Genomic DNA, 72,089 nt, shown 5'->3' with positions numbered 1-72,089 from the left:
ATTTTCAAAAGAGAATAATACTCCATCTTTGATATATATTAAAATAATGGATTAATATTGAAGCGACACAAAATCAATTAATTGACTTTTGGTGTATCACCACAATCAAGTGTAGAGTAGTAGTCTGTAGTAGTAGTACTTCACACGATATTTGGACTAAAGTCAATTTTATTCATTATGAAAAGAGAAATATTAACTATGATCAGTTTTGTCATATCCCGACTATATATACCGGTTGGTGTGACTTTTAAATTTAAGTGATTAACATATATAGAAACCCACCTAAATTTATATATATATATATATATATATATATATCCAGATAAATATTAAATTACTTCTACTTGATGAAACTAGGTTAATAAGGGCTCCTAAACCTAGCCAGATCGAACCGGATTGGAGAAATATATATTCTAAATATATAAAAAGATTAATAAAATTGGACATGCAACATATAATATATAACTATATATCGACTAAGATAATAAAATAGTATTATTGCCCTAGACTTATGGGTAGATATGGAGTGCTTGACCAGTACAAACTAGTTTGTCGTTTGCATCAATCACGCATATCAATGTTGGAACTTGGAAGGGTACCCATATATGTTGGCACCATATACATACATACATACATACATATGCAGTCTTTAACTAAGATGTGATTTTTAAGAGATGTGATTTTGGCACTAGTGTAAAGAGTCTTACTAAAACAATAGATCAATAGCTTGATAATAATATGAAATAGAACTAGAAAATTACTTCATTTGGTACTGATAAAAAGGGGTTGTTCGAGGCAACCCTAACCTCCAATACAGACTCAGCAATTTAGAACATTCAGGATGATTCCCTTCTACTCTTTTTCATCCTCATATACCAGACCTCTAGTAACAAACTCTAGATAATTTAGCTAACCTAACCCACAACAAGACAATACAAAAATAACAGTAATGAAAACGCCCCATTTGGTTTGATACCCAAAACGGTGCGTCTGACATCAATATAAAGACACAAACTTTTATTATTAAAAACGGTGTGCATCACACCCTATTAAAACAACAGCACTCCTTAATCCCAAAACACAGCGTTTCGTCTGGCCTCCAAAACAATATGCTCTAAGGACTTATCAGAACGTCTTCGTCTCGAGTTCCCTCTCTTCCCACTTAATCACTTCGCAACTCCTTCTGCATATAAACACAACACTTTAGTTCGTGTTCCTTCCCCAAATCAGCTAGGGTTCATAACAATTTTCCCTCCCTTATAGCACTTTGCCCACAAGGTGCTGATATCGTTGCTGCAGCTTCCATAGATTTTTCCGTGTGTTGTCTTCATTTGTAGTACCCAACCATTTAATCAACACCTCAGTTACAACCCTATCTCCTTGTCGTGTCATCCTGCGATCTACTATGGACTCCGGTTCAGGTTGCACCTCACCATGACCATCGACTAGAGGAAGAAATGCTAGTGGTTGGATTTGAGCCCTAATCTTCCTCTTGAGGCAAGAAACATGGAAGGTTGGGTGGATTCGGGAAGAACTCGACAGCTTAAGACGATAGGCCACATCTCCAATCTTCTATTCCACTTGAAAGGGCTCATAAAAACAAGGTGTCAGCTTGAGGTTCTACTGAGTGGCTAAGGACTTCTGACGATAGGGTTGCAGCCTTAAGTATACCCAATCTCCAAGTTCAGATTTCCTTTCTGTTCTTCTTTTATCTGCTTGTACCTTCATTCAGTTCCTTGCCATGTCTAAGTTCTCTTTTAATATCTGGATAATTTTATCCCTAGTACGCAATGTCAGATCAACTGAAGCATTTGCTGATGTCTCTACTACATAGGATAGCAACTGAGGTGGGGGGGGGGGGGGAGGGAGTACCCGTATAAAGCTTCGAATGGAGCTGATTTTATTACTGTGTGATATGTGGTGTTGTACCACCATTCAGCAAATGATAACCATTATGCCCACTTCTATGGATTTAACCCTGCATAGCTCCTAAGATTGGTTTCCAAGCGCTTGTTCAAAGCCTCTGTTTGACCATCTGATTAGGGATGGTAAGCAGAACTTTAATTGAGAGTCGACTCCTGTAAGGAGAAAAAAGCCTTCCAAAAAGAACTTACAAAAATAGGGTCTCGGTCTGTCACAATGGTTTGAGGTAAACCATGTAGCTTAAAAATATGATTCAGAAACAAATTGGTTACCACTGATGCAGTATAATGGTGGGAGAGTGGTATAAAATGCCCAAACTTAATGAACCTGTCAACTACAACCAGGATTACATTTTGGCCTTGTGACATGGGCAATCCCTCTATGAAATCCATAGAGATATTTGTCAAAGCTTGCTGAGGTACTAGCAAGGGTTGTAATAGTCATGCTGGTGAAGTTGTCTCATACTTCACAGCTTGGCACGTGTCACACTCACCTACCGATTTCTTTACATCTTTTTTCATCCATTTCCAATAGAAGTCCCTTTTAGCTTGTTGATAGGTCTTTAAGTAGCCCAAATGTCCCCCAAATGGGTGGTTATGAATATAGTGCAACACTTTGTTCTTAAATGTCGATTCAGACACCACTACCATCCTACCCTTCTTCAATATTAACCCTTGTTGCAATTGAAATCTTTTTTGTGGAATTATGTTTTCCTGCAAGTTTTTAAGGAATTCCTTCATCTCAGCTGACTCCTCATAGCTAGCCTTAAATCTTCTATCCAATCAGGTGTAGGAAAGGAAATCATAGCTAAGAACCTTTCAAAACATTCAGTTTCCTCCCCTTTTCTAGACAGCGCATCTGTAACAAGATTTTCCTTTCCCTATTTATAGGAAATTACAAAAGTCATACCCCCATCAATTTACTCACCCATTTCTGTTAGGTCACAATCCCCACCCTTTGTTCTAGCATAAATTCCAGTGCTTGCCGATCAGTCTTACCCATAAAAGATTGGCCTAAAATATAAGGCCTTCATTTCCTCATGGCAGTCACCAAAGCTAGGAGCTCATTCTCATAAGTGGAGAGAAGAAATGTCTTACCCTTGAGTGCTTCACTCATAAATGCCAAGGGCTGTCCTGATTGCATTAAGACCTCGTTTGAATTCAAAACTCATTTCAACTCATCTGAACTCATCCCATTTCATCATTATAACTTTCTCAAATTTTCACACAAAATATAATAAATAATTCAACTTTTTCAAATCCCAAAATAATTTTCTCAAATTCTCACACAAAATATAATAAACAATTTAACTTTTATTCTACTATTCACAAATCATCTCAACTTATCTCAATTCATTTCTGAATCCAAACCACTTATACTGCCTCAATTCCGCTCCCACTTGTGTTGCACTCAATAGTAAATGATTGGAAAAAATCAGATAACCTGAGAACCAAGGGTCTTGTCACTACTGACTTTAACTCCGTAAAAGCCTTTGTTGCTTTGTCATTCCACACAAACGAATTTTTTCTTAAGTAAATTTGTCAGTGGGGCTCCAATAGTGCCGTAGTTCTTAATAAATTTATGGTAGCACCTCGTGAGACCCAAAAAACCCCTTAGAGATTTCACATTTGCGGGCATAGGCCAATCTAACATTGCAACAACTTTACTGGGATCTGCCATCACTCCCTCTTCATTGATTACGTGCCCCAAATAATCAATCTCTGAAACCTCAAACTTGCACTTGGATAACTTTGCATACAACTGATTTTTCTTTAAGACTTTTAGCACCCTTTCCAAGTCCTCTAGATGCTCATCTCACCCCTTGCTGTACACTAGTATGTCATCAAAGAATATTAGTACAAATTTCCTCAAGTATGGCTGAAACACATGGTTCTTCAATCCTTGGAAGGTTGACGGTGCATCAGTCAACCCAAACGGCATCACTAGGAACTCATAGTGTCCCTCGTGAGTTCTAAATGCCGTTTTTGCCACATCTTCTGGTACTACTCTAATTTGGTGGTATTCGGACCTCAAGTTTAGTTTTGAGAAAACCACCGACCCATTCAACTCTTCTAATAATTCATCAATAACCAAAATAGAAAATTTGTTCTTAATGGTTTCCTATTTAAAGGGTTTATAATCCACGCACATCCTCCAACTCCTATCCGTCTTACGAATTAACAACACGGGTGAAGAAAATAGACTAGTGCTGGGCCTTACTGCCCCTATTTCCAACAACTCCATTACAATCTTCTCAATCTTAGTCTTTTGGTAGTGTGGGTATTGATAAGGCCTCGCTGTTATATGCTGAGTGACTTCCTTTAATGTGATTTTATGGTCATGTTCACGGGAAAGTGGTAACCCTCTTGGAACATCAAAGACCCTATGAAACTTAGTGAGGATTTGTTGCACATCCCCTCCCCGTGAAACTTAGTCCAATTTTATCACTGTCTTTTCCCACCAGCAGGTGTAGAAACAACCCCTTCCCTCTATTCACAGAAGTCATGAGTGACTTATGACTACCTTCCATCGTTAGGCCCTTCAATCCCAATCCCACCAACTCAACATGGCTGAAATAAGTACCTTGGATGTTTGTCTTGACTGAACTACAATATCCCTCATTGTTGAGAATCTGCCCATTTGTTATTTTTACTGCCACCTTTTGAGACTTATCGACTAGGAACCTTGTTTTCTTGGCAATAGAGGGATCCAAGAAATTGTGCGTGCTTCTAGAGTCAACCAAAATCACCACCTACTCCTTGCCAACTCTCCCAATCACTCTCATAGTTTTAGCACTAGGTGTGCATGTAATAGCATTAAGTGAAATTTCAGGCTCCCCAGTCACTACCTGATTTTGTACTTTCCCCTCATTGCACAAATCTGGAACTTACTCTCCTTCTTCCTCTTTCTCTTCTAACTCATCACAGCCTTGTAGTAAATATATCTTAGGGGTCTTATACACTTGGGCTAGGTTCCATTTCTCTTCGCAATGCTAACATAAACTCTTCCTTTAGTTCTCATCTATGGAAATCACTGAAATTTTTTTAGAATGACTAAATTTCTCCACCCTTGTTCTCCCTTCACCAATCTGGGTATGAGTGTTAGAATAAGGCCCTGTTGGTACTGGTACTGCCCCTTTTTCAATGCACAACTTAGCAAATCACCTTGTACTAGTCAAATGCTCCTCTTGAATACAAGCTAAGCCAAAAACATCATTTCAGTGAGACATACATAGTGTTAACCTAATCTCATCCTTCAAACCACTGAGAAAACAACTCAGTTTGTTGTGGTCTGAGAGTCCTTGTAGTATGTTGGAAAGAGTTTCAAACTGAGTTTTGCAAGCGGCTACTGAGGATGTTTGCTTAAGATGAGTAAGTGTCTCCATGGGGTCGTCGTAAGCTATCGGTCCAAAATACACTAGCATGGCATGAACCAAAGTCTTCCAACTATTAAATTGACCCGTGTCGATCGCATCTTGGTACCAAACGAGAGCGTCCCATCCATGTGATAGGAAGTGATTAACATGATGTGATAACCCGGACCTAGTTAGATTTCATCGATATTATTTTTCATTGCCTTAATACTATCTTAGGGCTATGAAAATTAGGTCTAGATTGATAAAGTCATTGGACCTGTAGTTTATCATCCAAAAACCCAAGAGAAATGGCAACTCAAGCCCTTGCATTTTCGGCCAACTAAGTGGGCTTGAGCCCTAAAAATCCTAGAAAAGCCATAGGGACACGCCCAAGCCATGAAGCTTGTGCCATTTGTCACGCATGTAAGGCCCATGAATCTAGACGTGATAGTGCATGCCTACCCTAGTTACAAGTCATTGAGCTTGTCACATGTCACTCATGCATAGAGGTTTGTAGAAGGGAAATCATGAGATTCACCTAGGGGAGGCCAAGGGCCACTGAGCCAACACGCCTCACACTCACCAAGAACCCCATTTTATGCCACTTGTCAATTGTAGAGAGTTCCAAGAGATCTTATATGGGGAATGATGCTGTGGGAAGACCAAGAGTAGATTTTCCTAAGGATTTGCATGAGAATTAACACCAAGAGACTCTAAGCCACACGCCCACTCAAGGGTATTTTCAAATATTGTGTCATTTGTCATTCATGCATTGATGAAGGAAAGATTTTGGAAGAAACATCACATGAAAATTACTATTGTAACCCTAGGGTTTCGGCCACTATATCCAATCACTTGCCACATGTTATGTTTAGAGTTTCTAAGAGGCATATGGAAGATGGAGAGTCACCTAGGGAATATGCATAGAAAGAAGAAGGTTCTTACTTGGGAAGAGTAAGGGTCACGCATGGGGAAAGGGAAGAGACACCATGGGGAAGAGGAAAGATTCTCATGGGGAAAAGAGAGAGGGGACGACACTTTGAGGGACTACACACGCCAATGCCACTTGGCACGCATGCAACTACTTTCTTGGGAAGGTGAAGAGGCTTTGAAGTAAATTATACAATTGCACATAGGATTCATTGAACCTAGACGTTGGAGAGGGGCTTAGAGGGCATTAGGGTTTCGGTCAAGGGAAGAAAATGAGGAGTCATGCCACATGTCCAACATGCATTGGCTCTTGATTGACCAATTGGCTTCAAGGAGGTAAAGACCACATGCCAAACAACCACCCGTTTTCTTCTTGTTCATTTTCGGATTTCTAAGACATTCTCTCTAGTCCATCTCTCTCACGCCACTTAGAGGATTCTCCAAGTCCAAACACCATTTTTCCACACTTTCCTTCGAACCAAACAACGACCATACACTTTCTACACTGGAGGGAAGGCCACAGCTTTAGAAGAAAGTCCACGGTAAGAACATTACACTTCGATTCATTTCTTCTCATAATCACACATGTCTATTCCAAGGTGTAGGAGATCTCAAAGTGAGTTTGAGATTTCAAAGAACACACTCACATACACGGTTTCAATGGGCTATTTCATCTTTGAAACGACATAAGGTTTCCAAGGAAGGGAGACCGAAAGTTTGAGGATCTAAATCCTCAAACAATCGGCCATACCACTTGCACATCTATTATGAGTTCGTGACCTAGCAAGGGTCGAGTAAATTCTAATCTTTCATCTTCCAGAAACCTATGGACCAAATATCTGAAAGGATCACTTTGGGTGAAATGACCAATCCTAGTTGTCCCTTGACACAAGCACACACGGATTAGGATGTATCGTCCATTACAACTTGCTAGCATTTTCTTCGAAGGACATTTGTAAGTAAACTCTCAACCTAGTTTCAGTTAACATATGTATATATTTGTGTGAATCATTTTTTTGATCAATAATGCATTGTTTGTTATTCTATGATTATTTGGTTGAATATTTTGTTGTGAATTGTATAAGAACATGCAAATACTATGTGTTTCGGCTTGCACGCTTGTATTGCCATGATTTCATACTTCGATTATCTTTGCAAGATCTCTAGGTTATTATGCTTCGAATTTGGTTCATGTTAAGATAAATTTTACATATTAATATACCCTATGAGTTTCGACCAAGCCTTGTTTGTCTATGCTCGGATGGTTTGTTTTGGTATTTCATGTATCTTATGTTATCATGCCGTGATTCGAATGTGTTACGTTTGATTATTACATGTATGAAATTTCATACATAACATGTCTAGTGTACGAAATAGTACGTCTTAAGTCTTATGTCACATACATTTGGGTAAATGATTTTTTTAAAGTGTCTGTAAATGTTTTATCATGATCTCAAATGTTAGGATAGGGGAATGTCCTGGTTGGACTCCCTTGTCCACTTTGGAGTGTTTAAGAATGAAGTGGTAATCTATTGGTTGACAAGGAACTGTCGACGTGACTCGAATGGATATTTTTTGAAGGATTCTAGAGTGAGGTAGCGTCTAACGCTAGATGGTGCACATGACTAAGGCAAATAACTCGATGAAATACTGTCATCGTTAATATGATATGAATAAGACGTATTCGCCATGGTGTACGGATTGTTAGTAGTGTGGTAACTAAAAGGAACACGCTATGCTTAGGGGAGCCATGTTGTATCCACCATGTGTTATAAGAATAAGACAATGAGTTCACATGATATGAATCACGTGATATGAATGATATGATATGTTTAAAGATCAACACAAAGATGATGACAAAGATGTTTTCTAAAAAAGTCTACGGATTCTGTTACGTCTTTTAAAAAAAAGTCAAGTGCATAAGTCAACTTTTTGGTCAAGTACATGTCCTTGCACGCATTCCATGATTTGTCATTTGTATACTTATGTTAACTATTGTATGTTGTATGTTTACTTGCTGAGATTTCTTGAATTCTCATTGCGATAGTTCCTACTATCATTCCCCACACAGAATGGTAGAAGTTGTAACAGGTATAGAAGATGACCCCAAGGAGGTACCAAAGAGCAATGAGAGTTCAACGGAGCCCTTTTTGTTGGCTAGGATAGAGAACACCGACTGGCTCATTATCGAGACATTTCAGCTCATTGACATGCTGAAGGTTAAAGAATTGGGACAATGATCCATTTTTGGAGAAGAGAAAGAAGCCTGGCTAGTTTTGAAGACATTTCAAAGGGGAGGGAGAAAAGAAGGACCAATTTCCTGTGGTATGTTTATATTATTAGCTAATACATATATATATGTATATATACATAGGTGTATGTATATATTTATCAATATATGAATGAGTTTTAATCGAGTTGAGCTAACGAGCCGACTCGAGCATAAACAAGTGGGTCTTAACGAGCCTTAGCCGAGTCGAATCAAGTTTTGTCAGGTATGTGTCATTTACAAATTGAGCGGGACGACCTTTTTTTTTTCACGAATCGAGTTCGATTCGAATTTAACCAAGCGAGTATCGAGCGGGCTATCGAACATACTAGTTCATTTACAGCCCTACATACAAGCACAACACTTCAATTCGTGTTCCTTCCCCAAATCAGCTAAGGTTCATAACAACTAGCGACTCAAAGATGCATACACATTCATGATCTTAGTGATCAGTCCTAGCCTGCAAATCAGTTATATATAGTGCTAGTACTAGGACTGAATCACCAAATGGTGGGTCTTGCTTTTTTTTTTAGGAGGCGTGCTTACTCCAAATATACAGTACTTCAAGACTTGCACAAATCATTTTCTTTTTGGGTCTCCATAGCCATGCAACATTTTGGATTCTAGTCATCTAAGGACTGGTTAATTATACGAAGTATGGACGTACGAGTCCATCAAAATAGCTATATATGCAGCTTGCTAGATAGATCGGCTGGTTTTGTTTTACATTCATGAAACTTTTTTCATTTCCCACTTAATTATTATATATTGCTGTTGTTATATATTATGTCATATATATGCATGCAATATATATTCCCTAGCTAGCCTACTGAAACCACGATCTTAATTAGTTACGTACGTACTAGTGCTAAACATGACATCATAATGTTTTTTCTTGATCTACTCATGTGCAAGAAACTATATATGATCTTAATCGGTTTTACAAACTACTTAATTTATATATATGCCCCACCATAACGCATGTCATGTGTATTCTGCCTACATCGACAGATGTTTCTTTCACCATCCCATTCAATTATATATAATCTATATATATAATATTAATGTTAGATCATATATATATATATATATATATATATATATATATATATATTTCCATCGCTGTAGTGTTACATATATGTTTCGTCATGATCAATGAAATGAAACTCTCTAAAAGTTTTAGAAATGTTTTTAAAACGTTTTAGAAATCTCCCGGCCTTAGTGCTTTTCTTTAGGAACTGATGGACTTAAACAAAATTAGTAGAGAAAATACCCGGCCACCAAAATATTCCTTGTCGATCCCACACAATATTTGCTATACTTTTTCTTTTCGTAGTTTTTGGTTTTTCTGTTTGTTTTTTCCCTTTCGAAGCATCTATGAATTATGAGTGTACGAAGAGAGTATGGAAAGGCCATGAGAAACTTTCAGCCAAATGGTTAAGACTTCGACCGACATGAAGTGTTAGAAAATAAACAATATCGTGAGAAGTTCTAAATTAATAAGACTGATCATATAATATATTAAGATTCTAGTAGTATTACTCCAACCTAATTAAAAACATATTTATATATTTGGACCCTTATCACTATATTTTTAATTTAATACAAATAATATTTATATACATACATATATATGTATATATGAATTCTATACTTTAACTACTATTCACTCTCACACCCTACATCTATAGTTTTTTCATAGGATGTGAGGGTGTTTTTTATAGAATCATGTGAGGGTGTTTTTTATAGGGTGTGAGGGTATTTTTCATAGAGTGTGGAGTGTGAGGTGGTGAATAGTAGCTTATGAGAAGAATTTTTCTTTTATATATGTATATATATTTTCTTCCTTAATTATAAAAAGGAAAAAAATATTATATACACGGGTATAGTACTCCACCATAAAACGGCACTAGAGTCCAAGGACCAAAAGCAATCAATGATCAACACCATGGCAAAAAGGCAAAATGAAGAGGCAAAACTCAAAATTAATCATTCGACACTATGATATTTATAGCCAATTATTAGGAACAAAGGGAAGTAATATCTCATCATCGTCATCAAACATTGAAGTTCGTTGCATTCATGCCTTTATTCTTTCCTCTTCCATTTCCATACACCAAATTATAAACATTGATTGCATGCAATATTCTTATAAGGTTATCTTTACTCACAATTCACAATCTCACCAACAAAAGCAAAAGAACAAACTGTTTGAAAAGCCTGGATAATTTGAAAGCTCTACCTTCCTAAAGAGAGGGACATAGAGAGAAAAGAGAAAATGGTAGGGGGCCGGGGGACAGCGTTCACAATCATTTTACTATCTCATAGAGACGAAGGAAAAGCAGGCATCGTATTGGCTGCTCCCACATTCGATGAAGCTTGTGCGATTCCTTCCCCACCGAGTGATCCTTCACAAGAATCCCAGAAAAGAAAGTTCGAACATTGTTGCTGGGATTCAACCCATTCGTTCAACTCTTGCCTCTGCAAGCAGTCCAACCCTAACTCTCCTTCCTCATCCATGCTACAGGATTGTACTTCAAGCTGGCTGGGCACAATGTTTTCCATGGCCTCTATCAAAGGTGGCAAGTAATTTGTATCCATGCCGGTCGTAAAAGTCGTCGGAGCCGGGAGAGCTTGAGCTTGAACTTGAACTTGATGTTGGTTCGCATGATTCCATGTTTCAGGGTTGAAACCCACCGCATCTTGAAAATAGTCCGATCGTACGATATTTTCTGGAGTTCCATCAAGTGAACTAGTGTCGAACATGAATAAGGGACATGAAGAAGAAAAAAGGGTTTCATGAACCGGCGGCCTTGGCGGCAAGTCTTGATTCACCAAATCTAGGAGGCTCGAATTGTAACCCATTTGAGAGTGCTCGATAGTATTAGCAGTACTGGTGGTGGTGGTGGGAGAGGCAGAAGGTTTTCGTATCTTTTTCTTTATCCATGAATTCCAGTAGTTCTTTATCTCATTATCTGTTCTTCCGGGCAAGTGGCTTGCTATATGAGCCCATCTACAATTCCATTATGAATATCAGAATACAATCGAAAAGACTAGAGCTATAACAAAATCTTAAAAATATTTACACAAAAAAATTAATAATATTTAAATATTGAGTAAAAAGATGAGTGAAAACGATTAGGGGAATTAGCACAAGTGCAAGAGTGTTTTGGGATGCAAAATCAATGTTTGAAGGTCCAAATATTAACACGTACGCTTTTAAAAAAAGATAAAAATGAAACCATTTAAAAAATAAGGTGGGGTTGTAAGAATACAGTGCATTAACATGTAATGTTGACTGAAAACTTCAATTTCAACCGATGAAATTGCCGTCTTAACGACTCGCAAAATGTAGGTGCGGCAGCTGCTATTGCTATATATATACGAACTACTCTATAAACAGTAAAATTGCTTCAGGTTGTTAATTTAAGACATTTAGTTCAAAGACTTCGTATGCAAGTCTGTTTTTATATGACACAAAGTTTGAGGTAAAGCCATTTTAAGTCAAGTGTATCCATGACACCTCCCTTCACACCATTTTTAAGTAAAAGAGGAAGCCGGCCGCTTGGAGGAACATATAAGTTTTACGCATTCACGAGCGAATGAGAACCAGGTTGATGAGTGCAAAACCATAAAAATGGAAAAATCAGAAACTTAAAAAAATTACAAATAATAAAACCAAAAGAAAAAAAAAATGGGGGAAAGTATGAGATCATAGAATCCGTTAAACCTGTTTCCTACAACTCCATGAAGGCTGATGATTAACTTCTCCTCCTCAGGAGTAAACCTCCCTCTTCTGATATCAGGCCTCAAATAATTAATCCATCTCAATCTGCAGCTCTTACCACACCTTTGCAGCCCTGAAAAATGCTATATATATCACATATTATAAGCACTTCAATTAATATAATAATCATAAGGTAATTGACAGGGGCTAGCTTTGGTTGTCTCTGTGAGATTGTGTTTGTGATTGTGCGTGAGAGACAGAGAGAGAGGATGATGAAGATGACCAGCTTTCTCGGGAACTTCACTCCAACAGCCATAGCCATGGGTGGTGATGTATCTGATGAGCTTTTCGTCTTCCTCTGGAGACCAAAGTCCTCTCTTAACCTTCTGTTGGTTACAGCAAGAATGGTGACCCATTATTACAGCTAGCTAGCCGCGGATACCTTATTTGCTTAAATTTCCTGGAGTTTGTTCTGTGTAATGGGGATTACAGTTGAAATAGCTGTGCAAGAGTTGGGGCCTCCCTCTCTCTCTCTCCCACTTTAAATGTAGGAGGAAGGAAGTACAACCCCAGTAGACATTTACAACCGGATAGGGTCCATTTAAGGGACCCGAGCTCCATCTAACCCTAAAACGACATATCATCAACTTTCTTCCCGGTGTCAGTACCGTTTTCTACGTACATTTGTAGTATTACGGAACCAATCACGTAGTTCAAAAACTGTGCCGGCTGGTTTCTCGCACCTCTGCTTATATTATTTATATATATATATATATATATATATATCTCTCTCTCTCTCTCTCTAGATCGCTTCCTTGATTTTCTGTGTCTCTCTTTCTGAAACCAGTTATCATATGTATCCGAACACTCCGTCGAACTCTCGACACGTTGAGAGTACATACTATAGAAAATGACTTTTTTTTTCTCTCTCTATTTTATTTTTCTCATCAATACATGATACAGCAACAGCACCAAAAGTTTCAGGAAACATGGACGGAACAATGGTCTTGTATTAAATGGCAGTTTAATTAAGGATAAGAATTATTAATGATGATTCTGGATATATGTTGCCTAAATACCGTTTGATTGTGTTAAAAAAATAAAATAGAGATAATTTTATTTTAAAAAATTACATTTAATAAACATGACTTAACATGGTATCTTAAATCTACTTTAAAATAAAAAAAAATTATAATTTAACATATCATATTAAATCATCTTAATTTATAAAACGAATATAAATATGCCAATGACGTATTTAATTATACAAATAAAAAGGAAATAAATAATCAACCTAATTTGATCGTATTTATAAGGCGCGCGGTGTTGGATGCATGCATGATCATCGGTACAAATTAATGTACGTCCAAGATTTTCATTTCCACTTTTAATGTGCAAACGCATATATCACCTAGGTGAAAAATTCATATAACAACAATATAGGAAAATTCATATAACACCATTAAAATCAGAGTGTTTATAATGTTCTAGTATTTTCCCGTATCATTCTTAACATTATTAACAAACGTACTAGTGTGTGTGTGTGCGTTGGTTGACTTTCCGATGTTATATTCAATCTAACACCTTATATAGTTGTACGTTGAAGATATGAGAAATACAACCAAAGTACCATTGATCTTCTTCTTCTTTCGCAATTAAGATATATATATATATATATATATATATATATATAGACACACCTATATTACACACTTTTTTTCTAGATTTGCAGATTCACATATTAAGAAAGGTACATGTTTGTGTTGGTCGACTTTCTCATGATGTTATATTCAATCTAACACTAGAAATTAACTGTTGAAGATATGGGAAATACAACCAAACCATTCATTTTTGTTTTTGCAAGATATTGAAAAGACATATATATAGGATCAGAAACCTAGCTAGCCAATTACAGATAGCTGAATTTTCTATGAAAGTACTGCGCTATCGCGCGCTGCAGATCATTGCGAATGATTGACATAGAGTTATATATATAATCATGTTGTGATTGAAATGGATTTGGTGAGTAGTTCCCCTCATTGTGTATGAAATCATGTAAATAATATGCTCTGAATTAGGATTATGTTTTATCACTGTTAATATATGTACTGGTGCCTAAGCCTAGGGACTTTTTACTTAGAGATCAGAGGGGGCCGGGGTGGTCCCTCAAAAATGGTGAAAATAATCAAAATATACCTTTCAGGTCCTACGGGCAGAGCCGATCATAGCGCTACGACAACTCCGATCCCCAGAAATCTAGATGACGCATTCATATATGGGCACCCTAACTTGCTAAGGCTGTCTTCAATTTTTTATTTTTTTACAAGGATTGTTAACTCAAATTTGGTATATATCTTTAGAGACATTATCAACCTATGTTTTCAACTATTTTCGTAGCGCCATTAGTTTCGGAGAAATTAACATTAATAATGAAAACTTGAAACTTAAAAAAAATAAAAAATAAAAATTGAAGGTCACTTTTTAATTGCAATTTTAGCTAATGGAATTGGATTCATGTACATTTCCCTAGCTAGTATCAAACTTATGAATAATGTGACTTCTTAATTAGAACAAAAATTGTATCGATCTTTCTCTCAGAAATTTAGTTGATCATCAGTCTTTTGTAATTCTTAGAAATCTTAACTAAACAAGCCCTAAAATGACCTCATGTAAGAGTACTACCAATTTCAATTGTAAAACTCAGGCACTAGAGCTAGCTTTGGCGCCCCGGGGGGATTTAGTTTGGGTGTTTCCTTTGATATTTGTTTGGGTTTATAAGTGTATAAGAGTACGTACGTATAAGTTTACTATTTCACATATCAATATATCATGAGTACGTTATAGGGAGGATATTCCACATTATATAGCCGATCGAGCATATATATATATATATATATATATATATATATATATATGTTCGAAATATATATCATGATCATGAATGAATGGCCCATGTTAAAACGCGTTGTAGACCTTTATATATAGCCTCATATCAATCACTTTTACAGTTTACATGCAATAATCGGATTGATTCGTGATTTGAAGTATCACTGGGATCGCATATGTATGAATTAATTTGGGTGCACTCATGTGGTCCAAATTAAAGGTTGATCTATCTCATCAGTTCTGTACGCACGTGTTGATCTAGCTGGGGCTTGATCTCCTGAGACCGACCGGATTCTTTATTCATGTTATATATATTCCCGGCCCTGATCTATCAAACTCATGATGATCATGATCATCAATCATGTTTTCATGTCAAACTATAATATGCCAAAAGTATTCATTAATTGCACAACGCCTAGCTAGCTTTTCTTAATTAGTACTGCATGATGAACCCAAATTAAATTAATTATTTCATGCAGATCTAAATGAATTAATTAAGAAGACTAGCCAGGTCCGACGATCGATCGGTGAACAACTTAATTATAATATATATTTGAGCTCCAATGGACTTTTTGTACGTACGTTTTAACTTTTAACACAGGATCTGATCTGGAATATTAATCTATAAATATGATTCTTTCTTTAATTGGTTAATTGTTATTTCCGTATAGATATATTGAGTAATATTTGATCTTGATCTGGTTACTTAATTTTGAGGCTAATTCATGTACGTACTCATGTTATTAAGGATTATTATATATTTAGAATCTGATGATCTGCCTGATCTTGATCGATCTCTAGTACTATATAATATAGCTGTATTAATCTAACTGTTCATGTCTGTATTAATATTTATATACACATATATATAATATTTAGCAAAAGAAATCAAGCTTATAAGGCTTCTTTTGAAAACCCATAACTTATTAATTTCTACCAATTAAAAGGCATATAATTAATACATGTGGAAGCTTAAATAATTTAAGCTAGCTAGCTAGCTAGCACTAGGGGATGGCCGATTGATTATAACCACAAGAGATAGTCGTCTCATCATTTAGTTAGGGGACACAGCTTGCAGACATGAAAACGAAACTTACTTAAATTTCGATTTTTCTTGATACTTACTTATATTAATATTTGTGTCTTCGTTCAATTGATTTATCATTATTTAGTAGATCGACATGGTGACGATCGTATCACGTAAATGATTATGAATCCAAATCATCTATATTCAGATGATCATGGTCATGTCATTTCAGTTTGATCGATCTCATGGCTTCAAAAAGAATATATCGGCCTCAAGACGTGCATGAGAAGGACTGAGAAACTGTTTTTTGCTGCTGCGACAGACATGATAATTTAAATACCCTTATAATTATAAGTTTTTTAGATAATTAATTAATTACGTACATGTTCGCTTAATTTACAAGCTGGCCAGAGTCGTACGTACACACACACACATATATTTCTTGTATATAGAAATAACGTTTACATGACATGACATGCATGATATATCATGCTATATTATATAGATGATGCATGCATGCATGCATTGATGTCACGATCCAACGAATTATTATTTGTTGTTTAATGCTGGCTGAAAAGACCATATATGCAAAGCGTACGTGTCATACCTTAGAAATTAATCATTTAGATCGTCTCGTTTTCCATATGCCTTTTGCATTGGTATTTATTCCTACCCGTAAAGAAACGACCACATTCAGAGAACCAAGTAGATTAGGGCATTGAGAACCAAATTTTCTGGCATGGCCGGGAGCATTAATGCATGTTATATATTCATCATCCTTTTAATTTAGGCCCTGTTTGAATTGTGAAGTGATCTCATCTTATCTTATCATTATAACTTTTTTAAATTTTTACACAAAATATATATAATAAATAATTCAACTTTTTCAAATCTTAAAACAATAATAATATTAAAAAATAATATTCTAACAATATTTTATTCAACTCATCTAAAACTATCTCATCTTATCTCTCAATCCAAAAAGGGCCTTGGTCATTTTCATAATCTTTCAAATAAATGAAAAATTATTTATTATTTTTCACTTACCTAATAATCATTTTATGCTAAACAGACTGGTTTAGATTCAGAGATGAGATAAGATGATTTTAGATGAAAGTTGAAAAAAAATATTGTTAGAATATTATTTTTTTAACATTATTATTGTTTTGAGATTTGAAAAAGTTGAATTGTTTGTTATATTTTATATGGAAATTTGAAAAAGTTATAATGATAAGATCATGAGATTAAACACTTTTTGAATCCAAACGGGTAAGAGATAATAAAAATATATATAATTAAATTAAAAGATGAAAAATAGTAGTATTTTTTTTTCATTATCCACATATAAAATATATAGGTTTTGTCATATTATATATAATACATATGACTTACTAATTTTATCATGATATCTTATAAAGTACCAGATAGAGGTAATCATGATCATCATCGATCAGCTCATCTCTCTGTCTAAATGATCTGCTTGATCTCTTGGGGCCACTCACTAATTATCAAAATAAATAATAATTTAATGAGTTTAATCACCCATTAATTGTATTTATCGTTCACCTGTAATTGGCTGGAAAATTGTCATTTTGACTGATGATCATCAGTGTAATCTGGCCACTGTCGGCATACCAATTAAAATATTCTAGTGTCAAATATCATCATCAGGTTTGGTACTGATCCTCCTGATGATCAGTTGCATCACCACGTCATGAGCCCAGCAAATAATTATATATATGGCTATTTTATATATATATATATATATATATATATATATTACGTACATTATAAATCAACTAATAATTAAATTAAAAATCATCTGCTTCTTGTTTTCCTTAATTCCCCCTAATTAAACTGTGCTGTGATTATTGATTACCTCATGACTACGTACGTACGTACGTACAAATTAAGATCAACACTTGAAGTTGAAGTTTGTCGTAAATAAATTGATTTACGCAAAGCAAGTTAAAGACACAAGCAAAGTCCCCATCTAATCAAGGGGTTAGTCAATTAAAGCATATATAGAACTAACACAGTTTTTAATAATTTGTATACGTACGTAGATGGATCAATTAAATTTGTGTGTTGAAGAAAAAAAAAAAAAAGTAGAAAGAGATGTGGTGATTAAGTGAGAAAGCAACGGGGTCTTGTTGATTGATGTGAATCATATACCATATTGGATGTGAAGATAGGAAGTGATTTTTGCTTGGATGGATCGCAAGCTCTAAAACTTTGAAACTACAAATAAAAAATAAGAAAAAAGGGACCTTTTGGATGAAACGAAGAGCAGAGAAATCATGATTATGATATATTCTTTATACTTAGCTTTAAGGAGGAGCAATGGAGTGGCGTTTGGGCCTACCATTTGGGAATTTTTTTAAAGTCTAATTAGTGAAAATAAAATGATGGGACTTTCCATTTAAAAGCATGGTTGGTTAAGTTATTAAGTCATGGATGAAATGTCCCTGCCATACCATAACCTCTTAAATTTTGTGGTCCTCCTCGTGGGCCTCCCCCCTCCCCAACAAAAAGGAATATATATATCTATATATATATATATATATATATATATGAATTCTCTAATTTCCTTCTAATTTGGTAGTCACTCTTAAGGCCAGTTAGCATAAATGGTAACACAAAATAGGTAATTGGTATGATATAATTCATCATGAATTCGATGTGATGCATGCATTAAGCTCATCTAGCTGATCCAAGAATCGAAATTGGCAGCAGCTAGATTGCCGTGATTAGTAACATAATAATAAAAATGAGTTTACGTATAACTACACCAATTCTCTTTAAAATAAAGATCAGAGGCCTCTACATGTTACACAAACCACTCAAAAATAGATGCCATGAATTCAAGTTTTATTACTTGGGACAAGAGATAAATGACTTTTCCCTACAAATTGAATTAGAGATATGATATTTGTAGTCATAAGTATGTAAGTGTCGCGCTTTCATTTAAACAAAATAAATATATATGAAATTTAAATAAAAATAATAATTTTTTTTTAATCATAAACACAATTCTTTTTCAAAAAAATTAAAGAGTGCGCGAGGCATGGATTTCCTGTATAACATTGCTAATTGAATTGATTACGACACGTTTAAAAGCCCCGCCAATTGAGAGGGAGTACAAGAGAGGCTGGAGATGGTTGCTTATTTGGGTTTGGGAGGAGGGGAAGCCCATGATAAATTAGTATTTGATCCATTAAGGCCCAAAACACTATTATCCAAGAAAGCCAATCCCATCTAAATTGAAGCTTTAGGAATGGGGGAGGATTAGGATCGAACGTGTGAAGCACTCCAAGCACATGATAGCAGCTCAGGGAGTGGGAGATCGAATATCCATGCCATGCCACCACCATGGTTTGATGTTTGACTCCCAACATCTAAACCGGTTGCAGATATATAAGTGCTTAATTAATTTGGCTGAGACAGAGTTGACTCCAGGCAGACATGCTAGCTAGAATGGTTATGAACAATTAGTCAAGTAGTGTTTGGCATGTCTCAGATCGTGATGATCAATAAAGAAGCTGCCATGCATGCTTGTTGATTTACGTATGGTACTACTTGTCGATTGGCTGGAATCCTCTTTTCGACTCTGACTCTCCCACTCCAGTCGCTTTTTTTTCTGTTACTTCGAAAGTGGCTGAAGCTGTGAATCCCACATGCCAGTATATATTCACAAGCTAGCATAGAATAGTCTTCATATAGATGGATACAGGACCCATCACTACATAAAATTCAAGCAAATGAATCACTCGTCATATAAAGCCTAAAGATCATACCCATCACCAAATACTGATCATATATTTATGAAACAGTAATGTTAGGTGAAAGCCTCAAATAGATAAGTCTTATACAAACTATTTATAAAAAAGTGGATACCACTATTAAATAATAGTTTTTTTTTTTACACTTTTTTTTATGTGGAATCTACTTTTGCCGACCAAAATCAAACATTATTTATAACTTTACTGCATGCATAGGGAAATTATAACCAAGATTAATCTTTTATAACTTTTCTAGAATCAATGCTCTTTTAGAAGAAGCAAATACCTGGAATAGTAATGTTTAATACAGTCTTAGACTGTGCCCATTCAATACATTTGAAAAAAAGTGAAACCTACCATTTTTTTTTTTCCTCAAGTGCACTCCATTTTCTTTAAAAGTACTTTGCGCATCCTAAAACTTTATAATTCATTATCCAATAGACAATGCTAGGGATATTGAGAAATGTAACCCCTGCAATATTGTAACGATATTGCAAATTGTACCTTTTTTTTTTTTTCAAACAGTTTATAAATTCATTTAAATATTTTTTCTAAAAAAATACTTCATTTACCACTAAGTAAAAAAAAAAAAAAAATATTGGTCATTTTTTATTTTCCTTATCCAATATAACATATCTTCTTTCCCTACTTAACCAACATAGGTTAGCAACTAAAACTACTAGTATAGTACTCTTTATATATAAATGTATCAAAACGTACATCACACATTGAAAGTATATTTTTTTTTCCAGTACTAATCCCATTTTATCCTTAATGTTTTAATAGTGAGAATTGCAGAGCGAGACAAGTTGTTGGTCCGGAGTTAATAGTCGATGAAATAAGTTATATGGAGGTATTAATTGTCATCAACCATTTGGCAGAACAGTTTGCTTGAACTTTAATCAAGCAATTGCCCATCCATGTCCAGACTCCAGAGTCCCCATGCATTAAGCTTAAAAAAGTAGCACAAATAACTTTGGACCCACATGACTAATAAAGAAAGCTGGATCAACCCGATCGACCATTTGTCTTTCAAAGATTATAAATGATAATTAAAGTTTGATTAAACCTAATTGAAAGATATATTGAGAATACAAGTTCACGGCTGCGTTAACCACCTCTCTTTTGTCTGCTTTGCTCCCATTTTTTGCCAATATTAACGCTAGCAAGCTCCAATCAATGGCACTTGACATGGATTAAACACAAATATTTCTTTATGTTTCATTTGGATACAGAAATACTATCAACTTATCTCATCATTATAACATTTTCAAATTTCTATATAAAATATAATAAACTATTTAACTTTTTCCAAATTCTAAAACAATAATAATACTAAAAAATAATATTCTAATAATATTTTATTCAACTCATCTAAAATCATTTCAGCTCGTATCCGTATCAAACGAATCTTCTTTATAGAGAGATATTCATCATCTATATTGTCAGGCCGGCAAATTAAATCTCATTTGATTGTTTGTGATGGTAAGTAGTTGGAAAATGGGTACACGAGCTCAATTGACAGCAAAAGAACTCTTAAAAATCCCCGCTGAAAATGGTTGTCCTTCCCTCTGATTTTGATGTGTATTTGGGTGCATGCATATATAAGATCGGTTGACTCTTTGAATAATTCATTGGGACATATTTTCTTGGTCTTTTTTTTTAAATAAAATAAAAAAAATCTATGATAATAGTCAGAAATATGGATTTTCCAAGCCAACATGATGAGTGAGGTGGCCGAAGTAGGGAGCTAAGACTGGTAAGTAGTGGGGCTGGGCTGCGCTGGGCTGGGCACTGGGCAGTGCAGGAGCAACCGAAATGTAGGTCCCGTAGCGAATCAAGAAGAGGCCCGCTCCATGACCCGGTCAAAACGGGTCCCTCTCACTTCCGTTTTTTCCTTTTCTTCTTTATATATACATAAGAAATCTGACAATGGACCGGACTGGTTGTGGGACCTCTTTTATCTTCCTCAGAACTACGCGTCCAAAGCCACGATCAACTAGCCCTTCCGTTTTGCTGAGCTGAATAAAGCCCCCTTCTCCTTTAAGCAAACCACGAAAATGCCATTCTTCATCACCAGTTTATTTTTTTATTTTTAGTTTTATTTTGCGAAGAGAGAATATTAAGATTTGAGAGAAATGCTAGAAATTTTATAAGTACTGTATTATTATCTTCATCTATGGTATTTAATATCATGCCTAATTGTTACATGAAATTTCACGTGTCTCGGATGTCATATAATGTAATTTTTTATAATCAAAATTTATTAGAGGAATTTGAAATTTAAAATAAAAGTATTACAAAAAATAATTTATTAATATTTGTAACTTAAGTAGTACTTTTTATTATAAAACATTTTGTGGCAAAATAGATTTGAGTTCCACGTCAAACTGAATCAATTTTTTAATTTTTTTGTAAATTTTTTTGTTGAATATTGTTTTTTAGAAACAATTTACATTTTCTTCTATAAGTATATTAGATGCGGAAAAATATAAACAAATAACAAGAATCTTTGAAAAAATAAAAACATAAAAATGTAGAATACGAATAAAATAAAGAATTTGTAACTATTTCACATTTAAATTACCGTAAAGTTAGTGAGAAGAAATGGATAACAGTAATACTAAAACTATATTTACATGTTGAGGTACTCTGTAAATAATAATAAAAATTTAGTGAATAAATTGTAAATAATAATAAATAATTTACAAATATTAATAAATTATCTATAAATAATCATAAATAATAATAAATAATCTAAAACTACTTCACTTATTCGAACAGAGCTAACACCTCGTTTGTTTTTAAAAAATATCTCATCTCATCTCATTTCATCTTATCTAATCATTACAATTTTTTCAACTTTTAATATAAAATAAAATAAACAATTCAATTTTTTTAAATTTTAAAATAAAAATAATATTAAAATATATATTTTAATAATATTTTATTTAATTTTTTAATTTTAATTTTATCTCATCTCATTTTTAAAAATAAACGAGATATAGAAGAACAACTCTACTGTTTTTGTGTTACATGTTTGTTTCTGGTTTTCGCGCATTTAATTTTTTGTTTCATTTGTGTTATTTCAACTAGCAAGAGCTTTACAGTCAAAAAAATAAAATAAAAAAACTAGCAAGAGCTAAAAGGAAGGCTAATTTGGGAAGAAGGAGCCGAGTCAGCGTCCACAAAAGGACAAAACCGCAGAAGAAACGGTCCGTCCCCGAGAAGCCATGACCATTAATTTCGCTCAATAATTTTATATTATATATATACATTACACACCAGAGTCTTTTATCCTTAAAGCATCTCCTTTTTCTGACTTCTTCTCCTTCTTCTTCGCTTTCTCCAATTTTCCTGCTCTTCTGCCTCCCCTATTTCTGTGTTTTGCTCAATAATATATATAGTAAAATCGTTGTATTTGGGTCCGTTCTACACCAAAATCTTCACAATCAACAATGCGTGCAACGGACAATCAGGGTTCTTTTCTGAACCGGATCAGTATCCGCCGGAACCAGGTGGTTTCGATGGACGGAAACCACGAGCAGGAGCTCGAGGACCTCGAGCTTTTTCAGAAATACGTGGCCGACCGCTTCTCCGATCTCTTATCATCCAGTTCTGACGAGGCCGGTGATTCCCTGCTATCAGTCTCCTGGCTCCGCAAGCTCGTCGACGTGTTCCTTTGCTGCGAGGCCGAGTTCAAAGCCGTCCTTATAATGGGTCGAGATCCTTCACAGGTTTCCAAGCCCCCACTCGATCGCCTTGTCCCGGAGTTCCTCGACCGCGTGGTGAAGGCGCTCGATGTTTGCAATGCGGTCTCGCACGGGGTCGAATCGGTCAGACACTACCAGAAGCTTGCTGAGATCGCTGTCTCGGCTTTCGAACAGAGACCGATCGGCGATGGACAGGTTCGCCGTGCCAAGAAGGCCCTGAATTCTCTGATGCTGACGCTCGAGGAAAAAGAGGGAAGCAACCACAAGTCAGCGGAGCGAGCCTGGTCATTCGGGCGCAGAGGTGCCACGAACAAGGACCGAGCCGCGCCCGGGCAATTCCGATCCTTGTCGTGGAACATGGCGAAGGGCTGGTCCGCCGCGAAGCAAATCCAGGCCATGTCGGCCAACTTGGTGGCGCCGCGTGGCGCGGAATCATCCGGTCTGGCCTCCCCGGTTTACATAATGAGCACGGTCACGTTGTTTGTGATGTGGGCTCTGGTGGCGGCAATACCTTGCCAGGAGAGGAACGGCTTGTCGACCCATTTCCCGGTGCCGCGGCAACTGGGTTGGGCCCACTCTATGGTCGCGCTGCAAGAGAAGATTGCGGAGGAGTGGAAAAAGAAGAAGGAGAAAACCCGCTTGGCTGGGCTGCTGGAGGAGACGCAGAGGTTGGAGAGGTTGGGTCAGTCCCTGATCGAATTGGCCGACTCGTTTCAGTTCCCGGCGGAGGCGGAGCGCTTGGAGGAGATGGCTTCGCAGGTGGCTGAATTGGCCGATACTTGCAAGAAGATGGAGGAGGGTTTGGTGCCTTTGCAGCAACAAATCAGAGAGGTATTTCATAGGCTTGTGAGGAGCAGGACAGAGGTTCTCGCTGTGCTGGACCAAGTTGGGAAAGTGTCTGCGGCCACAATGTAAAAATGACATACACCAGGGAGGGGTACCGAGGCCTCTGAAAACCCTGAAGTTCGTAACTTTTTAGGTAGTTTTGTTGATCCCAGGTTCAATTTATTCATGGCAGATTGTCGTGTGTGGTCTTGGCCAATGAACAGGGGGAAATTTGAACCAGTAATCAGTACAGGAGTCCCTTTTGGAAGAGTGTAGCTTCAGCCAATTACCAAAATTGCGGTGAATTGCGCATGGCTTAATGCGAAATCTACTTTTTTTTTTTTTTTTTAGTTTTATGCAGTTAGTTTGTTTTGTTTTTTCTTTGGTACAGAAGCTTCTTTGGCTGAAGAGAAATGTACATAGGCAATTAAAGTTAATTTTACTTTGTATTCGAAGGGCAGAGCAGAATGATAGGTTCCTTCTGTGTTGGGAATGGTTGGTTATTTGCATGTTAATAGCCCAGAATTTGTCAATATATAAGGAAGTAACAATTAGTTTTGTTTCAAAGCAAAGGGTTAGCAGTACCCCTAACTTGGAATTGGGGGTCTTTTTTTTGTTGCATAATTGCATTTCCATTGAAAGTAAGAACTAAGAAATCGAGTGTCATGGTTTCTGAGAATTAATGGGGACGTTTGGTTCATATTTCATCGAGTATGAAGGCGTAGCAAAGACCCATGGACATGCAAATTGTTAGGTGATTTCCGGAATTTCCATATTCCATCAACTTTCTGACCAGAAAAAAGTACGTTTATATTAATCGAATTAGTGACCTATTGTCAATTTGAACTTGAAGTACGTGAATCATTATGTCAGATTTAAGACCTTTTTGACCATTTGGACTTGTGATTATCTGAGTGCTCTTTATTTACTCCTCTTATTTCGCCTATCCTCTCCCACTTTTGCGACATCTTTTTGTCAAAAGGACGAGAACTTTATTAATGAAACAAGAAGGCGTTTTACAAAAATTATGGGGGCCTGTGTTCTTGTATTGCCCTGACAGATCTATCACAGGGGAGGAAATGCAACAGGGCGGTGCTTTACATGCCCTGGGAGCCAGCCAGGTCATGGGCTTCAGAACTCTGAAAGGTTCCATATCCAGCTGCTATTTGCTTCTTCAAGAAGGGATCGAACATGTTTAATGATGCTTAACATCTCTCAGTCAATTTCTTCTGTTTAGCTTGACTTCCTATTCAAACTATAATGCTTAAATTATATTTTAGAGAGTTTATCTTACTAAGAAAATGCTATATTATAATACAGTGTCATCCCACTCCTATCTTTACCCATTGATATGCCATTAATTATACACTCTTAAATTTATTTATTTTAAATAATAATAGTTTATCTAATGCTTGCCTAATGATAAATAGTTAAATAACGGTATTGGTACGGTACTAGACGATCCAAGACCGGTAAAATTGGATTAAAATTTCAGATAATTATGAAAAATTATGTTGAGTAGCTCTACACCATCCATACACCTGCTTTTATTTTTTATTTTTATTTTTTATTTTTTATTTTTTCTTTATGTGTGTGCTGTAAAGTTGCTTAATAAAAAGTTTCTAAAAAGTAGGATATAAATGTCTTTTTATCTTCATTTGAATTCGAAGATGAGTTGAGATGAATTATGAATAGTAGCGAGATGGGTTGTGAATAGTAGTAAAATTTATGAGTTAAAGTTGATGAATGGTAATGAATAGTAGTGAGATGAGTTAAGATGAGTTGAGATGGATTGTGAATCCAAACCGAGCCGTCGGTTACGATAAAAATCTTAAAAAGTGTTTAAATAGTCTTTAAAGATCAAATGATCAAAAAGTTATAATTTTTAAAAAATTAAATGATCGTCATTCCTATATCAAAAATTATTTTTTTAATTTGTTTCTAAATAAATATAAAAGGTTTAAAAGTATTTTAAACATATGATTACTAAACAGTAAATAATTTTTTAATAGTAAAACTTATTATTTAAGCTAAAAGTGATAAGTTCTAAAGTTATAAGTTATATTTTTCGCTCAATCCCAAGCAAGCACTTAATGTATTAATAAATAGGCTTACAAATATATTTTTTATTTATACTGATATAATTAGGAGAGATACATCTAATATATAAATTTTATAATATTAAATGTTATTCGTGATGCGGTTAAATGTTGCGTGGATATATTTTTTAATGGCATGTGTTTTTAAGGATAGATAATTTAAAAAAAGAAAATGTTAGTTTACTACCCGCTTTATCCCTAGTATAAAAGTGTATGTATTTTTTTAATATTTAAAAAACACATTCTTTTATACTATAAAACAAAGTGAGGGATGGATTAACTCGTTCATCTCTCTCTTATAAAAAAATCAAGGGTTCTAAATCTAATTTTGGTTGGAGGAGAAGATCTTGACTTCCTCATCCTTCTCTTCCTTCCTCTATCAAGGTAGTTCTTTTTACTTGATTTTATTTTACTTCTTTTAAAGTTGAAAAAGACAGATTTACAGCTTTCCGACAACTCCTGAGAGACAAACAAGACACAAGCAATTCCCAAGCCGCAAATCGTTCGAAGGTCTTGGCTCCATCCACCCACATTGTCTATCAAGATAATTCTTTTTGCTTAGTTTTATTTTGCTTCATTCAAAGTTAAAAAGGACATATCTACAGCTTTTTGGCAACTCCTGAGAGACAAACGAGGCACAAGCAACTCCTAAGCCCCAAATCGTTCGGAGGAAAGTGGCAGTTTTGCAAAAATCACAGTGAGTGGTCCTCACACGCCACCCCTTCCGACAGCTCTTCTCGCCACACACACTAAATCATTAGATTTGCCAGTGCCAAATATTTCAGATATGACCTTTGTGGTTGAAAAGAAAGTGTGTTGTCTTCACGTGTCATTACAAATTTCGAAGCCTACTAGAGTTGGTCCAAACTGTAATCTATTATTTTTCTCATCTATCTTACTACTTTTTTTTTTAATTTTTTTATTGTTAATTAAAATAAAAAAAAAAGAGTTCGTCTCTCAGACTTTTATCTGTAGAGGTTGAGTCATCTTCTTTTATGAAGGGTTGGACTGTCTCTTGGACGTTTTTCTGTAGAGAGTATTAACAGTAGTGAAGACTAAACCAGTCACAAAAAGAAATATTATAATGGTAAAATTCTAAATGTATTATTTTGGTTTATGATGTCATATTTGATATGGAGACATTTCAGAATGTGTCTACTTATGAATGTAAATTTTTTTATGAATGAATGATGACAATCACTTGAAAAAAAAAAAAAAAAAAACAAGGTGAAGGACAGAGCAGCAGCTCCCTTTTAAAAATCATTAGAGCTAGTTATGCGGCTCATAATTAGAAAGACAAAAAAGGTAGAATATTCGTCACACCAACCAAATTTCTGGGGGCAAATTTAACGATCTTTAAGAGCAACCCATATATATTATTTCATTTAAGTAGATTTTAAATGCATAAAAAAAGTTGCATCTTTTCTTTCGATTTCTATTTTAAAAAACAGGAAAATCGTTGTTTTGAACTCTCAACTAAAAAAAATTATATAAAATAGTAAAAACAATTTCAAATGGATAACCATGCTTGAGATTATGACCTTTTAAATTAAGTAATCATCTCCAATATTATTTTTAAGAACTATCAATATGACCATCATGATCAGCAGATTTGAAACTTTATTTCAATCCCTGTTGAATCGTTCTAAATTCTAACACTTGATGCGATTTGTATATGTCCAAAAAAAAAGCACATGTCACTTCTAATAAATTAGTACAGCTTACAAATTTTTTATCTTGCAGCTAAGGCCCCCAACTTGAGTAGCCCCCCCCCCCCCCCCCCCCCCCCCCCCCCCCCCCCCCCCCACAAGGAAAAAAAATGACCCAAAAAAAATTATAGAAAAATATTGGTTAGCATAGAAGATGAAAAATTTTTTATCTAAAATAAAATCAATTTTAAATAGAAAATTTTGGTAAAAAAATAATAAGTAAATATAAAAGTTTTATTCAAAAAGATCTTACTCAAAAGGTACTAAACTTTCAAACAATAGTGAAACTGGAATAGAAGTAGTAAAATGATGATAAATTCTCTTGAATATTTTCTAAAATATGATATGTATTTTGATGTCCATGGCCTTATTTGTTTTCAAAATTAAGTATTAAAAGAGGTATATACTACTTAAAACAAAATTAAGTACTAAGTATTCAAAATTAAGTTATAAAGAAGTATACTCTATTCACAGAAAAATTAGATTCTATTTTAAATTGTTATATTACTTATAGATATTATTAATAAAAATAATATTAAAATTTGTTTTGCATCTCAAAATTTTTAATAAAATTTCGTTATTTAATATTAAGTATTATTATTTTTTAAAAATTAAAGCGTTATGTACTTAATGGTTGGCTTAGGCCACAAAATATATTAAGCCCCTTTGTTGCAGACATTTTTTTAATGCTTATTACAGGAGCAAACGATGTTAATGCTCAATTTTTTTTTTTTTAAAAAAAAAAAAATACATGCCATTAAAATACTTGTTACAATAATGCATTCCATCTAAATGATGTCTAGCTCACCTTAAGGAGTAGTTTAGATTTCGCAAATAAAATGAGATGGGTTGAGATAATTTGTGAATAATAGAATAAAAATTAAATTTTTTATTATATTTTATATGAAAATTTAGAAAAATTATTTTAAAATTTGAAAAAGTTGAATTATTTATTATATTTTGTGTGAAAATTTAAAAAAATTATAATAATAAAATAAAATGAGATGAGTTAAGGTAGATTTTGAATACAACCACTCAATATTCCCTTGCAAGCATGAGTTGAAATGGTTGCCCCTGCCTCACTCTTTTTTTTGTCATTTCCTCCCTTGCAAGCACGTTTTAGTTTTTACAGCTATTCCTTCGGCAATGTTCCATAGTTAGTAGAGCAGTCCTACACCCACCGACTGTAGCACGAGACGGATCCCGATAAGGGCAAAAGATTTTTTTTAATTATTTTTTTTATATCATTAAATACATTTTTAAAAAAAATTTACAACACTATTAAAAAATAATTTTTTAATTACTAAATAAAAATAAAATGAAATTATCGAAACTCAACTGCCGGAGATAGCATTTTCTAGTTAGTATCCCTTATAAATGAGTAAAGCTAACGTACTGCTTGTGAATTACCGATAGTGCAAAATTAGTGTTTTTTTATCCAATTCTTTATTCATATTTTTTTTTTTAAATATTTTTAAAAAAATATAAGAAATACATTAATATACTAAAAATCACAAAAATTATTATTATTATTTTTTTTTTCACAGAGCGGTCAAATGATAATATGAAAGCTCTTGTCTCGGCTTGTCCGTTTCGCAGGCATCGGCTCCTTAGAGCATTAGTATTGGATTCATCATTTTCATCTTTAAAATTTAATGAAAAGTATATATTTTTTATAAATCTAAAACTTTTCTATCCATAACTCCATATTAGATTAGCTATTGGATTCATCAAAACAATAATATAATATTATTTTGTTAATAATGATATTTTTAATTTATTTTTTTCATATTTTACAATTACACTAACTATATATTAATTAATAATTTAATTTGATATTTAAATTATTATTTGCTAACTTAAATATATTGTGGCTCAAAATTGGGAAACAATCATTTAAATAAATAAAATAATAGTTATAGAGTGTGAATAGTGAGTCTTCAAATTTGAAGATGAAAATGAATGTACTGTAGGTAAAAGCTTGACATTTGAGCATATGATGAATCTAATGCCAAGATTTTAAAGTTAAAATCATCAAATTTTGAAGATTGGACTCATTTGATAGTCCAATGTTAGTGCTCTTATGAGCGGCCAACTTTAACGGAAGCTTACTCGTTTGCTCTAGATAAGAAGCCAGTACCGCGATTACCTGTGAGGATTATTATTTACTTCTCATTGCACTTCTTAATATGCCCAATGCTCCGAAATTCTTATTCGGAGTTTTTGTTTAATTCTTCTAAGGCTTAACCGGTGTGTTAATCAATGAATGCATCACGCATATTCTCAATATCGTGGAAATACAGTCTTCAGCCTAGTACATGCGTAGTTCACTTTTGATCTATTGAGCTTGAAATAGCATATATATATATAATAAAAAGATAATTTTTTTGTTGATATCGGTAATGATTAGGAAATATTCTACTTTTGAATAATGTTAAATGTAGGGATTCCATACCTGTGTTGGATCGATCTGGTAGGGAATTAAGACGAACAGATTGGTATAAAGAGAAAGGAATAGAGGTCTTCTTCAGTACTGTTACACTGAACTATGTATAATTTTATTGAACTTTTCTAAGAATTAAGGGAAAAAATTCATGTATGAACTTTCACATAATCATGGAAATTTGGAAGATAGAGCTTAGGCATTTTGAATTACTGACTAATTAGAATGCTTTTAGTTTATGCATGTAAATGGTTCAAACAAAGTTTCATTCTCGACTAATTTTTCCAGAAACTTCTAATATATATAAATGTTACCACAGAAATGCCATCTTTTTTTTAATCCAGAATGAAACGTACTTATTTTCTTTCAAATTTTAATCATCTGATCATCAACAGCCTCCTACGACAATTACTTAGAGGAGTGAATCAGTCAGCTGTAGAAAGAAAACTAGAAATAGTTGAATTTTCAGATGTTAACTCTTGTAATGATATGTACGTGAAGCACACCGAGCTTTCACAGGCTAAAATTTCATAAATTTTCTGACATTTTCATTATTTCATCAGAGATTTTTGTAAAAAAAATATTAGATGTGAATTTTTAATCCTAAATATGCATAAATCATACACATGCTCGTTGAGAAGGAATGTGATTATTAAATATTTTTATTTTTTATTCTATATTTGAGCTTGAAACTTTCTATATACTTTTGCACGCTTTTAAGTAATCTTTGAACTTTGTTACCTGCAAATTTTTATATATCCTTCGGCCTCCCCCTCTACATAAATCCTGGCTTCTTCCCTAATATTGTGGACTGCATAGTTGTTAAGGTTAGAATCTGCTTATTCCTTGTTTTATATGAACTTCACATTTTAATTTTTACGAGAGGGCCTGGAGATTGCTGCTGCAGCTGTTGGTTGGAAACTTTATACAACGGTATGCGTTATTTCCAATCTTTTGATTCTATGATAGGTAGGGATGGACTTAGTTGATGACATGAGTGGAAAATGTGGGGACTTTCACCACTTATTATCATTTATATTCGTATTTTTGGGGCATAGTTGTTGTTTGATGTATCTGAGCCTCTGCTCAGACAGCACCCGCCAACTCTAGCATATTGGACTATTTTCTCAAATGCACTTTTCTAAAGTTCTATTTTCTTGTTCTGAAGATCCTCAATTTTTGTGCTGGTATTGGTTTGGATCGCTCAGTGGTATATAGTAAAGTATCTTTCATCTGATGAGCACCTTGTGAAATGTTTTCTTTTATATGATGGGAGAACTTGATGACAAGACACTTCAGTGGAGCCTCTATTTCACCCATCCATCTCAGTTTTACTTGTATTCTTCATGTATTGTTGAACAAAGCAAAGGCTATTTACTCTTTTAACATGGTGATAATTCTTACTTTTTCTCTTAAAATATAAAAAGATCATATTCCCAGACAATTATCTCTTGCAAAGACTATTTGCTCCTTCTATAGCCTGGAGATATGAAGAACTCTATCAGGAGAATGGTGTCAAATTCTTACTCTCTCTCCCTCTCTCTCACACACACACACAAATCATTTGTGTAAAATAGGTATTACTTGCTTATCTAGTGAGTAGCTGCTTTTGATTATAGCCATAAAAAGAGACTTCATATCTTGTTTCCTTGTTTACCAAGGTGTCTCCATTAAGAACTTAGAGAAGCTGATTCTGATGGACTTGAAGCTACTTTCAAACTGGAGGACGGATCTACCATGGAAGCAGAAGACACAGTAATGTTCTGCTCATGCTTATGAATTATATTTTACTCATTTCTTATTTTCTAGGGACAAGTTTTCCCATCATGCACCCCACGTTTCATAATTTCATGAAAATGAAATTTGCTCTGGCTTTTTGGAAACATGAGAGGGCAAGATTGAGAAGTTGATGAAATAAAAAATGCTTTTCACCTTTTGTGGGTAATTATTGTCATTGGACCAAAACCGGCTTTCAGTCCTTTTGAAAGGGTGGGCTTAAACACCAATGTGGGTGGGATACAAATGAGCCTAATTGTAAACTAGTCTTAAGCAGATTTGACTTGAACTGCTTTTGGCAATCGGAACTCTAATGATAAATGTTTCCAAGCTTACGCCATCAAAATAGTCTTCTTCTTTTTTCACAGATCACGATAATAAGTTCGTCTACAACAGCAACTCAGTCAGTAAGCTTAGGGCCAATAAATATATAAATAAAGCACACTACATTAGACATCATATGTTTGCCATATTAAAATCTCAGGTTGATGGCCATTTCTGGACTAGTATTTTTGCAATTTTTGCAATTTGAGACGTTGCAGCTTTCCCACTCCAAACTCACATGTATGTCGCAGTTTCCTTTCTTGGACTTAATTTCCACGACATAACATTGTTTGTTATCAGTGTCCTTTTGTCCCTTCTGAATCACTTATTATTTCTAGGTAGGATTATCTTCCTTCATCATTTCCAGGTACTACTGCACCGATACAGTACTACTGCAGTCCAAAGATAAAGTTTGAGTGAGTGAACGGGGATGCCGAAGGTCTAGGCCTGCAAACCGAGCTCAAACTATCGGGTCTGTGCCCGATCCGGCCCAAGTGCTTCCCCCTAAAGTGTTAACCCGACCTGAACCGGTCATTCAAAATAAAAAACGGGTCAAACATGTATGACTCGACTGATCTTAAAAAAAATGGTCGTTCTAAATACAGTCCTCGTATTGCAGTCCTGGTAAGGAAATTACCATTTTATCCTCATTTTAAACTATGAATTGACAAAAATACTCTTCATCCTCTTCAATCTAAATTCGAAACAAATTTTTCTCAAAATTCAAATCAACCAGCCCCGTGCGTGCCCCTCAACCACCCTCAACCCACCATCGATGGAACGAGCTTCTCCACCATCGACTGCCGACGACCTCCTTGGTAGGTTCCTGCATTTGTTTATTTACACACACTGATGTAATGTTTTAAGTAGTCATGCTGCACAAATATATGTAACGTGTTGGTTGAGTCTACACTTTGTTTTATAGAAAAGTAAAAGAAAGACCATGGTTTTGTGCATGTAAAAAAGGCTAAACAATGGGATGTTTTACTAACGGGCTGGGCAAGGAGAAAATATTGTAGAAAAATGGGAATAGAAACCCAAAAAGGCAATTCCCTGCAAAAGACCACGCTGCTTGGATAAAATATTTGATTTTATCCCCATTAATGTGTTTATGAGTAGTATTCACGCTGCTTGTTGGATAAATACTACTGTTTGCATGCAAAAATAACTTTATTAATGTGTTTATCAGTCCCAACATATTTGTATCCAGCAAAAAAAAATAGAAGGGGCATTTTTGTCATATGGGATTAGTGTATACATGATTCCATAATAGGCAAAAACAACATATAAACAAGAATCAGTCAAAGATTTAACTAGATTATTTCTAGAAACAGTATAAATGATTTTACCTATTTTATTTGCTTCTACTAACATATGGGAGTGTTAATTTGTTGTGTTTTAAATATATATATATATTTTTTACTTTCATGTTGTGCTTTAAATATATGAAGATTGTTCTTGATGGAGAAAGAGGAAGAATGTGCATCTATTAGGCGACCACTGTTTTTTCCAGAAAACAGTAATTATATGGATATCACAAATGTGAGAGATGATGAGGTAGTGATTGATAATCATGTTGTATTGCTGGGAAATGATAATGATGATATGGTTTTAGAGCCAACGCCGGGAAATGATGATGATGGGGTTTCAGATCCAACGTTGAGAAATGATGATGATGGGGTTTCAGAACCAACACTAGGAAATGATGATGATGGGGTTTCAGAACCAACGCTGGGGATTTTTTTAAAACTGAGAAAGAACTCATTTACTACTACAAGCAATATAGGAGACAGGTTGGATTCGACATAATGAACTAAAGAAGTAAAAGGAAAGATGAAAGATGATAGGAGTGTTAAATATGTAACACTTGGGTGTGCTCATGGCGGTAAGGCAAGGAAACGTATTACCAACATTTATAAACCACGCCCGACAACGAAGACTGATAGTAAGGCGAGAATTAATGCAGTTTTGACTGATGGTGTCTTACGTATAACTACTGTCTGCAATGCACATAACAATGGGTTAAGTCCACAAAAAGCAAGATTTTTTAGATGTAATCGAGCAATTGATGATTCTGTGAAGAGACAATTAGATATTAACGACAAGGCTGGCATAGGTATGGCCAAAAGTTTTAACGCATTAGTTGTCGAGGCTGGTGATTTTGAGAAACTTCCATTTATTGAAAAAGATGCAAGGAATTATATAGACAAGGCTCGACACCTTAGACTTGGCAAAGGAGGTGCGATGCACTTCGTGGTTATTTTGAGAGGATGCAGTATAAGAATGATGGGTTTTACTCATCGATGGATTTGGATGATGAGAGTCGATTAAAAAATATCTTTTGGGCCGATGCACGCAGCAGAGCAGCATATGATTATTTTGGAGATGTTGTGACATTTGATACAACATACCTAACAAATAGATATGGCATGTCATTTGCTCCGTTTGTTGGTGTTAACCACCATAGACAGTCAATACTTTTGGGAGCAGGTTTGATATCAAGTGAAAATACTGAAACATTTGTTTGGTTATTTGACACTTGGTTGAAATGTATGGATAAGAGGGCGCCAAAAGCTATCATCACTGATCAAGACAGGGTCATGAAAAATGCTATTGCAATAGTCTTTCCAAATACCCGGCATAGATACTGTTTGTGGCACATAATGAGAAAACTACCAGAGAAGTTAGGCTCATATGCTAAATTTAAGTGTGGGTTGAAAAGTGCATTACAGAGATGTGTTTATGATTCTCAAACTTCTGACGAGTTCGAGAAGTCTTGGGAGGTGTTTATTGACACTTAAAATTTGAAGGAAAATGCATGGCTTCAAAGTCTCTATAGTGAGCGAATGTATTGGGTTCCCGTATACCTGAAAAATACATTTTGGGCTGGGATGAGCACAACTCAAAGGAGTGAGAGCATGAATGCCTTTTTTGATGGATATGTACATTCAGGGACTACGTTGAAAGAATTCGTTGATCAATTCGACAATGCACTGAGGAAGAAAGTAGAGAATGAGATGGCAGCGGATTTCCACTTATTCAATTGCACAGTCCTTTGTATATCTCATTTACCCGTGGAGAAAAAATTCCAAGCTGTGTACACGAATTCTAAATTTAAAAAAGTGCAGTCAAAAGTAATGGAGATTATCTACTCTCATTATGTTGTTATAAAAACAGAAGGGGCAATTACCACATATCAAGTTAATGACCAAAGGTAGTTGAAGACGGCATCAAGAAGTCAACTTTGCAGGCGTACTTCAATGAAGATGAGTGTGAGGCCAAGTGCATGTGTGGACTATTTGAGATGAGAGGGATTATATGTAGGCACATTCTTTTAATTTTTCCCGCAAGGGATGTCCAAGTGTTGCCGGAAAAGTACATTATGGAGAGGTGGAGGAAGGACATTAAACGTAGATATGGTCTCATTCGAAGCAGTTACGATGACTTGAGTGGTAAACCAGCTGCTAGTCGATACTCTGGTTTGATAAAATTATGTTACCAAGTAGCTACAAATGCATGTGAAAACGAAGATAATTCTCTGGACATGACACAGAAGCTGAAGGCAATGAATGGAATTTACACTAAATCGAAGCCCCAGGCCACAATTGCAAGCACTCATGCTTCCATTGATGCCGAAACTGGAAGTTCGAAGAAAGTGTTGAGCCCTCGTGTTGTCAGAGGCAAGGGTAGACCCCCATAAAAAAGGAGACAACCTACAATAGAGAAGTTACAAACCAAAAATAAAAAGGTTGGTGGCAAGCGACAAAGAAAGAATGTACGAAATATTTAAATAATGTGATTTTGATATAGTTTTAACAAATTTATACATAAGTTATGTAATTTGTTTATGTATTCAAATGTAGTCTCCATCACAGATGGAAGACGTATTAAACCCCACAGAATCGGTAATACTGTACGACATACCAGAAGCTGTTATTTCGCAGTTTCCTGGTACACAACAAAGCGTTATTTCTCAGGTGAATGGTAAATAATATTCCTTTTTGTCTATATTTTGAACAAATAATGTTGAGTATTGCATGATGTTTTACAAAATATTTCAAACTACTTGCAGGTGAACATTGCATGTCCTGGCCCTCTTGATGATTGATGAAAGACATCGTAGACTACTGCCCCCTTCAAACTATTTGAGAATTGAAGACGCTGTAGACTGTTATGTTGAGAAAAGATCATAACTTCATCTGTATAATTCTACTTTGTATTCTTGTAAACTTGGTGTATTTTTGTAACATTGGATATTTATACCATTTCACTTAGTTGAAATGTTATGGGTATAAGATATGTTATTATTGTTCAGAATGAGGATTGATCAAAGTGTTGGATGCTTATATTAAAGTGTTAGTTCAAAGTTATAATCTCATTGGTTTTATTCAATGTAGAACAAAATACATGAAATATAGTGTAAGGAAAATACTTCTCATAACCATTCATAATGTTCACAAGACTGATGGGTTTGAATATTACAATATTCATAAAGGTTGTAAACATATCTATTACAACCTACTTAACAACATTACACAGTTTAATATACACTTATACTAATTTGTAACTGTTCTTGATCCTATCCAACAACAAAATATTAGAATTGCAAGTCCCCAATACAAGCAGGGTCGCATGCTTGTATGGTTAATATCTTTCATTACACCCTGAAGCTCATCCCGATCATTTTGGATGTCATCTTCCGATTTATGCATTTGTACCATTGCACGTTGGAGCTCTTTCTCCCTCGCTTGGAGTTCTTCCTCCCATTTTTGGAGTTCTTCCTCTCTTTTTTGGAGCCGACGTTCTCTTTCGCACACAACTTTTCCTTCATTTTCTACTTCAATATCTGCCCATAAAAAATACTCGCAATATGGTCTTCCCTGCAACAAACATCTAATTAGTGTGATAAATTACAATTAATACAACAATATCTGAAATCACAAATTTTTTTAGTCTTACCTCTCTATTGTAATTTAGACAAGAATAAAAAGGTCGGCTTGGATTTTTTGTTGTTCTCGATAATTTTAAACGTGCCATCTCTCCTCATAGACATTTTGGAGTATAATTCGAAGAAGATGAAGAATGCGATAAAGACATTGCGTATCAAATATATTAGATACGCAAAAGTCTAGACTCTAAACATCAGATAAAAAATTAGATATATTAAAACTCATGATATATAGAAGAATGAAGAGTGCTTGAATTATGACCCATGGTTGAATGAAAAGAGTGTGAATCTTTATGCACACCAGCACTGAGTGGAGATCCAAATGAACTTGGAGTGTGTAGTTTTCATTGTAACTTTTGATATGTCATAAGAGCGTATTTGAAAAAAAGTCGGATGTTACTTGTCAGAAAAAAGAGATTGATGAAAAAGAGCAACAGAGGGCTATCTTCAAATGATGCCCTGCATGAAAGAAAAAGATTTAGACTAGAAAGCTTTTTCTTGGTGGAGTTAAGAACTTACTCTTTGATATTTTTGACATGATGATACACAAAATGTTAACCTATATCATCAGATCAATCGTGAAACTTATTTGTAATTAAATGTGGTATATATATCAGGATTTTGTCCTCATCAAAAACCAAGTTTTCCATTTTCCTTGATCTCCAACATATACAGGATTCACAATAAAGCATAAAGTTCCAATAGCACACTGATTAGTGCTGGTGAGCAAACAGCAATTCTAAAAGATTCACGCTCATGGGTTTTAATATATCATGGGTTTTAATATAAATAATGACCCATGATATATAGAATCTTTTAGAATTGCTGAATCTTTATGCACAACTCTGGTGAGCAAATTGGAACAATTCATAAGTAGTGCACGCTTTATGCATATACAGGGACTTGAAAAGAGCTGAGCTTTAGCATCACTGGAAATAAGCCTTCACACACAAAGTTTTATATACACTTACACTTCAACAAGTCTGCAAGTGAAAAACACATACACTTCAAGCATAAATTATCATATGAAACCTATTCACAAATTTGAACAAACACGTAGAGTGCATTTCTAGAATTAGAAATATCTTATACAAACAAGTAAAGATCTTAACACAAATTTACAAACAAGCACAACTAATTCAAGATTCATGCTCAAGCGAATCACAGAGAAGAAAATAGCTTAAATCACAGAGAAAATCCATCACCAACTACCGCTGAAATCAAGAGATAAAAATCCCTCACCAAGATGGAGATGGCCACGGCAGATGGAGATGACCACGAAGACGGCGACGGCAATGGCGTCGCGATGGGCTTGGGCACGGCGACGGCGCTCGCGATGGGCTTGGTGTGCTCGATGGGTCTGGGGCGATGAAGGGATGATAACTAGTAGGGGCGATTGTATGAAACACAATGTTTCATTTCGTCTGGGGCGATGAAGGGATTGTATTGCTTGAAGACTATATGAAACACAGTGTTTCATTTCCTTTAATGAAACGCTGCGTTTCATTAAAGGACTGTATTGTAGTCCCCCATATGTGTAGCTGTTGGACGGGCAATGCAATAAGAATTTTCCTAAAAGAAAAAACAACAAAACAAAGGTTTTGGCTCAATATTTGAAGGTCATATGTGTAGCTTTCAGGGATCGTCCACTCGTTGATGGACGGGCTCACATAGCCGTTGATTTGAATCTGACTCAGACTACTCCCCACCTTCCGATCACAATGATGTTCGCTGCTATTGCTGCCTTAATTAATGGTGTATGTTGAACATATCCGATGAGACTGCCGGGAGACCGACTCCCATCTCCACATTAATTAATGAGAATGGCAACCGCCAAGCACTATGAGAACTTTACTAACATTATGTTGTTGTGTTGAAAAAGCCCATGCGTAGGGAGGGATTGTTGAGACATTGCCATAAGAGAACCTTATCTTGGTTGGGTGGGTGAGCGCGAGTTACGCCACGACAAGACCATGTGAGTGGGTGTTCTAGCTAGAAAAAAAAAATTATGGAATTAAAGGACAATGATAGATGAAGTAATTTGTTTAAAAAAAAAAATGATACTACTGCACCGGTACAGTACCACTCCAGTCCAAAGAAAACGTTTAAGCGAGTGAACCAGGCATGCCCAAGGTCTATTAGTTAACCCCACCTGTCAGTTTCGACCGATATAATACGTAGCGATCTAATGAAATCGACTTTTATCGGGTGGGTCAATAGCAGGTCTTACAGACGGATCGATTTAGGGCCTTTTATGCACAGGCCTAAATGGTATTGGAGTATGAAGGTAGCCCAATAAAAACCTGGTGGCAATTTTATGGGGATAATGGTAACATCCGTAATGCATGTACTGTAACATAAAGTGTTAGATATTCTCTGATACCAGGCATTAATTAATATTTTGTCTTGAACAGCTGGAGAGAATTGAAATTGGAAATCTTGACTTAGATAGCTACTTTCTTGATTGATTATGGTAATACAATCCGTTCGAATGTCTTTACTGTCTGACATGCTTGACGAGCAATATAGTAGGCCGGCCATACATTCGTAAATCTTGCCTGAATGTCTTTTAAAGTGAACAATATTCGTAAATTTTATTGGTTAATACTCAGAAGGAATATGGTGATTATTAAGACAAGCAATATAGTTGAGCCTGACACGCCTTCCTGACTTGTAGTAGGCCGGCCATATAAGTTTCCCGGATGGATTGAAGTTATATATCATTCTTCTTTTATATATTAATATTTCTCATAATCATTTCTTAAAACTCTTAAGTTGACTCAGTTACAATATAAATTCGAGGAATCTATCTTTGTTACGTTTCTATATAGATTTTAATAACATTCTGCATGCTTTCATATTAAAATAATTACAGATTAGTAGTAGGAAAAACATGTTAATCCAAAAGTTCTTTAGTCCAAAACTATCGAGCTCTCGAACATGAAATCTCCCCCTCCCCTCCCTGATTCCGTTGTTATGTAGTGTATCAAAATAATTATTTTATATTAAAATAAAATTATATAATTAATTATATAGAAAATATAAAAAATAAGAAATACGTAAAAATCATTTTGTGAATGCAATTATTGCAGAAAGTTATTGTGAATGCAATTATTGCCTGGGAGAGTCAATTATTGTTTGGCAGCAGTGCGAAGTAGTCAGTGTAGTACAAAGTCGTCACATATGCATAGGCTTAAAAAAAAATAAAAAAAGTGACGTGCAATGCTAAAATTGAGATCGTCATGACTAGAAAACTTTGTGGCCATCCTCAATTGATGTGTCTGGGTTTTGAGCAAAGGCCGGCATTGAAAAAGTTGTCCAAAGCCACCCTTCCAAAAACTTCATTTTCGACAAGACAATTATATTAGTAAAACTACCAGAGGCGGTGCAAGTTTATAAACATAAACATATAAAATATGAAACAGACGCCAACCATATACAGACGTAGCTGACCTTAATTACAAGTTGTTCAAATATGGGAGTTTCTACTTACCCATCAGATGAAAGTGCTCTTATTATTTTTTAAAACTCTCTGCTGTTGTAAGCTACATCTTTAAAAATTAGATTAGTTTGTTTTGAGATGAAATGAGATTAAAATTAAAAGTTGAATAAAATATTACAAGAATATATTTTTTTAATATTATTTTTATTTTAAATTTTGAAAAAACTGAATTGTTTATTTTATTTTATTTAAAAATTTAATAAAATTATAATAATTAAATAAAATAAGATAAGATAAAATGATAAACGAGATAATTCTTCTCTTTCTTTTTTTTTTTATTATTTTTTTTTAGTTTTTGGGTTTCCTTTTTAATGTCTTTTCGACGTAGTTTTAAATTGAGTTTTCTTTTATATTTTTCTGGCCGATCTATAATTGCCCCTCAGGTGTAGGGATATCCCTGGTGCTCAAAATCTGCATGCAATGCTGCTACTCAAAGCACAAAACAAAACTGACATCCCGGTTACTTCTCATGGAAAAGACCCATCGTGTTTGTGTCCCAAGCCACGTGTACACTTTATCAGCGTATTGAATTTGGTAGGATCCCACGGATAAAATGAAGCGGTAGAAGTTAGGACTCGGTGTCACATATGGGACAGAATACTTAAGACTTGTCTATTTCAAGCTTAAAATATTATCAAGTTGTTATCATCTTTGATGTAGACTCTTAAGGAAATGGTTGGAGCAGGATGCTTTGCTTTGCTTTGCCACCCAAAATACACACAATTATATACGCAGTTATGAAATCATAGAGTTAATGATTGATGTATAAAATGCCGGCACAAAAGCACCTCAGTTAAATGAAAATTTAAATGTTGGCATTATTAACGTATGGGTTTGCAACTCCTTGATCGAGTTTGGGAAAAAAAAAGTCTTAGAAAATGTACGCAAATTCAAGGTTGGCATGTATTGCTACTATTCACTTATGCTTAGCTACTCATTGACTTATTGGCCAAACGCGTGCGGAACGAAACACAATTAATCATTTATTTGCCTTGCTAAACAAGGCATGGACGAAAAAAAAAAAAACCCAAAAAAAAAAGGAAAAAAAGAAGAACATTAAACAATCATTTTATGGATATATATCCATTTGAATTTAGAGATGAATTAAGATGGTCTTAAATGAGTTGAATAAAATATTATTTTTTAATAATATCATTGTTTTAGAATTTAAAAAAGTTGAATTATTTATTATATTTTGTGTAAGAATTTAAAAAAATTATAATAATAAGATAAAATGAATTAATATGAATTTTCAATCCAAGCCGATGGTAAATTAGCTCATATTTTACACTTTTTAAAAATGTGTCGTACGCTTAGATATGCAAGAGTCTCAATTCGCACCTTAAAGGAGAGTGAAAGACATCGTTGGTTTTCAGGAAACATCTCATCTCATCTCATTTCATCATTACAACTTTTTCAAATTCTCATACAAAATAAAATAAACAATTCAACTTTTTCAAATTTCAAAACAAAAATAATATTAAAAAATATATTCTAACAATATTTTATTTAACTTTTTAATTTTAATTTCATCTCATCTTATCTCAGAAAACAAATGAGCCCTAATTTTGCTCACTCTCAATTAGCACGTAAAAGAGGAGAGTGAAGGGGGGAGAGGTAGAGTTAATTTTGCTCTGTTTTTTTTTTTCTTTTTTTCTTTTTTTTTTTTTCAAAGAAGGCTGTAAAATTAAATTCCTCTTACTCTTTGATCCGTTAAATTGCGAATGCCGTAGAGATCATTAATTCAAATGCGGACCAAGACTTCGTGTCCAAGACCGATTGGTTCCTTATTGGACAAGGCATTTGCTACTCTTATCTCACCTTGTATTTATTAGAATAGTTTTGGTGCTACATCAGTATCAGGCCAAAATAAAATATTTGAGGTCCTTTCATCCTCCAAAACTTGTTCAACGAGAAGAAAGTCTTCAGATTCTCGCTCTCACTGCGCCTTCTTCTTCTTCTTCTTCTTCTTCTTCTATAATCTCTGCCTGTCTTTGTATCATAAATTTAATATCTGATCAAGTCCTTGTCAGAACTTTGGACCCAGGAAATGAAGGTGAGGTTTCCTAATTCCATGCCAGTCTAATATTCTATTGGCTTAGCTAACATCTAGGCTGTTTCCAAGACTTCGATAAAATAAGTTTGCATGGCAGTTGTTATACTGTAGAATTCTTGATTTTTTTTTTTGCTGTTGTTATCCCAGAATTCATTGTTTCCTTTCGTCATTTTTTTCATTATTCTTGTCATGGCTCTTAAACTATCCTTCTATAAAAAGTCCTGGATTTAAGAATACTTGAGACGATCTAGAGAATTCTTCTGGGACGATCTTCTCTGTTTATTTAGATATTTTAACTGTTTCTGTTTGATCATGGGTCTTCTTTACTTGTCTCCAATCCCTGAAATATAAATATATATTTTGTGGTTGCAGAAAGTTGTGTTGAAGCTGGACTTGCACGATGACAAGGAGAAAAAGAAGGCCTTGAGTGCAGTTTCCACCCTCACAGGTATTGACTTAAACAGTTTTACCACTACCTCTGTTTTGTTATTAACAAAGACAAGGAACCATATTGAATTGAATAATCGAACTTATGTGATTCAGATGATTTCATTTCATTTCCATTCTTTTTCCTGCCTATATCCGCGATCATTGGGGCAATCAATCATATTTTTCTTTCATAATTTTACCTCGGGTGGTAAAGGGGTGGGGGAGGAATGTCTCAAGTTTGATTGAAAAAAGGAAAACTAAATTAAATTATACTAAACTAATAGTCATCTCCTTCTGCTCTGTTCAACAACATTTGCAGGTATTGATTCGATTGAAATGAACATGAAGGATAAAAAGCTGACAGTTGTTGGGGAGGTAGACCCAGTGGATGTTGTAAAAAAAGTTCGAAAATTTTGGCCGTGCACAGAAATTTTGACTGTTGGGCCTGCAAAAGAGGAGAAGAAAGATGATAAGAAGAAAGAAGAGACCAAGAAGGATGAAAAGCCTAAAGGACATAATCCTCCTCCCACGGTCACATACTATTACTTGACAGAGCCAGAGCCATGTGCAAATAACTGTGTCATCTGCTGATTGTGAGGTCTGAGGGAAACAGCTGAGAGAGTTCGAATGCTTTGGTGATGAAACCGAAATCTGTGATTGAGTTTTATTGTATTATGCAGGCTCTCAATTGTAAAACAATTCCTCAAACAGTACAAAATTTGTGAGGGGAATGTCATTGAAATTCAATGCTGAGATCCTGCAGACTCCAGAGCAAATGAATAAATGGAATTGGATTTAAAGAGCTTTCTTGTTAGTAATTGATCCTTTTCACTTTTTTTTTTTTTTAGATTTTATTATGATCCCAACTCAGGAACCTTGATGTTTTTCAAAGAACTGAAAGCAGTACAGGAGAATGTCAGAAAAAATTGGCTCTTTTGAAGGAACTGACAGACAAGGATGAATGATAATGCTGACAGAAACTATTAATTGACTGATTAACCTATAAATGACGAGATTAGTAAAGTGGTTATCGGCGTAAAGGATCCAAACAACCAATAGTATAGTAATATATATTTGCAAGTTGCAAATGAATAGATATCATAGACTTACTGTACAGAATAAACGTTTTTTTTTTTTTACTCCCGACTATACGATATGGAAATTCTCTGGAAGGAAGAAATAAAAACAAAATAGAAAGACTCTCACACTTCTCCAATGACTCGAAAATTGGTCTGTGGAACAGAAATTCTACCAGCAACATGGGAAGGAAGTCTCTAGAGGAAATAAATTTCCAAAAATAAAAAATAAAAATAAAACGAAAGAAAGAAAGAAAGGAAAAGATAACTTTCCCACGAAACAAACCAGCATTGGGCATAACTTGACTCTTCTGGAGTCAACCGAAGGGACAAGTCTATTTTGTGCATATAAGTTACGGTTTGAATAGTGAATTAAAATGAAATGAATTAAGATAAAAGTTAAAAATTAAATAAAATATTATTAAAATATTATTTTTTAATATTATTATTATTTTAAAATTTAAAAAAATTGAATTATTTCTTATATTTTATGTGAAAATTTAAAAAAATTATAATAAAAATAAGAGATAAAATGAAATAAGCTGAAACATTGCTTATATCCAATCCGTGCCAAGTCTATTTGATGAAGTGACAAGTTTGTCAACACTTGAACAGAAAATGTTTAAATATATGATCATACAAATAAAAAAAAATGCATTGTAACTGTGACATCACAATCATTATTATCTTGCTAAAGGCATATAGTTTGATGGTATAACATTTAACATCTCTAAAATGGAAATTTCACCCTTCCCGAATCAAAATAAAATAAAATAAAGCCTTCTTATTATTTTTTTTTTCTTTTACATGTACGGTGTTTGTAATAATGGAGTGTTTATTGGGATTGTCCATTTCTCATTTCATATCTTTTATTTTTTTATTAATACAGAAATATTTTGAGTCCCGAATTTGGGATTCAAAAAGTGTCCCGAATGTTTTTTTTATTTATTTTTAGTTAATGATTAAGTAAGTATTTTTTAATAATATTATGAATTTTTTATTTTTTTAAAATATTTATGATGATTAAAAAAATACATGAAAATAAAAAAAAAATAAAAATAAAAAGATGAAAATAACTATTCGGTGAACTGCTTCGGCCTACTTTTTCGATAGCTTTAGCAGAACTCTTATTAATATTATGCATGATTATTACCAAAAAAATAGAAAGACAGGATCATACTTAAGAAAAATATCATCTAATAACATATAGTGATGGTAGGCCCAAGCTTTGATAGCAATCGATTTCACATTTCCTCTATTTCTACATCCCAGCACAACCTGATATTTTTTTACAATAGAACCTAATTGAACTAAGAAATTAAATTCTTTATATTTTGTTTTTGTTGATTGGCAAGATTAGAACCTAATACCCACCAAAACCTCTACCCAGGTCAAAAGTTGTCAACAAGCAGACAATAGCGTAGATGAGGCCTATAAATCGAGCTGTATTCCTAATGTGAAGTCTACTTTAATTGCCTGAATTAATAGACCCAATGATCTAGAAACTTCACTGTCTGAGTGACTCTACCTTCTTTGCTTGGATAAACTGTTATAGAAAATGAATATCTCCTGCGTTACTTTAAAAATAAAAAATAAAAAGAAACCCAGAAACACTAGCTAGTAGGTCCATCATAGTCTTGGTTAAGCCATGCCTATCGTCATGTTCAGTGCCATGGTGAGTTTATCTGCTCTCTGAGCTGCATCATTGGACACCAGAAGACCACACATTTCCTACCCCATTTTACCCTCTGATGGCGTACGATGTGTCCCACATACTGCAACAAGCAAAACAAGAATGACTCCTCAATCTTTGGATTGTGGAGTCTAATTTGTGAGATGAGGAAATGTCAAGCTGAGAGTCGCTTGATTTGTGCTCGATACAACTCTTGAGTAAATTGTAAATAAAGAATTTGCTTGACAAATCACTTGAGCAAATATTGGACATAGAGTTCCCTTACAGTGTGCTTGACAGGTAGTTCAAGCGAAGCTCAGATAAAGAGTTCGCTCGAGACTTACACGATAGACTGCTCGAGCAATAATCAGATAGAAAGCTCACTCGGGGCACGCTCGACATTCCCCTTGAACGAATAATCCAAAAGTTTAAAAGTTAGCATACGGAGGAATACATAATGATATTTTTTTTAGAGGAGAGGCCCTAGAGAGAGTAGTGATTGTAAGGAGAGAGGAACTTTTGTAACTCACTGTGTACTTCATCTTCCCACTGAATAAAATCCCTTGCAGCTCCGTAGATGTAGACGCGTTGCTGAACCATGTATATTCAATGTCGTATGATTGTTTATTATTTATTTTCTCGTTACTTGTTGCATCATTGGTGTGTTCTTGGGGGTGTTTTTTGCAACAACTGCTATCAGAGCTTTAGACTTAGGTTCAAAGAAGAACAATGGTAGAAGTGAAGATTGGGATCATGAAGTTCGACGAGATGGACTTTCGGTATTGGAGGATGCAGATCAAAGATTATTTTTATAGGAAAAGGCTCCATCTTTCTCTGTTGGGAAATAAACCGGGTAGCATGGACGATATAGATTGAGACTTGTTAGATTGACAAGTCTTGAGATTTATTCGGTTGATCCTGTCAAGATCAATGGTGCACAACATTATTAAGAAGAGAACTACAACGAATCTCATGGCGGCTTTGTTTGGTATGTATGAAAAGTCGTAAATGAATAACAATATGCATATGATGAAGAAGCTATCCAACCTCAAGATGGCAAAAGATACGTCGGTTGCCCAACACTTGAATGATTTTAACATTATCACAAATCAATTATCGTTGGTCGAAATTGAGTTTGATGATGAGATTCGAGCATTGATCCTATTAGCATCATTGTCAAATAGTTGGGAGGCCATGAGAATGGCTGTGAGTAATTCTGCATGTAAGATGAAGTTGAAGTACGACAACATTCGGGATCTGATCCAAATAGAAGAGGTGCACAAAAGAAATTCTGACGAGTTCTTGAGTTCAGGTTCTGCCCTAGACATTGACAATCGGGGCAAGGGACATGGCAGGTCAAAGTACAGAAATAGGGGCAGGAGCAAGTCGAGATCTAGGCAATAGACTGCCAGAATCTATAGAAAAATGAGGATGACGCTACAAACATGGTGACTGAAGAAATACAGGATGTTTTATCTTTGGCAGTACACATTCTAGTTGATGATTGGGTATTGGATTCAGGGGTTTCGTTCCATACCACTTCACATTGAGAGATTATGTAAAACTACGTTGCTGGTAATTTTGGTAAGACGTATATAGTTGCTGGTGAAGCACTAGATGCAGTATGAGTGGGAGATATGCACATTATACTCCCAAATAGGAACATATGGACTTTGTACAAAGTTAGACATGTTCCTAAGCTAAAGAAAAATCTGATCTCTGTGGGATAGCTTAACGATAATGGATATTTAGTTGTGTTTTCAGGAGGTGTGTGGAATGTCACAAAGGGTGCAATTGTATTGACTTGTAGTCAAAAAACAGATACTTTGTATTTGATATCAGGGTTTAGTGATGTGCAGGGAAATAAAAAGTTGTTGCAAAGTAGGCTTCATCACATGAATGTGAGGATGGGGAAGCAAAAGGGAGTTAGTTTTGCAGTTTCTCATGAATCTGTAAGCCTAAGGAAGGTTCATGAGACTACAATGCAGAGCAGGGGTGTGTGAGACGAGGATAGAGTGTCTAGTGATCCAGGGACGTCTATACCTACAACTGTTGTTCGCAGACTATTGAGACGACCAGACCTCCGCAGTGGTATTCACCTACCTTAAACTATATCCTACTGGCTGAAGGTGGTGAACCACGGAACAATGGTGAAATCTTGCGAGATGAGAGATCGAGCAAGTGCTACGTATGTTTGTGCCAACCCAATCTTTCATTCTCGTATGAAGCACATTGCTATCGACTTCCATTTTGTTCGAGATCAAGTTGTTACAGGTCGTCTACGTGTTTCCCATGTTCATACTTCTGACTAACATGTTGATTCTCTTACTAAGCTGTTGCCTTGTCTTCACTTTCTTATTCATCGGACCAAGATTATTGTCCTAAATTGCTAGTCAATCTTGTGGGGAAATGATAAGTCAATATCGTCCATTGCTCCTCATGTTAAGCCACAATTCTCTCATTGATTCTTGGCTACTAATATATGGAAACAATGCTTTATTTATTTTGCAATTACTATGTAATATTTGTCATTCAAGTATGTGTATATTTAGTCAATCTCTAGCATTAATTTCCCCCATTAGTTTCTTTTTTCTATTTTCGGTAATTTACTTGTATAAAGCCTTGTACTACTGAGAATCAAATAATCATAATTACATTCATTCGTACTGTCTCTTTATGGTATCAGAGCCCTAGGCTCTTTCTTCATCTCGTTTCATTCTTCAGCCAAAACTAAACCAAGCGAAGTCACAGTTATGTCTAGCAATGCAAATTTTTCTCCATCACCTTCCTATTCTCAGGTTGTCTCGATCAACACAGCCACACTTATTCCTCAAAAATTGTCCAAAGGAGAAAACTATTCAATGTAGAGCTTGTAGATGACAAACATTCTCCTTGGTATGATCTCATGGGATTCTTAGGTGGAACTCATCCGTGCCCACCAGCCGACGATCTAGAGTATAAAGCTTGGATCCGTCAAGATTGACTACTGCTCATTGCCATCCAAATGGATGTCACTGGACTAGCAGGGTCAATTGTGTTTCGGTGTAAAGACGTTGAGGAGGCTTGGCGCAAACTCAAAACTACCAATGCCAATAAATCCAATACTCAGATGGTTGGTCTCATTGACTCTCTCACCAAGGTTAATCAAGAACGAAAAAACATTTCTAAGTTTATGTAATCCGTTAAAACTATTATTGGTGACCTTGCTATGATTGGGCATGATTTGAGTGATGGAGAAATTGCAGTTCATACGCTCAATGGTCTCATCAATGGCTACAAAGAGCTTAAAGATGCCTTACGTGCAAGAAAGTCACTCATCTTCTTTGAAGAATTGGTCGAAGAGCTTCTAGACTATGAAACTAGTCTCAAGCACTCAGAATCGACAAAAGAAGACTCTTCCATCACTGCTCAATATTCACATAAGCAACACAACAAGAAGAGCAAAAACGACAACTCTGATATCTCTAAGAAACAATTAAAATACGGAGGAAATAACAATGGCTACCACGGGAACAATGATAATCAATTCCAACAAAATTCTTATGAAAACCATGGAAAACAAAATTATTCCAACAGCTCATGCACTCAGGCTTATTGTCCAACTAGTCAAATCAGAATCGGGGCCTACCTTCAACGGGAATCAACCTCGAGTTGTTTGTCAATTATGTGATAAGCTTAGTCATGTTGTCAAAGTATGCCAATCATGTCCCTCACCTTCCACCTGGCCACAAGCCAATTTCACAACTCATGAGACTCCAAGTAATCAGTCAGGTTGGATAGTTGACTCCGGGCCCTCTCATCACATCACCTCGGATTTACAGAACCTCTATATTCACTCTGAGTATGGTGGTAATGAAGATATCATAGTTGGAGATGGTAATAACATCCCTATTACTCATATAGGATTTACTACTCTTAAATCTTATGATTCCACTTTCAAACTTAATAATGTTTTGTGTGCACCTAACATCAAGAAGAATCTTCTTTCTGTTTTTCAATTTTATTCTCACTAGGGGTGTAACCGGTCCGGTCCGGTCCGGTTTTGGACAAAATCTAGGACCGAACCGGTATGTACCGGTTTTTCATTTTTCAAAACCGATTACGCCCCGGTTACCCTCCTAAACCGGTACATCCAGTTTTACCGGTTTCCTGTCACGTCCGGTCCGGTTTTCTGATTTTTTTAAAATGTAAAAAATATATAATAAAGTGTTACTTCTTATGATAAAATGTTATTAATAATTTAATATATATATATATATATTTTATGTTTAAAGCATATGATCAATTAAATTTTCATCTTTAAGATTAAACTTTTATTTTATAAATTATAATAAAATTATCTTATATATAATTATATTAATAACATATGATCAAACAAATACAAATGTTCATATTTAAGATTAACATTTTATGTTATAATTTATAAATTATAATATGAAATTATTTCATATATGATATATAATTATATATTATATATAAAAATTTAATATATAATTATATATTATATATAAAACTTATACATATAAAAATATTTTGTATAATATATAAAATTAATTTTTATATATATATTTTTTCCAACCGGTCCGGTCCAGTTCCGGAAACTACGGAACCGAAATCGGACCGGTTCCGGCCGGTTTTCATAATATAGGAACCGGTTCTGGACCGGACCGGTTCAAAACCGAACCAACCGGTTCGGTCCGGTCCGGCTTTCCGGTTTAAATTTACACCCCTAATTCTCACAATAACACCTCTATCGAATTTTTCTCTGATTTCTTTCTTGTGAAGGATCTAACCATAGAGGCATCTTGGTGCAAGGCCTGAGTAGAGGAAACGTGTATGAGTGGTCAATTTCAGTGACCAGATCATCTTCTTCACCACCATACTCGGCCCTCACGACAACTAGGTCAAGACCTTGGTCAAGTCCTCCCTCTCCAACCATTAGCTTCTGGCATAATCGTTAGGTCACCCGTCCTCCAAAATCCTCCATCAAATTATTGCTTTTCATAAACTACATTTATCTAATTCTAACTCTTTTTCTAATTCTTTCAACGCATGTTTATGTAATAAAAGCCACAAACTTCCGTTTGGCATTTATTCGTTAACTTGTTCTAAACCTCTGGAATTTCTTTTTATGGATGTTTGGGGACCTGCTCCTCTCATTTCTTTTGATAATTTTTGCTATTAAGTTATCTTTGTGGATTACTTTACCAAATACACATGGCTTTATCCAATCAAAAGTAAATCTAATGTTACTTTAGTGTTTGAACAGTTAAAATCTCTTGTTGAACATTATTTTTCTACAACGATTCAAACTATTTATACAGATGGAAGTGGCAAAGCCACTAGTCTTGGTCATTTTCTTTCTCGAGTTGGAATTCAACATCTCAAATCTCTTTCTCATACTCCTGAACATGTTGGCACAATTAAGTGTGAACATCGTCATGTTGTTGAAACTGCTCTTACTTTGCTTCATCATGCTTCTATTCCGCTCAAATATTGGTCCTTAGCATTTCAAGCTGCAATTTATCTCATCAACTGAATGCCATCTTTGGTCACACGTAACACATCTCCTTTATCTCATCTCTTTAAGCAGTCACCCAAATATTTATCCTTAAAAATATTTGGTTGTCTTTGCTACCCATGGTTAAGACCCTACTCCTCTCACAAACTCGAACCACAATCTCATCCCTGTGTATTTGTTGGCAACTCAATTACACATCATGCCTATCTCTGCCTTGATCCTTCCACAAATAAACTTTTCACCTTTAGACATTTGGTTTTTGTGGAAAATACCTTCCATTTCCATAATAAAATTTCCCATACTAAGTCGCACTTCATCTTGCCTTCCTCAGACACTTGGTTATCCAAACCAACTCATGAACCTTCCAAATTTTTCATTCATGTATCTTCTTTTGATATCACTCCTAATTCTTCACCCTTAATTTTGAGTGCTCAAAATATCTCCAATCTGCCTGTCTCTTATACTCTTTAAGCAGAGAACATGTCTTCTCCCCTTCATAGCCATCATTCTAATTCGCGTGGTGAGTCTTCTTCTCGCAGGTCTGACTCTATAAACCAGGATACCTCATCCTCGAGCTCCTCCTCCATGCCTCCATCTAGGGATTCATCCAATCCTTCACAGGTAAGTGTCTCGTCTCCTATATCCTCTCCTTCTTCTCCCATCATAGCTAAACCTCACATTTATAACACCAGGTTATGTAATAACATTACAAAGCCAAAACGCCTACTTGATCTTCACACCACCATTGTCTCTCCAAACACCAAACACTCAACCTTCAAATAGGCCTAGCAACATCACGCATGGCGTCAAGCCATAAGTAATGAATACAATGCCTTACTTTCTAATCAAACCTGGTCTCTCATGCCATGAACCCTTACACAAAATGTTATTGGGTGCAAGTGGATTTATAGGATTAAGAGGAATCTTGATGGGTCAATAGCTCGTTATAAAGCTAGCTTAGTGGCTAAAGGTTTTCATCAACGAACTGGGGTTGATTTTTCTGAAACCTACAGCCTTGTTGTTAAGCTTGCAATTGTTCAGTTATTACTTACTCTTGCTATGACTAACAATTGGCCTCTTTGCCAACTTGATGTGAATAATGCATTCTTACAGGGCCTTTTATCTGATGAAGTATTCATGGACTAGCCCTTGGTTTCGCCCACCTCGACCTTACCAATCATGTCTGTAGATTACGAAAGGCTATATATGGGCTTCGGCAAGCCCCTTGTACTTGGTACCACAAATTTCGTAATTTTCTAATCTCCGAAGGCTTCACCAACTCTTATTCGGATACCTCCTTGTTTATGCTCCACTCTCTCACTTCGGTTCTTTATCTATTGGTTTATGTTGATAACATCATCATCATTGGATCCTCTGCTGCTCATGTGATTGCCTTTATCACTATTCTTGCCCGAGTATTCTCTCTAAAGGATCTTGGTAATCTTTCATATTTTCTTGGGGTTGAAGCTCACTTTACCTCTAATGGTTTGCTTTTATCTTAGAGGAAATATATAAGAGACCTCTTGCATCATGTTACCATGGATGATGCCAAGCCTGTTTCTACACCACTTGCTACTATTGAAGCTCTCAAATTGTTTAATGGTTCTCCATCGGCTGATGCTACCTTGTATCACCAAACTCTTGGGTCCTTACAATATCTCTCCTTGACTTGTCCAGATGTTTCCTTTGCCATCAACAAGCTATCTCAGTTCATGCACTGTCCTTCCATGCTCATTGGTGCATAGTTAAATGATTGCTTCGTTATTTCGTTGGGACTCTTGATTATGGCATAATGCTTTTCAAGAACTCTCCTTGGACCCATCATGCATTTGCGGATACCGATTGAGCAGGTGATCCTAATGATTGAACTTCAACCTCTCTATGTTGGTTTTCTTGGCGCAAATCCCATCTTTTGGAGTTTTAAAAAGCAAAATATTGTTGCTCGCTCTTCCACCGAGGCAAGATACTAGGCCATTGCTTTTAATGCATCTGAAGTCAATTAGGTAATGAATCTTCTTCAAGAGTTGCATGTGCCTATCTCCCCTGCTCCAGTCATCTATTGTGACAACGTGAGTGCTACGTATGTTTGTGCCAACCTAGTGTTTCATTCTCGTATGAAGCACATCGCTATCAACTTTCATTTTGTTCGGGATCAAGTTGCTACAGGTCGCCTACATGTTTCTCATATTCATACTTCTAACTAACATGCTGATTCTCTTACTAAGTCGTTGCCTCGTCTTCACTTTCTTACTCATCGGACTAAGATTGGTGTCCTAAAAGGCTAGTCAATCTTGCGGGGGAATGATAAGTCAACATCGTCCATTGCTCCTCATGTTGAGCCACATTTCTCTAATTGGTTCTTGGCTACAAATATATAGAAACAATCCTTTATTTATTTTGTAATTACTGTATAATATTCACCATTCAAGTATGTGTATATGTAGTCAATCTCTAGGATTAGTTTCCCCCATTAGTTTCCTTTTCTATTTTTGGTAATTTACTTGTATAAAGCCTTGTACTATTCAGACTAAAAGAATCATAATTACATTCATTCATACCGTCCCTTTAGTATGATCTGGCATAATAAAGACAATATTGTGTATATATATATATATATATAACAGTAAACCGGCTATATCTTATTGAAGCTACTTGGATTCATCTTCTTTATAATCAATGAATTCGTGAAAGAAAGGTGTTAGGTAGACCGAGAGATCTATCGAAGAAATGCACTGAATCTGCATTTTTTTTTTTAATATTTAAGATTAAAAAACTGAAAAAATACACCATTTCTTCGGTAGACCTTTCGGTCTCCGTAGAATGGCCCTTTCATAAAAACACATTTGTACATGGTTTTACATATTCAACTTGCATTGAACAGTTTCTTTTATTGTTAGTGAAATATCCTATTCAAACTTACTATATATATATATTTTTAAATAACTTACTATAAATTGTTGAATCTTGGTTTGAATCGTCGTGCAAACGGGACAATAAAGAAAGAAATGCTTCTTGTTGTAACTATAGACTCTCAAGTGGCTGCTAGAAGCCCAACTAATTATAATCCTGGCGGTGGTCCTTGGCATCTCTAAATGTTGATGAGAGAAATTTGATTTTGTTCTTTGCTTTGATGATTGCATGCATAGACTATCATATAGACAAGTAAATGATGTTGCTGGTGGTTTTGCAATGAGATAGGAAAATTTGTGAAGTGCTGGCTCCATGAGTAAATTTTATGGATGGTTGACAAAATTCATTCGAAAACCAAAAGGCTGGAAAAAGAAAAAAGGGCCTCTTCTTTTCCCGATAAAGGCCGATTTCTTTAGTTAGTCCTAGTCCATGAATATGTTTTATGGGTATGGAAATGGAGGTAGTTCTGCTGCATTTTTGCAGTGGCTTTATCTTTGAGAGATTTTCGAACTTATCCAGAGGCGTACCGCATGATTGTTTGTCTTATTGATGTTGTAAAGCATTGTGCATTGCACGACTTTATTTTGGGAGCTTCACAGCTCTCATGGTTTTTTTTTTTCTTCTGCCGTGTGATGGATGGATGATAGTTCCTTTATTGTTTTTATAGATCAAGAGTAGCTAGCAGTGCAACCACTGGAAGAAATCAGTATATGAAGTTCCTGGTTTGAGGTTTCATTTCTGTTCTCTGTTTTCTTCTCTCTTTTTTCCCGAATATTGATGAACACCAATGATGATAAATTTGGGACAAACAACCACGTCACACTTTTGTAATCAAAACTCAAGAATCTTTATAATCTCATTCGAAAAGTACAGAAATCAAATGTGTGCTTACAAGGTAATTTATTGCAAACTACGTAACTATTTTCAACACCATTTGGTATGTGAAATAGAAAGAAAAAATGCTCTCAAGATGGAAAAAGAAGGGGTGGATGAACTGAGTTAACCCCGTTAGTGGCAGAGTAGCCTGCCACTATATATGTTATTTTCTCAGGACTAAACTAATGGATCAACTACCCTTTTACCAAGGAGAAATCATTTTCGCCAAAATAGAATAAAGAATTTAAAGAATGCGTCTGCCTCTAGGTTGCATAAAAATGGCGGTAATTCACAATCTAAGTCCTAGCTCGAACAAGGGGTGATTGAGGTATAGGGGAGTGAGGAGACAACAGGGATTGTGTCATCATTATATCATCCATTCTTCGTTTTGAGAAGCTTAGTCTTGGGCGGTTGCTTGCCCAACACTGTCTTTTCCTTTGAATTCTGAGCTCCTTGCTTTGGAGGGCAAAAGTTATGATTCTTGTTAAGGCCAACTCCATGGTGCTGTCATCCATATTAGCAAAGCAAACTCTGAACCATCCTGGCTCTGAGCAATGGAAAGAAGAACCAGGAGAAACATTGAGCTTAACTTCATTTATTATCACTCGCCACAGTTCCATCTCTGCTTCAAATGTCTTCTCTTTGAGGAGGTGATGCAAATCCATCCAAAGAAATAGGCCAGCGTTGCTCTTTAAATAACCAATGCCTACCTGATCGAGTCCCTGAGTGAAGACCTCATGCCTTTTCCCCAACCTCTTAGCACTCTCAGCAATAAACCTGTCGACAAACTCATCATCCGATAGCATTGATGCAATTAGATGTTGGGTTTGTGACGAAACTAGTCCAAAACTGGACATTTTACGACTGCAATTTACTACCGCATCGTTGTACGAATAGATAATGCCAACTCTAAAGCCAGGGAACCCCATGTCCTTTGAAAGACTATAAACAATGTGGATGAGATCACGGTTGCAAGTGATTTCTTCCTCCATTATCTCAGATACGCTGACGAAACCAGGCTCACTGAAGACAGTGGCCGCATATATTTCGTCACAGACCAAGTGGATGTTCTTTTCATTGATGAAACTCACTATACTTCTTAGCGTCTCTCTGTCCAAGATGGTGCCTAGTGGATTTGAGGGATTGGTAATAAGCAAGCCCTTTACTCTGATTTTGGCCTCTTGAGCTCTCTCATAGGCGGCTTCCAAAGCTTTTCTTGTCACCTTGAAGTTATTAAAGCTTTCACAGACTACTGGGAGAAGTTGTACTCCTGTTCTCCATCTCAAATCACGATCAAAACTGCATTATAAAGCAAAATTTATTAGAATATCCTGCACACAAAGATTAATTTTCGAGATAAATAATGTTCTGTATGTTGCTAGAGGTCTTTCACATATCTATGAATACTAGCGAAACAAGAATGATGTTTGGTTCCATTTATCTGTTTAAATTAATCTATATACGATTAATCAAAGTAGATGTAATGGTCAATCTCTCTGTCTCTCTAGTGTAGGTGGGTGTGAGAGACAGCAAAGATCGACGGTCAGTATATGTGCCTCAAAAACCAAGTCAAATTAACAGCTAATCCTGCACCAAACTTGAATTATTGCATTATTTATTTCTTGACTTTCATGAGAAATTAAATAAAAAAAAAAAAGTACAAAGCATTAAAGAAGTAGAAAATTGAAATGAAAGTCTTCTATCTTACCCTGGATAATAAGGAGTAGGTACGAGGAATGCTTCCCCAGGGTTAGCCAAACAAAAGGCGATCGTCTCATGAGCCCCTGTTGCGCCTCCACTCATAACAATGCGGTCAGGGTCGAATCTGACTCTATTTCCTCTTACTTTCGCCATAAACTTGGCAACAGCCTGTGGAATTGCAATTATCTATCTTGTTAATATGCACGATTAAGAATCTTAATCATTTCATCTAATAATATTGACAGACAGATTCTTTTACTCTGTGTGTGTGTGTGTGTGTGTGTGTGAGAGAGAGAGAGAGAGAGAGAGAGAGAGAGCTGAGAGATCAAATGAATAGAACACGAAGAGCTATGAGGTATGTATGTTCCATACATTTCTGAACTCTGCCAAGCCATGATAATCCTGGAAGATAGCTCTATCTCTGAAGGCATCTACGCCGTCGGGCGTGCAGATGGAGGCTTTTGGGTTTTTCTTAATCCAGTCTTGAATCAAATCAAAACAAAGCTGCACATTCAACACATAACCACCATTAGTCCATGACTGAGTCTCTCAATGTGCGCTTCAGATTAGTCACAGAAAATGAACGACAACAAAGTAATAAGCATTCCTACCTGATTTTCTGCAAGACCCATTTGGATTACCCCACGAGGATTCTCGCTAGCGTCAAATGGATCGTTCTCATAGGCCTTCCAACCATCAAAGTATGGAGAATTTTCACCATGCCCATTGCCGGTTGCCATCTTAGATAACAAGTTCTCTCGACTCCTGTCTACAAAACCCATTCTTTCTTCGTGGGATGCAGCAAGAAATCTACCAAGATTCTGATGTGCAAAACACAGTAATTGATAGGGATAAAGGAGTAGGCGATCTAGTCGCTAGACAGTCGTACGTTTTCTCTCGCGTCAGAAAGTTGTGCAGCAGACAGCAGTAGACAAACTCAAGTATTCGAGTTAGGAAATGCAACTTCGAATGTCTTATTTATAAGGGGTAGCAGTCCGAGGTGTCTTGTTCGTAGAAAGAAGAAAACTTGTCTAGTACATCAAAGAAGGTTCCATGAAAGTCACAACTCACTAGTAGTACTAAGCAATAAATATGTTTGAAAATTCGGTGAGAATTGACTAATAGGTGTCCGGCTTTGACATTCCTTAGCCATAAAATAACTATTCTATACAAAAATAAAGTCTTAAAAGAACATTGAACTTTGAATTAACATCTTGATATTATTCCTTATAAATTTCATTGAATGTAAAGGACATCAAGAGTTCTTAATATGAAAAACGTTAGATTCACTTCCGTAATTAGATTTTTTTTTTTTTTTTTTGTATATTTCCTGTGTATTTGATCTGTCTAATTATGTGGATTAATATTTTTTCTTTTTTACTTATAAAAAAGGTTAGATTTACTAAAGAATCTTAGATGAAAATTATTGATAGAATTAAGTGTATTATTTTTTGTTTCAAATATAGTATAGAATCTACATAAGAGCATGTATCATTTAGGACAATTTAATAGCCCTTTTTTTTAATTGGACAAAAAATGGATATATTTCTTAAAAATAAAATAGAAAGTAATAAGTAAACCTTTAGACTTATAAATTTTCTGTTGCAAAATTGCATTATTAATTGAAGACTATAAAACGCGCAAGCCAACACGTCAACGTAGGTCCCATAACAGAGCAGACGAAAGCAGTGACAGTCGACAAACACCGGCGAGTCATAGTCGTTGCCTTGAAAGAACACGAACACAACACAGGGAAGACCGCGGTTGAAGTACTCCAAGCAAGTGTTAGAAATATTTTTAAAATAATTAATTATATATTATATTAATTATTAATATTTTTGGGTTAATTTTGAAAGTTGTGAATTATTTTGAAAAGATAGAAATTGTGAAAATTTACAAGAGTTCTACTCTTTTGTGTTTGTTTGCATCCCATAAAATTTTAACTGGTTTATTGGTATCAGGCTTCCCATTTAACTCAAACTATCCACACCTCTTCCAAAGGAATGATTTGTGTTTATTTATGAAGAGGCCTCTCCAAGAGGCATGCGGCCAACACCAAGGCGTACATGCATGAAGCACTGCAATGCATGGGCTCAAGGGTGCGACGCACTACATGCGGGCATGCACGAGGCGTAACAACGCATCACTCCATGCACGAGGCGATGCGACGCATAGGAAAGAAATTTTAAATTCCCAAAGCGCGCCTTGTGTGACTCAAACCAGCGCCAGCCAGTTGAAACAAAAATGAGGTGACCATTGGACCAAATCCAACTGATGTGTTATATGGCAACTGACACAATATATATACCTATTCCAAACAGTTTTTCCAAATACGAAAAGTAATAACTTTTCGTTCACAATATTTGGTCATCTATAAATAGACTCATTGGCCTGCCATTTGAGTATCCCAGAATTTAATTTCGAATTCTCTCTCTCTCCCAAAATTGTCACTTCTTCAAAACTATTAGAACTTTGTTAGAATCTGTTTGTTCTCAAGAGAACAGATTTCTAATTTTTTGGTTGATAGCAAAATCTGAAGGTATTCGGGATCTAATTTTGTGTGTGCATAACATAATTAGACAAACAGACTTATTATGGGCTTCATTGTATCTTGGAGGCAAATTCGCTTATAACCCGTGTGCATATCATTATTGGTGGGAATTATTTTAAGGAAAACGACATTGTAACACGCCTTGAAGCAAACTTTTCTCTCACTAGTTATTGTTTTGCAGCCCCTTTGCACCAATAGTAAGAGGTGGATTGAAGCACAGAAGGAAATCAATGTAGAGATTTTAGTGGCTAGAAGCTCTGATCACAAACCTGTTTTACTAAGCTTCTTTCAAATAAACAAATCCTTTTCTCGAAGCCATAGAATTTTCAAGTATGAAGCATGGTGTGCCTCAAAAACAAAATGTGAGAAGGTGGTTAAGGAAGGGTGGTAGCAACCAACAAGGGGGAGGGGACCTTCTGAGATACTAAAAGGGTCAATAAGAAGTTGTACTGATGGCTTGAAGAGGTGAAGTAGAGTATTAAAAATGAATTTGAATCAAGAAATCACTACAAAACTGAGGTTTTAAAGACTTTACAGAAAGATGAAGGCGGTCACAATGTAAAGGAAATTAGAGAGGTTCAAAATGAGCTGGAATGTTTGCTGGATAAAGAGGATTTAAAGTGGAAGCAGAGAGCCAAAAGGAACTAGTATAAGCATAGAGATAGGAACACGGAGTATTTTCATGCTTGTGCCAGTCAGAGAAAGAGAAAGAATATGATTACTCAGATCCATAATGAGCATTGAAGGTTATTGTTCAACAGGGATGATATAGAAGGGGCCTTTAATGAGTACTTCAAGAATCTATTTTTGTCGACTTGCCCAACACAAGAAAACCTTTTTGATTGTTTAAAAGCAGTGAAGCCTAGAGTGACAGAGGAGATGAATGAACATTTATCCTCAAGTTTTACCAGTGCAGAAATTGAAAGAGCCATCAAACAAATGGCCCCCTTAAAAGCACCTGGTCCCGATGGTTTAGGTGCCTGTTTTTATCTGAATCATTGGCAGGTGATGGGGGAAAATGTTTGTGAAGCTGTTTTATCTGTTCTGAATGGAGGAGTTTTAGATGAGATGATGAATTATACCCATATTGCCCTCATCCCTAAAAGTTAAAAATCCCACTGTGATGAGTGAGTACAGGCCCATCAGCTTGTGCAATGTGGTGTACAAGATTGCCTTAAAAACTATTGCTAACAGACTAAAGAAATTTTTAGAAGTGATGATATCTCCTTCTTCAGAGTGCTTTCATTTTAGGTAGACTTATTTCTAATAACATCATGGTTGCATATGAGGCCCTTCATGCTATAAAGACTAGGCATAAAGGAAAGGTTAGTTCAATGGCCATCAAGTAGGACATGTCAAAAGCAAATGACAGAATCGAGTGGTGCTTTCTTGAGGCCATGATGAAGCAGTTGGGTTTTTGTGAAAAATGGTGCAGGCTGATTATGAGTTGTGTCTCAACTGTGTCTTACTCAGTCCTTATAAATGGTAGATCTGGAAGAAAATTCAAGCCAACAAGGGGCCTTGGCAAGGAGACCCTATTTTTCCTTACCTTTTTATCATATGTGCAGAAGGTTTAAGTGCTCTTCTTAATCTCTCTGATGAAAGGGGTTTGACTAAAGAAGTAATTATGGCAAAAGGGGGTACCAAGATAAATCATCTGTTTTTTGCAGATGATCGTGTCTTATTTAGGAGGGCCAAATGTGAGGAATGGATGAAGCTAATGGAGGTGCTAAAGGTCTATGAAAGAGCCTCGAGCCAGTTTTTGAACAAAGAAAAAACTTCAATTTTCTTTAGTTCAAATACAAAGACAATAGATAGAGATATGATCTTGAGAGATGGGGGATCTGTGGCATGTGGTAGCTATGAGAAATGTCTTGGTCTTCCATCTATTGTGGGAAGATCAAGATATAACATTTTCAAGCGTATAAAGGACAGAATTTAGCAAAAAAATAACTGCTGGAAAAATAAATTCTTATCTATTGCAGAAAGAGAGATGTTGATAAAAGCAGTTTTACAAGTAGTACCTACATACACGATGAGTGTATTTAAACTCCCAAAGACTTTATATACTGAGATAAATAGTATGTTTTCAAAATTCTGGTGGAGTAGTGCAGAAGGGGAGAAGAAAATTCAGTGGTAGAGTTGGGAAAGAGTGGGGAAACAAAAGCTTAAGGGAGGAATGGGCTTTAAGGACCTTGATAGTTTCAATTCAGCTCTTCTGGCCAAACAGGCTTGGACGTTTTTACGAAAACCATTTTCTTTAGCAGCAACAATTTTCAGAGAAAATTATTTTAAGGCTAAGCATTTGTTGGATGCAAAACTAGGTTCTAATCCTTCTCTTATATGGAGGAGCATATGGGGTCCTTGAAGTTATTGAAGGAATGATTGAGATGGAGAGTACAGAATGGCAAAAGCATTGAAGTTTGGGATCATAAATGGCTCAATTTCCCTTCCTCCTTTAAAGTTCAATCTCCTGTCAGAGTTTTGGACAAAAATGCAAAGGTATGTGAGCTACTAGACCAGTGTGGGTATGGATGGAATGTGGAGCTGGTAAGGGAGATTTTTGTGAAGGAGGAAGCCAATCAAATCTGTAGCCTTCCTGTGAGTAAGCTTGGCTCAGAAGATAAGATGATATGGGGGCCTTCTAGCAGAGATATACTCACTGTAAAAAGTGCATATTATATGGAACAAGAGAGGAAAAGAACTCAGAAGGGGGAATGTTCTAGGGAGATTAAAAGAGACTTGATATGGAAAAATATTTGGGGCCTAAGGGTACCAGGGGTGGTCAAATCCTTTCTATGGAAGCTGGGGAACGATGCTCTAGCTACAAAAAAGAACCTATGGAGAAGAAAAGTTGTAGAGAATGGATCTTGTCCAATATGTAGAAGTGAAGTGGAGACAGCAATGCATGTGATGTGGTAGTGTCTTGCAGCAAAGGATGTTTGGGCAGGTTCTTTTCGATCCATTCAAAAATGGTCCAATGATGAAGATTATTTTCTAGATTTCTAGGAGAAGTTAATGAACAATCTTGAGTTAGATGAGCTAGAGTTAGTAGCAGTGTTGATGAGATCATTGTGGCGAAGAATGAACTTATTTATTTTTTAAAACAAGTTTAAAGGCCCTGATTCAATGATGAGAGCAGGAAATGCAGTGATTGAAGATTTCCAAGAGGCTCAATTATAGGATATAGTTGCAGAAACTACATCAAGACAGAATGAAGGAAATTTGAGCAGTAAAGGCAGTCGATTGTGGAAAAAGCCTACACAAGGATGCATCAAGGCAAACTGGGATGCTTCTCTCAATAATCAACACATGGGATTAGGAGTGGTTTTGAGAAATGAGAATGATGAAGTACTGGCTTGTGCCAGTTACAAAAAATTACCAGCCCTAGATTCTGTCATGGTAGAAACTGTTGCTCTATGGTATGCTGTAGAATTGTGTATGGATCTAGATTTTAACAGAGTCACAATTGAAGGGGATGCCCAAACAGTTGTAAAGTCGTTAACAGTGAGCAGAAGGACTTGTTATATGAAGGCCACATTATTGAGGATATCAAAACAATACTGAAGGGAAGAAATGTCTGGGAAGTGCAGTATATAGGAAGAGAAGGAAATGAGGTAGCTCATTTGCTTGCTAAAAATGCTCTAAGTATAGAAGAAGATCAGATATGGATAGATGAATGTCCAGAATTTATCTTTTTACAAGTTTGTAAGTATTTAAATTGTACTGGCTATACTTTTGAAAGATGAAATATACCAAGTTCTTTGATTCAAAAAAAAAAAAGTTACTCCAAGAGTCCAAACTCCTTAACATTCATTTCCCTTTATGAAAACTTCGTATTACAACATTTCAATTACATAATAATCACTTTGTATATGTGGTTGAATAGACAAGTTGTCTGTACAAATGTGAGGACACTATTCAGGATATCATTGTCGGCCCAAAGATAATTGAATAGACACAAACATATACAAATAACCTTTTTTCTCCATTATTCTAATTTAGCAAAATTACATTCAATTGATATTCTCCTAACGTGGGTTTAAATGATTATTTTTATTTATTTCTGATTTATGTACAAATAATCTGATATATAAAAGGACAATAAATAGGAATTCTCTGTTGCAAGAAAAACGTCGGTGAAGGCATAAAAATTCAAAGGCATCGTTTCACCCGTGGTCCATCTATTAGAATGTCAAACAAGTGTTCAAACTTCAACAGCCACACGTTCTTAATTAATGCTACCAAAGGGCAAAGACAATGGAAGGGAATTGATTTTTCCCTCTTCCTGCATTTTCTTGCTACAACCCACCCAATTTCCCTTTATTGTAGTTTAGGTATTCTACCAGCCAAATTCTGTGGCTATAATTGTATATTACATTTATGTGGATTGTAACGTATCACATTTATCAGCCAAATTCTGCCAATAAAAAAATAAAAAATAATTTTATAATCTAACATATCATATCAAATATATGTTTATATTTATAATATTTTAAAACATTCTGAATTCCTGCCGTACTCATACATACACATGGTTGGGTCAAATACGGACCAAAGTTTGATTCCAATTTAAATTTGTCTTCCAGGTCAGACAATTTTTATGGTCATCAGTTTTTTGTAAATCATGTGGGTGGCCAATGGCTAAGATGAGTCATATAATTATCACAAGTTTTTGTTTTTTTTTTCGTTTTTCCTTTCTTTATTGGTCAGCGGAACCTTTCAAGCCCTCGAGGAGGTTTCCAATTGAACAGGCTGTGTCTGGTTTTTTTCCACTTTTTACAGTCTGAAAGACACTGGGATTTGTCAAAATTATCGGCTTTGTTCTTTACGCATGGACCGTTGAAACTCGTCACGCTTACGTCTCCCTTGGTTAACTTTTTTCCCCTTGGTTTTACCTCTGAAAAATACTTTTTATCTCGAAAATGTGTCTCGAATTTGAGTTTCGAATGATTTTGTTTTTAGTGATTAAAAAAATATTTTTTAATAATATTGTAAATTTTTTATTTTTTTTAAAAATATTTATGATGACTAAAAAAATACATAAAATAAATAAATAAATAAAATAGCATATTCAGAATGTTTTTTCGGTCAATGTAGCAGTTACCTTTGCCACTTTTCGAGAATTATGACTCATTTGGTTATATAAAATTAAATTATCTTATCACATCTCGTTTCATATAATTAAAATAAAAATTATATTATAAAATTATATTATAATAATATTTTATTTAATTTTTAACAAAACATCTCTTCTGAACTGCGTAACCAAACGAGACATTATAGCTTATAACTTAAATAATAAGTTATACCATTAAAGTGTTATTTACTGATTGGTAACTATATATTTAAAACATTTTTAAACATGTTACGTTTCTTTGAAAACAAATCAAAAAAAAATATTTTCTGATGTAGAAATTACGATTATTTAAATTTTTAAAGATTATGATCATATCTTTAAAAATTTGAAAGCTGTTATTATCTGAAAATTGTATAGACATTTTCGTCTATTGATAGTCTTTTTAAAATTCGAATTACATTCTGAATTATGCTTTTCCTCGAACGTATTTTTTAGTTTATTTGAGATTAAAAATATTTGAATATGTAACATCCAAACAACTTTATTTTTTTATTAAAGAACTAACTTTTAAAATTATTTAAATACTTTTTAAGACTCCTACCACAATCCCAAACAAGCCCTTAATATACTTATGTAAGGATTAGATCCCTTAAAATATTTTAAAGGAATAAATACATGAAATAGGCTAAACAGTATTTATTGTTGTTCTAGTGAATTTCTTAAACCGGATTATCGTGAAAGTCATTTTATATATTTTTCTCTCTGCCCTTGTAGGTTCTAGAATCTGATCACGAAATCTCCACTTATTATTATTACAAAGAGACGGAAAAAAAAAAATAATCCCATAAATTGAGGGATTCAATCTAGTCAATAGCACTAAGTTGAGGTTCTAAAACAACTATTAGACAGACAAAAAATTCTTACACTATCCATTTATAAATTTTAATTTTCGCTTCATTTACTGTAATTTAGTTGAATATTAAAATGATAAAATATTAATTATTTAATTTAATTTAATAATTACAGTACTTAAAAATGAAATTATCCGGAAAAGTGTCTTAAAATTCCTAATACCAAAAATAGGAGAGAAACAGTAAATTCAATAATCATGCTGTGAGACAGTGAGAGTTCAAATTCTCTCGTCATTCTACCTACAAGTTTTTTTCCTTTTTTTTTTTCTGAAAAGTAGGGAGATGAAATTTGAGTTGGGTGGTAGGTTTCTCCACCATAAAATGCAGCCCCCTTTCCATACTTTAAACGCTAAAAATGCCGGAAAGGTTTCAAGAATAAGTGTGATACAAAATAGTCACGTCTAGTCAAAAACCTATTCCATACGCCTGGTACAAGTTTTACCAAAAGGCGTTCAACAAGCATGAGTAGTGCAAACTATCATGAGTCAGTCGTAAAAGAATTATACATTATTTTAAGAGAGATATATATAGAGAAGTGTTATATACACAAAGAAAGTACACAAATAAATCTATAAATTGATGTACTTTTATGTGATTTGTTAGATCTACTTTATAATAAAAGTAATTTTACAATCTGATATACTGCATCAAACCACATCAGTTTGTAGGTTTACTTTTGTATAATTCAATTAAAGTATTTCTTATATATATATATATATATATATATATATTTATATATGGAAAATTGGGCATGATGTGAAATCGTCAACAACTAACACTGAACCATGATGTGAAATCGTCAAGCACGTCTCTTATGAATTGGAGCCAGTAGTTGTGATTCTTATGAATTAGTTGTATTGAATATTTAATATAGTCCCAACACGGCGCTCAAAACCCTGACTTTTACATTATATTGCAGACTTGCGCTCGAGCGAGGTGTCGAGCGCACGTTGTATTGAACATTGGCTCGAGCGCCACGTCGAGCGCAAGTCGAGCGAACCTCTCTGGATGGGTTCTGCTCGACGTGGCCGTCGAGCGCAAGTCGAGCGAACCTCTCTGGATGGGTTCTGCTCGAGCGCTACGTCGAGCGCATTTCGAGCGAACCTCTCTGGATGGATTCTGCTCGAGCGCCATGTCGAGCGCATTTCGAGCGAACCTCTCTGGATGGATTCTGCTCGAGCGCCATGTCGAGCGCACGTCGAGCGAACCTCTCTGGATGGATTCTGCTCGAGCGCCATGTCGAGCGCATTTCGAGCGAACCTCTCTGGATGGGTTCTGCTCGAGTGTCACGTCGAGCGCACGTCGAGCGAACCTCTCTGGATGGGTTCCGCTGAGTCGAGCGCAAGTCAACCGAACCTCGATGTAATAATACATCGATACAATAATATATTATGATACAATAATACATGTCCTATTGTATAATACAATAGCCTAGTTTATTTTTAAACTAATTTTTTGCTTCTAATTTAATTTTTTCAGCTTCATTGATTGTGATATGGATCCTAGACATAGTGGAGATGATCGTCCACAAAGGAATGTGGCGGATGCCAATGCTACAACTCCTACACCGGTGGGTACTTCCACCCCCACATCTAGGGCAGCTACATCTAGAGCAGCTACATCTAGAGCAGCTACATCTTGTGCGAGTAGTCGACTCCCACTCCCAGTTGATATAGAGGATGAGGATATGTTCAACGAAGAGGAGGAGATGCCCATTGAGCAAGATCAACCACCACGACCTTCTAAAAAGAGGTCGTGGACATGGGAGCATTTCACCAAAATTCCTGGTGAAATTGCGAACCCAGTAGCAAGATGCCATTACTGTGGATCACTTTGTGGATGCCATTCGAAGAAGCAAGGTACTGGTGTGTTAATAGCACATCTAAATGGTTGTCAACGATATAAGATAGCGAAGGGATTGCAAGCCACTGATCAGACCAACCTCAGTTACCAAACTTCTACAGCCACTGATGGTACACAGACTAAGAAATTGGTCATCCCTCAATACAGTGAGAAGATGTTGAGGGACATGCTTGCAGAGATGATAATTACTGATGAGATGCCATTTACCACAGTCGAGAAAAGAGGCTTTCGAAAGTTTCTAAATTTTGTTGAGCCACGATTTCCCATTCCATCACGGTATACAGTGATGCGAGATTATATGAAGAGGCATGAGAAGGACAAGGAGGAGATGAGGAAGATGTTTATTACCACTGGCCAGAGAGTGTCTTTTACGACTGACACATGGACTTCCATACAGAACGTCTGCTACATGTGTATCACAGCACACTACATTGACAGTGAGTGGATTTTGCATAAAAAAATTATTGGTTTTAAAGAGATTGTGGATCATAAAGGTGCATCCATTGGGGCGAAGATGGATGATTGTTTAAAGGACTGGGGAATTCGAAAAGTGCTGTGTATTACAGTTGACAATGCCAGTGCGAATGAAACAGCAATTGATTGGTTTAAGTGGAACACGACGGTGAGAGATGATGTCATTCGGGCCCACGAGTTTATTCACGTTCGATGTTGTGCTCATATCATTAACCTCATAGTTGTTGAGGGATTAAAAGAGGTTCATGATTCCATAACCCGAGTCCGCAACATTGTACGATATGTGAGGGGTTCCCCTCAAAAGCTTGCCAAGTTTAAGGCAATAGCAGAAGATCTGAAGATTGAATGTTCTAGTATGCTGTGCTTGGACGTTCCGACTCGATGGAATTCTACATACATGATGTTGGATGTGGCACAGAAGTACCAAAAAGCATTCGAGCGGATAGAGGTCGAGGATGGGGGCCTGAGGTATGCTTTGTTGGAGCCAGCAGGACAGGGGCTCGGTGCGCCGGACGCACATGATTGGACCAGTGTGAGTTATTTTGTTGAATTTTTAAGAACTTTTTATGGGATAACCATGCGGCTATCTGGATCCAAATATACGACTGCGAACTCATTTTTCAACGAGCTCTCGGAGCTTCACTTCCAGTTGGAAAATAGTTGTACTGACTTTGCTGGATTGTTATCTGCTATGGCTACGGGGATGAAGATCAAATATGATAAATATTGGGAGAATATTGAGAAGATAAATAGATTGCTATTTGTGGCTGTGATCCTTGACCCCCGAGTTAAGTTGGCCATTCTAGAATTTTGGGTAAATTCCGTCCTCGGGGCAGTGAAGGCTGCAGAGTTTATTAAATTGCTAAAAAGTGATGTTGATGACTTATATCATCACTACAATACTAGTGCTCAGCCTTCATCCGCAGTTGGTAGCTCCTCACATTCGAGGCCGACAGGATTGACGGTTTCCTCAGGTGATACTGACCCATCTGTAGGGGTTAGAGGCAATCGTATTATACAGCAGTATCATCAACTCATGTCAACAAGGAATATTATGCATTGTATATCTGAGGTTGAACGATATTTTATGGAAGCTGTCGAGGCACCTAGTGATGTATTTCAGTTATTAACTTGGTGGAAAGTTAATTCCACCAAGTATCCAGTCATTTCCCGTGTGGCCCGAGATGTGCTAGCCATTCCTGTCACTACAGTTGCCTCAGAGTCGGCATTTAGTACTGGAGGTCGCGTGTTGGATGCTTATCTGAGTTCATTGTCACCGTCAACCGTGGAGGCCCTCGTTTGCACACAGAATTGGATAAGTGAAACGCCTATTGGACTAGATACCGTTGGCGTTGATGCCGAGAGCTATAGGCTTGAATCGGGTAAGTTTATATGCTTTTAAATGATGATTTAATTATTTTTAATGTTTCTAACTTCTAATTTTTATGATTTTATAGATCTAATTGTGAACCCTAACATAATTACCGATGATTGAGAGTCTGGAACGGACACTACTTGAGAGTTGGGATGGAGTTGGGAGAACCTTCTTTCTTGGTAAGAATCAAATTATTCTTTTACCGTATTCAATTTTTTATTATCAATTTTTTTTTCATCTATTGATTGCTACTTTCTATCTTCATTTCAGGCATGACTAATGGAACAAAAATTATTTGACTGAAATCCGTGTTTAATCGAATTGTAGTTATATTTCAAATTATAGTCATATTGTTATTACGTTAATAATGAGACTGTTATAACTTATGGCTACATCATACATGTTATTTACTTTTTAAACTATTTATATAGTTATATTTATGTAGTCATATCCCGAGCAAAGACGTGAGATAAGTACTCTTTATTCTATAATTTCTATTAGTACTTATTCATCCTCTCTCAAACGTTTAGAATTTATTATCCAACTGAAATTAATCGAATTATAGAAATTCGTACCATCATTTTTTTTTATAAAATTTTAAATTTATGTAATTTTCAACTCATGAGTCATGAGCACTTTTAATGCTAAATTTCAGGCGGACATAAAACAAATTAAAGATATAATCAAAATTCAGTAACAAAATCAGAACGAATATTTAAATTATTGAAAACTCTTGAATAAACCAAATATTTGTAGATCGTTTCACTTTTAAAAAAAATATATATGTTGCTCACTATCTGAAACGAAATTGAACAATAAAATTTAAATAATAATAAAAAAAAAACAAAATTTTGTGAGGAGTTCGGAAATTATGTTCGGAGTTGGAGCTCCGACCTCCGTTCGGAGTTGCGATCGGAGTTCGGGGCTCCGACCTTCCGATCGGAGTTCCGATCGGAGTTCGGGGCTCCGACCTCCGTTCGGAGTTCCGATCGGAGTTCAGAGCTCCGACCTTCGATCGGAATCGGACTCCGACTACCTTCGGAGTCGGAGTCGGAGGGAAAATCCGCCTCCGACTTGAGTCGGAGTCGGAGGTCGGAAATGACAACTCCGACTCCGTCGGAGTCGGAGCCCACCCCAAGCTCAATGCAGAACCAGAAAATAGAAAGGCTAAGCATCAACATTGTAAATTCTTAATACTAGTAGCAAAATGTTTGAATTCAAATTTTCAAACTTCTAATGTGGCCGATATACAGATGCAGTAATCTCAAGTATTTTAAGAAAAGTCAACATACATTCATATGGATTGTTGAGCGAAGGTGGGTTGGTGCTTTGATAACATTTTCCAGACTACTAGATGATAAACATCAAAGATCCTGACCAATTTTAGATACAACTTGTCCGTATCTTAGAAGAAGATTTCTGTTCCCACATGCTAACAATTGGATATGTGTAAGTGGTATACAACAATGCTTTTTTTTTTTTTTTTTGATAAGTAAATGGTATACAACAATGCTAACGACCCACTATTCTTACATCTGAGAATCTCTTTATTGGCATCTTTTTTATTTTTTCATTAGAAGAACCACTGTGTGAGCTGCAATACTCCTATTCTCTCCTAGGCTGTCAACCTTCTCATGAGTTTTGGCTTTCAGATTTATAACGGAAGGGTCTGCTCCAATAAGTGCAGACAAGTTTGCCTTGATTGCCTCCTTGTGCGGGCTTACTTTTGGTCTTTGAAGAATTAAAGTGGCATCTAAGTTTCCAAGTTCATAACCAGCCTCATGCATGAGTCTGACCTGAAATGAATCATATCAAAGAGAATAAGTTTGAGAAGAAAATTGAACTCAACTAATATGAATGACATTCGTTGTATCCAACCTGTTCAAATAAAGACTCATCAGATTGACCATAAAAAGCTGCTTTTTTTTTTTTTTTTTTTTTTTCCTTCTTCTTCTATGGGCACCATTTAAAATATGATTACTAGGAAAAAAATAAAAAGAAGAAAAATCTCATGATAGATTATAAACCACACTGTCATTTATGAAGCATCCTCCAACAGGAAATCTGCAAAAACAAGTTAACAACGTAAAATTTTATAACACCTACAGTATATGTTTGTTCATGCCTCGTTTGTTTTCGCAGATGAGATGAGATGAAAGTTGAAAATTGAATAAAATATTGTTAGAATATATTTTTATAATATTATTTTTGTTTTGGGATTTGAAAAAGTTAAATTGTTTATTTTATTTTGTGTAGGAATTTGGAAAAGTTGTAATAATTAGATAAGATGAGTTGAGAATAGTTGTGAAAACAAACGAGGCCCCTGCCAGATTGGAAACCAAGTTCAGAATGTTTG

General features: G+C 35.4%; 5 protein-coding genes across 6 annotated transcripts in view; 2 read left to right on the top strand and 3 right to left on the bottom strand.

Annotated features, from left to right (window-relative positions):
* Nucleotides 1-10,547: 10,547 nt before the first annotated feature.
* LOC121234692 (transcription factor MYB13) lies at nt 10,548-12,781 on the bottom strand. Its single transcript, XM_041130745.1, has 3 exons — nt 12,488-12,781; nt 12,208-12,337; nt 10,548-11,490 (listed from the first exon to the last, which is right to left on the bottom strand). The coding sequence occupies exons 1-3, from the start codon at nt 12,618-12,620 to the stop codon at nt 10,800-10,802; spliced, it is 954 nt and encodes a 317-aa protein (XP_040986679.1). The 5' UTR covers nt 12,621-12,781; the 3' UTR covers nt 10,548-10,799.
* Nucleotides 12,782-23,191: 10,410 nt separating this feature from the next.
* On the top strand, nt 23,192-25,108 carry LOC121235152 (protein ROH1-like). Its single transcript, XM_041131425.1, has one exon. It carries the CDS (start codon nt 23,358-23,360, stop codon nt 24,525-24,527), a length of 1,170 nt encoding a protein of 389 aa, XP_040987359.1. The 5' UTR covers nt 23,192-23,357; the 3' UTR covers nt 24,528-25,108.
* LOC121235153 (heavy metal-associated isoprenylated plant protein 39-like) lies at nt 23,222-44,537 on the top strand. Of its 2 annotated transcripts, XM_041131427.1 has the most exons (4): nt 23,222-23,239; nt 43,187-43,294; nt 43,667-43,742; nt 44,043-44,537. In XM_041131427.1, the coding sequence occupies exons 2-4, from the start codon at nt 43,289-43,291 to the stop codon at nt 44,312-44,314; spliced, it is 354 nt and encodes a 117-aa protein (XP_040987361.1). In that variant the 5' UTR covers nt 23,222-23,239; nt 43,187-43,288; the 3' UTR covers nt 44,315-44,537. The 2 variants fall into 2 exon arrangements, with proteins under 2 accessions (XP_040987361.1, XP_040987360.1); XM_041131426.1 differs by lacking the exon at nt 23,222-23,239 and having other exon boundaries at nt 43,082-43,294.
* An 11,188-nt stretch (nt 44,538-55,725) lies between these two features.
* Nucleotides 55,726-58,494, bottom strand: LOC121235692 (1-aminocyclopropane-1-carboxylate synthase-like). The gene is made up of 5 exons (XM_041132059.1): nt 58,358-58,494; nt 58,091-58,320; nt 57,852-57,983; nt 57,487-57,647; nt 55,726-57,077 (listed from the first exon to the last, which is right to left on the bottom strand). The coding sequence occupies exons 2-5, from the start codon at nt 58,259-58,261 to the stop codon at nt 56,075-56,077; spliced, it is 1,467 nt and encodes a 488-aa protein (XP_040987993.1). The 5' UTR covers nt 58,262-58,320; nt 58,358-58,494; the 3' UTR covers nt 55,726-56,074.
* Nucleotides 58,495-70,935: 12,441 nt separating this feature from the next.
* LOC121235810 (2-C-methyl-D-erythritol 2,4-cyclodiphosphate synthase, chloroplastic) overlaps nt 70,936-72,089 on the bottom strand; it is a 3,919-nt gene continuing 2,765 nt past the window's right edge. The window contains exons 3-4 of the mRNA XM_041132234.1: nt 71,248-71,529; nt 70,936-71,204 (exon numbers count right to left, since the gene is read on the bottom strand). Of these exons, the coding sequence (XP_040988168.1) occupies nt 71,296-71,529 (234 nt within the window). The 3' untranslated portion in view covers nt 70,936-71,204; nt 71,248-71,295. The remainder of the gene's footprint in view (nt 71,205-71,247; nt 71,530-72,089) is intronic.

This window comes from Juglans microcarpa x Juglans regia, chromosome 6D, assembly GCF_004785595.1.
Source record: "Juglans microcarpa x Juglans regia isolate MS1-56 chromosome 6D, Jm3101_v1.0, whole genome shotgun sequence".
Taxonomy (NCBI): Eukaryota; Viridiplantae; Streptophyta; class Magnoliopsida; order Fagales; family Juglandaceae; genus Juglans; species Juglans microcarpa x Juglans regia.
The sequence above is the reverse complement of the archived record's forward strand: the minus strand, read 5'-3'. Positions and strand labels throughout refer to the sequence as shown.

Bases quoted from the DNA above. Each gene is read 5' to 3' on its own strand.
- LOC121235692 (XM_041132059.1), bottom strand. From the start codon at position 58,261: ATGGGTTTTGTAGACAGGAGTCGAGAGAACTTGTTATCTAAGATGGCA. The intron at 57,648-57,851 runs GTATGGAACATA...GCAATTCCACAG, and splicing joins GCTTGGCAGAGTTCAGAAAT to GCTGTTGCCAAGTTTATGGC. The intron at 57,078-57,486 runs GTAAGATAGAAG...TTTATAATGCAG, and splicing joins CCTACTCCTTATTATCCAGG to TTTTGATCGTGATTTGAGAT.
- LOC121235152 (XM_041131425.1), top strand. From the start codon at position 23,358: ATGCGTGCAACGGACAATCAGGGTTCTTTTCTGAACCGGATCAGTATC.
- LOC121234692 (XM_041130745.1), bottom strand. From the start codon at position 12,620: ATGGGTCACCATTCTTGCTGTAACCAACAGAAGGTTAAGAGAGGACTT. The intron at 12,338-12,487 runs GTCATCTTCATC...AGCATTTTTCAG, and splicing joins TGAAGTTCCCGAGAAAGCTG to GGCTGCAAAGGTGTGGTAAG. The intron at 11,491-12,207 runs GTTTAACGGATT...ATGGAATTGTAG, and splicing joins CATGGAGTTGTAGGAAACAG to ATGGGCTCATATAGCAAGCC.
- LOC121235153 (XM_041131427.1), top strand. The intron at 43,743-44,042 runs GTATTGACTTAA...CAACATTTGCAG, and splicing joins TGCAGTTTCCACCCTCACAG to GTATTGATTCGATTGAAATG.